Source organism: Solanum lycopersicum, chromosome 7 (genome assembly GCF_036512215.1).
Source record: "Solanum lycopersicum chromosome 7, SLM_r2.1".
NCBI classification, from domain to species: domain Eukaryota; kingdom Viridiplantae; phylum Streptophyta; class Magnoliopsida; order Solanales; family Solanaceae; genus Solanum; species Solanum lycopersicum.
The window spans coordinates 41,823,309-41,895,397 of NC_090806.1; the positions used below are offsets into that span (position 1 = coordinate 41,823,309).

Below are 72,089 nucleotides of genomic sequence, written 5' to 3' on the forward strand. Positions count from 1 at the left end.
CCCAACCCTAACTTGTGAATTAGATTGATTGATGATTAGGGATTATGTAATTTGATGTATTAATTTTTAATTTACTATTATATGATGATGATTATTGGATTGATGGACAAATATGGTGAAATTGGGGTTGAATTCTTGAAGGATTGGTAAGACTTTATTGGTTATGAACGCTTTATTGATTTAATGTTGGTCTATTATTAATAATGTTGTTAAATTGAAGTATGATGGATGAAGTTATGGATGTATTATTATGATATGAACATGATGGATGTGAGATAATGATAGGTGTGTTGTATAAGAGATTGGAGGTGATTTATCATGTGCATTCCATTGCTATGATTATTATATGATGTTTTTGCATGACGACGGTTTAGTAATGAAAGGATTTTCTTATCCTAGACCTTATGAGCTATTGACATGATTATATGAGGTCAAAAACTCCTAAGACCTATATCAAGATTGATGATTAATAAATACTAAATGAGATTTCAGAAAAGGAATTTAGCTTAGCACCGAGCGAACTAGATTATGAGAGGTGTCCCTTCCCAAGAGGTAATATAGGTTTACTCAAATTCTCATGAGATGGAAACTACGATGCAAATTAGCATAAAGAGAGATTCTAGTAACAATCTCCTAGTTCTTTAACTATGTTTCCTAGGAAGACTAACTAGTGGATCAACCTAGATGCTACGATTATTGTATAAGTTCTACCTTGGAAAGTAGAACACCTTTTTTTGGTACAGGGTTTCATGACACAAAAATTTCATGTTTATATCACATGGTCTATTTTTGGTTATGGCGAATGTTCCCGAAAGTAAAAGAATGAATGGAAGTAATAATATGGATAGTAGCTAGGATGACTTAAGGGTTACTACTTAGTATAGGTAAGGGTATGGGACTTTACCTATGCATTTCACAAGTAGGCCTTGAGTGGACTCCTAGGAGGAGTTCTTATGTACATATGTTATGAATGAAATGCATAATGTTGGTTCTATATAATGTTGATCTTATATGATGTTGGTTTCATTTAATGAACATGATATTGTTCTAAATTGGTATGCATGATGATTACACATGATCTGATTTTATATAAGGTAAAGGCATTACTTATGGACTCTTTACTAGTTTACTTGGTTCATGTGGGGTTATGGGGCTTCACATGAGCATTGCGCTGATTGGCTTGGATTGGGATTGTTAATGAAAGTCTTGTAATGCTTTCATGAAATGAACTCTAGAACATGAAATGTTGAGATGTCTTTATCATGATGTTACTCTTGTGATTTTGTGGCTATGAACGTGTATATGCTAATGGAATGTGCATGAAAGATTTTAATATTAACTTAGCATGATTATATACAAAATGTCTCTTTGTGCATATTTTCAAAGGTTTTACTTGCATATGTTTTCATACTAAGTACATGTTGTTTGTACTAACCCATATCTCTTCTATTTATACAATAATGTAGGTTCGGGTTATTGAAGAGCTTCAAGGACATTTTGATATACCGTGGTTTCACGGTATAATTAATACTTTCTCCTTAAGTTTAGTGTGTCCGAAAGCCTTTTTGTGCTAATTTTGATATAAGTTTCTTTTTGTTTTGCAGGAAATCTGTCCAAAGCTGAATGCGGAGATTTTGAGAGAAAAAATGCAGAAGAGACCACCTACGGAGCTTATGACAGTCCGTCGTGTCTGTGACGGTCCGTAGGTGGCAGCGTAGAGAAGCTGCTGAAGGAAGATGGGGAAGTCTGACCAAGTGTGGTATTACGAAGCTTGTGACGGTCCGTCATGGCTATGACGGTCCGTCCTGCAGGTTCGTCGTGAAGATCAGAGAAGTGATCCCAAGTACCCAGATTCCAAAAGTTGAAGTATTTTGAAACGAAGACCCCCGACGGACCGTTGTGCCTATGACGGTCCGTCACACTTGCCGTCGAGGGGAATGAAGAAAGCAAAAGAAAATATTACACCAAGTATGGGACGACAGAGTCCATGACGGTCCGTTGTGACCACGACGGTCCATCGCGTGGTCCGTCGATCCAGCCGCGTTTTGGCAGATTTCCAGTAATTAGAATCCTTGTTTAATTAGGTTTTTATTTTTTATAAATAGTTCGAAAAACCTCGTTTTTGAGGTTAGACTCTAGGAGATTAGACATCATATTATTAGACTTTGTGTATTAGTGTTTGATTTTTGAAGATTCTTACAAGTGATTTTTGGTGATTAATCAAGCAAATTTTCGGACTTTATTCTTTCTCATTGAAGTAAGTACATGAATTCTTATTTAATATATTTGAATATTGTGTTTATGGCTGTGAGTAACTAAACTCCATAACTAGGGTTGTGGGAACCATAGGCAAATAATGAGATAAACCCTAGCTACAATAAGAATTCTAGAATAGTGTCTTGCATGTATTAATAATTCTTTCGCTTAGAAGTCTTTTTAACGGATGATCAACGTTAGAACTTGCCTTAATGCTACTTGCCGGACCAAGGAGGTACATAATAGGAAAATAATTATTAACATAGATTTAGTGTATACTATCTAATAGGCTAGTATTGATTGGTACGAGGTAATAACTTAGTCAAATATCAAATACGATGCTTAATATGAGGTAAAGATAAGGGTTAGGAAAGCAACACACGTAGCCGGACCAAGGTGCGGAGTGAGATTTTCTATATGTCGTACCAAGGATTTAGAGATACATAACTTATCACTTTGCATGCAAGATACTAGAAAAAAATTGTTATAGTTAGAATTATCAAGTTACGAACCTGTGGGGAACACGTAAACCCTAGTTACTTTGATTAATTGATTATAATTCAACTTTCAAACTGTTAAGTGTCTCTTTCAATTTCGTTAGTTATTTTTACTCATTAGGAAATACAAACCCCCCTTTTATGTTTTTACTTTCTAGAGAAGTCATCAACCGAACAATAGTAATAACAAGTTGAAGTTAAGTCTAGACTATTTTCCTCGTGGGAACCATCCCAACCTCACTAGTTGGGTTATTTACTTGACGCGAGGGCTTTACTTCTCATTTGAGAAGTAAGTTTGAGCGTATCAAATTTTGGCGCCGTTGCCGGGGAACTTAGCTTTTAGATTAACTTGAACTTATTACTAAAGTTTAGTTGATATTTTATTGATTTTACTTTGTTTTATTGTTTTTGATTTCCTTTCACAATTATCCTCCTTGTATGCCAAATACACGGAGAGGAAGAGAACCCTTGTTTCCCTACGATCATGAGCTAGAGCGTACACTGCGCAATATGAATCGAAACTTGGGAATCAATGATGAGGATCCGAACCAGAACATCCCAGATCCAGTGGATGTTCATGGTCAGATGTTACCCGACGCTCCGGGTGAACATCAACAGAGGGGATAAAATCCCGTTCCACGGCCCCAAGCATACTACAGAGGGTATGATAACATAACAGACTCGGATGGGCCACTTGTCTTGCCCCCTCTACCCACAGGCCACACTTTTGTGGTGACTAGTAGCCTGATGCAAATGCTCACTGCCAGAGGTTTGTTTTCAGGGCTAGCTTCTAAGGATCCACATGCCCATATAGCTAAGGTAAGGGCAGTGTGTAAAAGTTGTGTGGGGAGGCCTGATTTGGATCTAGATGTAATAGGTCTCAGAGTGTTTCCTCTCTCACTGACGGGAGAGGCTGCTATGTGGTTAATTGAGCTCCCATAAAATTCCATCTTCACTTGGAACCCACTACGGGATGTCTTCTTAGCACGCTACTATCCGGTCTCCAAGAAATTAAACCACAAAGACAGGGTGAATAACTTTGTGGCACTACCAGGAGAGTCAGTTAGTAGTTCTTGTGATAGATTCACCTCATTCTTGATAAGTGTTCCAAATCACCGTATTGATGATGAGTCACTGAAGGAATACTTCTATCGGGGACAGGATGATAACAATAAAGCGATGTCGGACACTATAGCAGGTGGATCTTATGGAGAATGCCCTTATGATGAGATTGCTGAGAAATTAGAGAAAATCTCCCGTAACAACAAAGCTTGGAGTACTAGGAAGTTCGATACAGGGAGAAACACCTTTGCAGTGCAGTCCACTCACAACCCAGCCATAGATGATATTCGTGAAGAAATGGCTCAGATGAGAACTGAGCTTGGGTTGGTACTAAAGCATGTCACTGGGGGTGCAGAAAAGATTAATGCAGTCAACTACTTGGCTAAACCACCACCTCCAAATGATGAGTGCTATTATGCGGAGGACACTTATGAGGTAAATGAGCAGACGGGGAGGTTTCCGACCAAGCGCCCAAGGCTCGCATCAGGATAATTGGCGCCAAGGTCAAGGGAACCAAGGTCGGAACTATGGTAACTACAACCGTGAGGGTCATTGTGTCCGAGATGGAAACTACAACCGCGACAACAACTTTAACAGGGGTAACTATGCTAATAGAAACGACAGGAATGGGACCTATGTCCCTCCTCAAAATCGTGAAGTTACTCCAAGGGATGGTGGAGATAGTATGGCGCGAGTTGAGGATATGTTGCACAAAATGATGAGGAGGTTCGACACTAGTTATGAACACATTAAAGAGTTGAGGTGTGATTTATCTAGTATTGGGCAAAAAGTTGATACACATGCAATTTTGATTAAACAGATCGAATTGCAAGTGGCCCAATTATCTGCGACAGTGAACACACGACAACCAGGCACTCTTCCTACCAACACTGTCCAAAATCCAAAGAATGATGTGCATTACATGACAATCACTACACGGGGTGGTAGACAAACCATCGACCCACCTATGCCATCTACTGAGGAAAATGTGGTAAAGGGTAGTAGTGAAGCAGTGGGAAGTAATGGAAAAGATGCAGAAGTACCTATCAAGGTAATTCCCATGCCTAGGCCACCACCACCCTTCCCTCAGAGATTAGTGAAAAAGACTGAGGATGGTAAATACCTTCGCTTCATAACAATGTTGAAGCAGCTCTCTATCAATGTCCCTTTGGTAGAAGCTCTAGAACAAATGCCCGGTTATGCCAAATTTATGAAAGATCTGGTCACCAAGAAAAGATCGGTCACTTTTGAGGATGATGATAGATTGCAGCATTGTAGTGCTATTGCTACAAGATCCCTAGTACAAAAGAAAGAAGATCTGGGTGCGTTCACTATTCCTTGTACAGTTGGGTCATTACATTTTGCAAAAGCATTATGTGATCTGGGGGCAAGCATAAATCTAATACCCCTCTCAATTTACAAGAAGTTGGGTTTGGGGGATCCAAAACCCACTGCGATGCGGCTACTAATGGCCGATCGGACAATGAAAAAGCCCATAGGGATACTCCATGATGTGCTAGTAAAAGTGGAGTCATTCATCTTTCCAGCAGATTTTGTTATTCTTGATTGCGAAGTCGATTTTGAGGTGCCCATTATTCTTGGGAGGCCATTCCTTGCTACAGGTAGAGCCTTAGTTGATATGGAGAAGGGACAGATGATATTTCGGTTGAATAATGAAGAAGCAACCTTCAACATTTGTAGGACCATGAGGCAGAGTGGTGAGCTCCAATCGGTATCTGCCATATCCCACAAAGAAAAGATGAAGAAGGAGACTGAATAGAAATTGCAAAACAAGAGTTTATGGTTGGGGATTTGGTGCTTGTAGACAGTTCTGGGGTGCCTTGTCTTCCGGGCAAGCTCAAGTCCAAATGGACTGGCCCTTACTTGATTACCCAAGTATTCCCTCATGGGGCAGTTGAGTTAAAAGCCAAGGAGGGAGTGCGGTTTAAGAGGAATAGAGATAGAATAAAACTCTATTTTGGGCATAAAGCATCGGGGAATAAAGTGATAGAGGCATACCATCTTGATGAATTCTGAGTAATCGAGTGTCCCCAGTCGTGCCGTGACATTAAATAAGGCGCATGTTGGGAGGCAACCCAATTCTTGTCGTTTTTTTTAGTAAGGATAGCATTTTTTTACTAATAGGTTTTTAAATTTGCAGGCACATCACCAGGAAATTCTGCAGAAAACTAATCTGCAACAGCCACTGACGGATACATCAACGAACCGTTGCGCATGCGACAGACCGTCGTATGCATCCGTCGTCCAGGTACGTTTTTTTGCTACGATGAAATTAGGGAACACACGACGGAACCTACGACAGGTTGTCAAAATTGCGACGGTCCGTCGTCGGGGAACCGTTGCGTGATTAATGAATTATACCCGACCCGACCCGGCTGGACCCTTTTTCAAAATCTGACCGTTTAAACCCCCAACACCTCATTTTCACCCCATTAATTCCTTATTCCTCTCATCTCCCCTCTCTTTTCAACTTCCACATTTCCCCCCTCACTGATCATTACCTCCACAATTCTCCAAAGCCTTAAAACTATCATCTACTAGTCGGAGCTGCTACTGTAGGTGTCTACCCTGCCAACTGAGTCATTTTCCATTTGCTTTTTCTCCATTTCTAAGGTATGTGTCTCTAAATTTATACTCATTTATCTTTTATTTTTGTTTATTAGTTAGTATTAGCTTAGTTCTTAGTCGTATATTGTTTCCTTTATATGATTATGTCTAAACCTAGGCTCAAAATGTTCGAATTTGACATGTTGACAACCCTAGACATAGGTGATTTTGCATTAATAGTTTCCTAGGTAGTTGGGATAGACACATATAGGTCCACAACACTACAAGACCATGTGGGTTCATCGGGGGTGCTTAGGGTATCTACAGTTTTGTCTCTGTCATTCAGAACGAGACCCCGACGATGGACCGTCGTAGCCACGATGGACCGTTGTAGTGTCCGTTGCATAAGCCCTAGCACCCCTGCCCAACGGACACATGTGAAGGACCGTCGTACCCACGACGGTCCGTCCTGCATGACCGTCGTACCGGTCAGAGACCCCTCTCCTAAGGGTCTCCATTTTTTTCCAAGTGTCCTTCAACGGACATCTATAACGGACCATCGTAACTGTGACGGTCCATCCTGCACACACCGTCATGCTAGTCAAAGACCCTCTTTCAAGGTTCTCTATTTATACAGAGTCCAAGTACACCACGACGGACCTCATGACGGTCCGCCAGTTTCAAGTTTACTCCGATGCCAAGTTCCTGACTGATAAATAAGTAATGACTCGGACACTCATCTTGGAGCGGCGGCTACTTACAGGGAGTCTCCCATCGATGCCGGAGATCCACAACCTCTTCACCAGGCACTGCCTAGAGTGGACAGCCCGTCCTATGGGACAGTACAGCGAGGAAATGGTCCGAGAGTTCTACGCATCCTACGTAGCAACTCTCCGATCACAGATCGATAGGCGGGCTGCTCCCGCTAGACAGGCCCCACTGGATCAGGTTCAAGTCCGGGGCGTGCAGGTTGACATTTCCCTGCCAGCCATTCGCCGGTTTCTATACGGCGAGAGTGCAGATGCTACTCGGACCCCCGTCACTGCCGAGTTTGACTACCGCTGGCAGATAGTAAAGGATGGACAATTCTTGCGCGAGCCAGCAGTGAGAGAGACCACCATGAGGTGGACCCCCTGCACCTATCAGTAGATGGAGAGGGTGCCGATTGGGTCACTGAGCCAAAGGGGGCCATCAAGAAGGTCAACCTCACATTCGTCGCAAAGTTCTTGTGGCTGCTCGTCCGTCACTTCCTTTCCCCCACAGCTGCTGATAACATCGTCACCTAGGATTGAGTAGTGTTGATGGCGGTGATGATAGCCGGATTCGAGGTCGACTTCACATGGCTTCTCCAGGCAGTCATGCACGAGAGGGCATTCAAGGTCACTACTACCTACCCCTTCCCGTGTATGATCTTTGCCCTTTGCAGGTGTGCAGGTGTGCCCATATGGCACATAGATCAGTTGAAGACCCCGCAGGGCACCGTTGACGTCGGCCTCATTAGAGACGAGGCCAATGAGTTGGCCCCACGTAGAGGGCCCCGTCCAGAGCTTCCACCACTTGCTGATGATCTTGCGGATACGGTAGCCCAGGCCCGTGCAGCTACACAGGCATCCACTGACACTACCCCGGTCGAGTCTATCCCGGGTAGTAGCCCAGCCCCGAGCTCCTCTCGCACAGCCCCTCTACCATTACTGGTCCTAGTTGCTAGGGTCCAAAAACTGGAGGCACAAATGGCCACTCTTCTGCATCATATCCAACCGTGGATGCAGAAGTCGATTACTGAGTCTGAAGCGCGTCTAGAGAGGAAGATGCAGCAGTTTACCGAGCGAAAGATTGCTGAGGTTAACCAGCGCCTAGATTCCTTTGAGTTGAGAGTGTTAGCTCGACCAGCCCCTCCGGTAGATGTGTCGACTCTTCAGGCTGCAGTCGACAGTCTTCGTGCAGACATCGACACGATACTAGAGGCGAGGGTGCCGGATTCTGAGGTCCCTTCTGTCGAGCCTACTGAGGACACAGTATTGGCGGCCCTGTTTAATACTTCTGAAATTCCACCACCTCCCCCTCGAGAGAGTGCCAAGAGGCATCGGGGTCGAGTAGAGGATGAGGCGCGAGCAAGGAAGAAGGAGCGCCGAGAGATGAAGGCTGCGAGGAGAGCCTCACTTGCTGAGGCGGAGGCACACCAAATTAGAGCATCGCAGATAGCGGTTGGGGCATCTAGCTCCCGCACTGTAGAGACAGCAGGAGTCACTACTGATGGTGCACTGCTGCTGCGGACACCACTGAGGGTGTCCAGATTGCAGAGGATATGGGTTCCGGGGAATCGGACCCACCGGCTTGTTGAATCGACGACGCTTTGCGCCACAGGTTTGCTTCACCTACCACTCTAATATTTAGATTTTTTTTATGCATTGGGGACAATTGCATGCTTTTTTGTTGGGGGTGGGGTAAATGGAAAGTGAGTGTTAGGGTGAAGTCTGAGTAGCCCAACTCACTATCCTTTTTTGGGGTTTTCTTGCCTATGTTCTTTTTCCCCAAAAGACTGATTACTTTTTCTGTTGAACCGGCACGTTATATCTTTTGTACATAGTTTAACTCTGAAGCATGATGGCTAAAATGATATCTTGATAAAACTGGAAAATGTTGCATGACTAGGCGTCGTAACTGATAATTGTGTGGCTCTAAACATGAAATAGAGTTACACCATTGCATTACCAAAAATCTTCAAGTTGAACTAGGTGTCTGATAATCTGGTATAGTGATGAGATGTCAGGTGAGTGTGAGGAAAATTTTAGTAGTCCACTACTGGTACTGAGCTAGAACTTGCCTGGTTAGCCCTGCTAAAAGTAAGTTGTAATAGACAATTATGAAAGGATCATAGGCCCTTATTCAAGATAGCCCATTTCTAGCCTAAATAAAAAAAACAAATGAAAGTTATCCTTCGTATTTTGAAAGGATCCCTGTACCCAGATTCCAAGAGTTGAAGTATTTTGAAACGAAGACCCCCGACGGACCGTTGTGCCTATGACGGTCCATCACACTTGCCGTCGAGGGGAATGAAGAAAGCAGCAGAAGAAATTGCACCAAGTATGGGACGACGGAGTCCATGATGGTCCGTTGTGACCACGACGGTCCGTCCGTGGTCCGTTGACCCAGCCGCATTTTAAAAGATTTCCAGTAATTAGAATCCTTGTTTAATTAGGTTTTTATGTTTTATAAATAGTTCGAAAAACCTCGTTTTTGAGGTTAGACTCTGGGAGATTAGACATCATATTATTAGACTTTGTGTATTAGTGTTTGATTTTTGGTGATTAATCAAGCAAATTTTCGAACTTTATTCTTTCTCATTGAAGTAAGTACATGAATTCTTATTTAATATATTTGAATATTGTGTTTATGGCTATGAGTAACTAAACTCCATAACTAGAGTTGTGGGAACTATAGGCAAATAATGAGATAAACCCTAGATAAACTAACAATTCTAGAATAGTGTCTTGCATGTATTAATAATTCTTTCGCTTAGAAGTCTTTTTAACGGATGATCAACGTTAGAACTCGCCTTAATGCTACTTGCCGGACCAAGGAGGTAGATAATAGGAAAAGAATTATTAACATAGATTTAGTGTATACTATCTAATAGGCTAGTATTGATTGGTACGAGGTAATAACTTAGTCAAATATCAAATACGATGCTTAATATGAGGTAAAAATAAGGGTTAGGAAAGCAACACACGTAGCTGGACCAAGGTGCGGAGTGAGATCTAGATGCCGGACCAAGGATTTAGAAATACATAACTTATCACTTTGCATGCAATATAATAGGAAAGAATTGTTATAGTTAGAATTATCAAGTTATGAACCTGTGGGGAACACGTAAACCCTAGTTACTTTGATTAATTGATTATAATTCAACTTTCAAAACTGTTAAGTGTCTCTTTCAATTTCGTTAGTTATTTTTACTCATTAGGAAATACAAACCCTCCTTTTTATGTTTTTACTTTCTAAGGAAGTCATCAACCGAACAATAGTAATAACAAGTTGAAGTTATGTCTAGACTATTTTCCTCGTGGGAATGATCCCAACCTCACTAGTTGGGTTATTTACTTGACGCGACCACTTTACTTCTCATTTGAGAATAAGTTTGAGCGTATCACATTTTCAAGGAAGATTTGTATATTTCCTAAGTTGTTGGTGGGTCCTCAGTCCGAGGATGAAGCCTACCATTCTAGCTTTCCTATTTGATTAGTCTAAAGACTTTTTTATGTTTCCTATCTTGTAAAAACTATGTTCTATTGTCTTATGAGACTTTATTGAAATGTAGTAAGGTTTATGTCCCAAATCTTGTACTCCCATGATAGATTGTTTTGTGTGACACAATTGTAGACTATTTTCGATATATGATAAGTCTATGTAAACTTCATAGGTAAAGTTTTATATTTTCCGCATTTTGCTCTACCTATGATATGCATGATGTAAGCTAAGGGCTAGTCTAAGACCTCTTTGAGGATGAAGACGCCGGTTACGTCTAGGGAGTGCTCCTCGATCGTGACAAGAAGTGTTGAACTTCTTTATTCAAGTTTGACTTTTGCAGTATTAATTTGTAGTCAATTTAAAATAATTAATAAACTATATTTCTAGGTGAACCTCCCTCCATGTCTAAGTACAAACATCATATTTCTTATTTTGAACATCATATGTTATGATTTAATTTATTATCTAGAAGTGTTTCCTCCGTCTTAATCCACATGTCATGATATTACTCTCTTAGTTTCAGTTTGTTTATTATTAACTTGACACGATATAAATAAGTAAAATGAATTTATGAATCATGTGATGTTAAATGATATGTAGAATGTATCGAAATGCAATTTAATTTCATATCTCAAAAATGTCATGTGAAAAGTTAAATTTGAAAATTGTAAAAAAAGAAAAGTTCATGCCTTTGAAGTAGGGTGGTATGATTGTAGTTGTTTATGAGGCTAAGTTCCATGTCTTGTCCAGATATGCTACATAGTTGATGAGTACAAAAGAATAGAGGAACTTTTTTTTCATCAAGGGATTGAATCTCGAGTTGCAGGTATTATTTCTTCACATGGCCACTGTAGGTAAAAGCTTTAATGAAGTGACAAACTTTGTGAATAAGGTAGAAGGAGTTTACTAAACGGCTAGGCCAAGGCGTTGGCTTAGAAGCCTAAGAATACATGTAACTTTTTTTCCTCCTACTCCAGAGGTTGGACGGCTATTGAAGCCCAACCAATTGAGTCAGCCATGTCCCTAGATTTGTTCCTGATGAAATAAACTATTTTAGGAGGCATGATTCTATAAACGCGTAGAGCAAATGATAGAATAGAATAAGTTTTAATAGAGTCAAACTCTATCACATGAATGAGAGAATGAAAGGATAAAAGTATTTCATGAAATTGTTTCATAGCCTCTCATATATAAATATGGTGTGTTACATACCCATGAACAAGGATCTACTTAGTGCGACTTTTACACACTCTAGGACACTTTATACATAATTTTATAATAAGTTTGTAACGACTCGAGACTACCCATAGTCGTAACATGGTGCTTAAAGCCACAATTGACCCAAGGTTGACCTGTGGTTGAACATGAAACTAATAGGCTTTGGTCTTGCGGTACCATATCACGATGTAATATCGTGAGATAAAATCAATGTTTAGACATGCGATTTCACATTGATTCCATCTCATTATTATATGTCATGAGATGGAATCTCGTATTCTTAACATTGATTTGGGAATTCTATATCATGATTTGGGATGTTTTAAATACAAAAATTGACCCACAAGTTTATATTTTACTAAAATCTCACATTTATATATACTAGTCATTTATTTCATATCTAAATAAAATTTATAATTATATCATTGCTTTTTAAAATTCATATAACCAACATAAAATTTATTATTACTTTAAATCAATTTCTACTTTATCATCTATAGTTATCAAATTCATTATTTTTTATCAATCAAATTTACTACTACTATTTTAATGTTTAGTAAAAAATAATAATTTGTCATCTATATTGAGTGAACAATACTGAACACGATGACTTTGAATAATTTATTATGTGATTTTATTAATATTTGTTTGGTAAGATTGTACAAATAAGTGGGTGTACCACCCCGCTTTTTCGAAACGTATAAAATACTTGTATATTCATGGAAAGACCAGGAGGCTGGTAATAAATTAAAAACGATATGATATGTCCTACTTTAAGTTTTCAAGAGTTGTATCTCATGTTTTTAATTTAGTTAAGTGGCAAAATTAATGTTGGAGAAATTTATGTAAGTTCCTTTTTAGAGATTTCTCTTAAATTTGGGTCAAATGTCTCAAAAGTTTTCTCCCAATATTTAAATATATATGGGTCCCAACACCTATGAGATCAAAGTTCTACGACTCTAGTTTCCAACGTATCAAACCATTTGTTTATACGACTTCAGAATATAGAGACATTCACGTTTTCGTGAGACTATGCAAATAAGCATGTGAGTGTGGATCCCCCTAAGTTGGTGGAAATTTTTATAGATAATATTCTTCGAATTTTCTTTATTTTTCTTAGTGAAGAACCAGAAAACTCACTAAAACCACTTTTAGGATCAGCCAAGTTACAGATTTTCTTGACTTAAGTTATTGACAAAAGTAGTTCTATGTGTTGAACTCGTTAATATGGTATAATTTGTTTTATCGATTTTGTAGCATATTATACTTTGGTGTTAGGACAGCAAGGGTTTTGAAATATTTTAAGGTTTTGAGGTGTATTACAAACTTAAGATCAAGGTAAGACCTTTCTTTCACTGATTCCAGCATTAATAAGCCACAAATAGCGATTTGCGACGGAAATATATATTTTTATCGGATTATCGTGGTACCCTCAACTCTTGTGTGTTGATTATGGTTCTGCCTTGTTGTGGTATCGAGGTGGTTGTGATTAAAAGTCATTAGTACGCGTGAATTCAGCAAAAAGTGTATGTTAAGGTTGTTCCCTACTTACGGCATGTTTCCTTAAAGCTTATAAGTATTGTAATTGGGTTGTTCTCCTTGTTATACTTGTAACCATTATTTTTTATTGTTGCCTGCTCGAGTTGATATAATCCTCCCCTGGTGGGATTCTTATTCAGTTAGTAGTGCCCCCATGTTGGAAAAGACTTAAAGGCTATTTTTATAGGTTGCTTATAACTACATTGCTCACTTTTAGAGATTGGATTGTTTATTTTGCACTTGGGGATATTATGGTTAGCTGCAGGAATGTGATGTATGGCTATGTTCTGCCCACGAGGTTATGAGCTTCCTACGGGGCTATATGTATGAATACAAGGTTATAAGTTAACTACATGGCTATATTGACGCCTAAGAAGGATATATGCTTCCTACTAGGCCATGTTGTTGCCTAAGAGGGCAATGAGTTGTCTATAAGCTATGTTGATGCCTAAGAGATCTATGTGCTGCATGCGGGGTTATATTAATTCCTAAGAGGGCTATGTAACTTCCTAAGGGGCTAGGGGACTACAAATAGGGGGATATAAACTGATTGGCACCTTCCGGTCTTATGGGGGCCTGAGTAGGTGGTCTTATGTGTTGTTTGTACCTGCTGAACTTATGGGGGCTTGGTTAGGTGGTTGTTTTTTTTATATAAGTTTAGATTTAGGAGAAAGTCAGTACACTTATGTTATACTTTATTTATTTATCAGATTATTCCAGTATATTAGGATACCTGCTCAAAGTCTATTGTCTTTCATACTCTATATATTATTTTGTACAAATGGCCCATTTCCTAGGGCGATGTATTCATGTATGCAGATTCCGACAGAAAACCAAATAGACCTCCTAACAGTAGGGTTGACTTCTATCTGGTTGACTAGACCCTTTCCTCAAAAGCAACCAGAGTTTGGAGGTTCGTTAGATTTTATTGTATATATTTTTATTGGTAGGATTGGGCCCTGTTCAACCAATCTTTACTACTCTTAGAGTCTTGCAGACTAGTATGTGGGGTGTATAGCTACGTTATGGCCATGTTGGCCTAGTTTTTCTGTTTCCTTAAGCTTGTGAGCTATTTGATGTTTTCTCTTGATATATACCTGCTTTTAATTTTGGTATACATATCATGGTGGCCTCTACGGCCTAATAAGTACTTCTATGCTAGTTGGATATCGGTTAGTTATTTCATTTATAGATGTAATTACATGGGCCTTGCCGGTCGAGGGCTTATTTTTAAGCCGATATACACTTGGTTGTTTTCTTGATTGCGTGTGGATGCCATGCACTAGTAGCAAATGGTGCAGTAGGTTCAGCTCGAGCCTAAGTTTTTGCATTAGGAGCTAGTTGCGCCCTTGAGTTTGGGGCATGAAAAACTTGGTATCAGAGCAACATCGTATCATATGGAGTCTGCAAGTCGTGTCTAGTAGAGTCTTGTTTATAATTGTGTTATGCACCACATTCAATAAGCAAGAAGCTACCGGACATGTTAGAATGACTATCCTTCTTTTGCTCACCTCATGCAATAGAGCGGTATCATAAGCCTTGAGGTTTAAGGTTTATAACTGATATTTGTATGCAGATAGAGATGGCTGATACTTTGACAGACTACAACTACTGGCGAGGGTACCAGTAAGGTACCACAAGTCGAGGTAGCCCATTGTGAGACCTAGGGGAAGACATCTTCTCAACCACTATAGTTTATCCGTCACTTCAGGATCCTCTGAAAGCTATAGGGAACCTGCCTCAACCAGCAATACCACTTCTAGTCCCTCATATTCCATCTTATTCGGATTTAAAGAGTGTGGTATGTATGTTAGCCCAGTTAGTAGCTGCATAGCACAAGCCAATTGCACCAGATGTTACCCGATCTTCTAAAGGCCCCAGAAGTTCAAGAGTTCGTGAATTTCTTGCCTTGAATCATCCAAAGTTTACGGGGATAGATCACATAGAGGACCCTAAGCACTTTGTTCATCAGCTTCATAAGATCATCAAAGTCATGCATGCCTCAATGACTGAGCCAATAGAGTTAGCCGCATTTTGATTGCACGATATTGCATTTTTGTGGCACAAAAGTTGAGAGAGATCTAGGGGAAAAGATTCAGCTCTACCCATTTGGGATAGATTTACATAAGCTTTCAGAGATCATTATTTGCCTCAAAAGATTAGGAATGGCTGGGTGGACCAGTTTTTAAACCACTGACAGGGCAGCATGAGTGTCCGAGAGTACATGCAGTGATTTGATTCATTGGCTAGATATGCACTACTATTTGTTAATATGATGCATGACAGGGTGCATAGATTTGTGGGAAAGCTTGACTCAGACTATATCGATGATTATTCTACCAGTACACTAAATAACAATATGGATATCTCCCAAATTCAGGACTTTGCAAGGCATATAGGATCGTAGAAATCTATATTATATGAGTGACATGGTCGAGAGAGAGACAAAAAAGGGACAGGCCCATTGGTTCACATAGAGATTCTCAGTGTGGTCCCAGTCCCCAATATTGTAGTAGGCCACCTAGACCTCCACCTCAACAGTTCCAGGGTTGTATATTTGATCTCCAGGGATAGTCAGGCCCGGGTGAGGGTTCACAAGAATCATACTCTCAGCAAAGGGGTTCAATCCAGTCTAGGACAACACCTCCACTTTTTGCTACTTGTGGCAGGATCATTTTGGGAGGTGCAGGTAGGGCTCCACAGGTTGTTATTTTTGTGGACAAGAGGGGCATGGGTGGAGGAACTGCCCGACCATAGGTTAGGGTAGTATAGGTCATTCAACTGGATAAATATTAGGTTCATCCTCATTAGCACAGTCTACAAGGCATGGACCCGAGACTTCAGCAAGTAAAGGCAGGGGTGGAGGTAGCGAGAGAGCATCTAGTTCTAGTAGTATCCATATTACCAGATGTTGTGACAGGCGCATTAACGGTTTGCTCCCATTTTGTGTATGATTTGATAGATCATGGATCAACTCTATTATGTTACTCCATTTATCGTAGGGAAGTTACGCATAGTGTCAGAGTCATTACATTGACTCTTTTTTGTATCTACTAAGTCTATTATTGTCGAGAGAGTCTATCGAGATAGCACTGTAGACACTATCGATCGCCACACCTATGTAGACTTCGTAGAGTTAGAGATGGTTGATTTTGACGTCACTGTTGGTATGGACTGTTTAACATCTTCTTATTCTAATGTTGAGTGCTGGACAAAGATTGTTAGATTCCACTTTCCAGGAGAGGCAGTTCGGGAATGGAAAGGCGATACAGCAATGCCGTAAGGTAGCTTTATTTCCTCTCGTAAGGCGAGGAGGATGATTACTAAGGGGTTTATTTATCATCTTGTTTGAGTTCATGATATAGATTTAGAACCACCGACTCTTCCGTATATTCATATAGTTAATGAGTTTGTAGATGTATTTCCATAGTATCCCTCTAGAATGGAAAATTGATTTTACTATTAGTATGCTACCAGGTAGAAAACCCATACTTGTATTCCTTCTGGAATGGATCCTGTTGAGCTAAATGAGTTGAAGGATCAGCTGAAATTTTTTTTGGATAAAGGCTTTACCAGGCCTAGTGCTTCACCATAGGGTGCGCCAATGTTATTCGTAAGAAAGAAAGATGTCTCACTAAGAATGTGTATCGATTACCGATGGTTGAATAAGGAAGCTATAAAGAATAAGTATTTCCTTTCAAGGATCGATGACTTGTTTCATCAGTTACAAGGTGCTAAGTGTTTCTCAAAGATTGATTTAAGATCAGTGTACCACCAGATACGAGTCCGAGAGAAAGATGTTCCAAAGACAACTTTTATAACTAAATACGGACACGTTGAGTTCTTGGAAAATGTCTTTTGGATTAACTAATTCCCCAACACTGTTCATGGACCTAATGAATAGTATACTTAGGTTTTATCTAGACTTGTTTTTATTGTATTTACTTATGATATCCAATTGTATTCGTATTCAAAATCTTTGCAAGCAAATCATCTACTAGCAGTACATCATGTTCTTTGACCCTGAGAACTTTATGCAAAGTCTTATAAGTGTGAATTCTGGTTGGACCTGTAGCTTTCTTAGGTCATATTGTATCAGACGCAGTCATTGCAGTTGATACATAAAATATTGAGGTCGTAAAGACTTTGTCCAGACCATGACTCCGGCTGAGGTTCCTAGTTTCTTAGGGTAAGTTGGTTAGTAGAGAAGGTTTGTATAGGGGTTTTATTCACTTTCAGTACCATTAATGAGGCTGACTCAAAAAACAGTTAAGTTCCAATAGACTGAGTCTTACGGCTATAGTTTCCGGGAGTTGAAGGACAAATTGACATAAGCACTAGTTCAAGCAATTCTAGAGGGTTTAGATGGCTATGTGATGTACTGTGATGCTTCTGGTGTTGGTTTGGGATGTGTTCTAATGCAAGATGGTAAGTCTATCGCATATGCTTCAATACAGTTGAGAAAGCATGAGAAAACCCATAATTCAGAGTTGGTTGTAGTTGTGCATGAGTTAATGATTTGGAGACACTATTTGTATGGCGTTCATTTTGACATCTTCATAGATCATAAAATCCTTCAATATACTTTAGATAAAAGGAGTTAAATTTGCGACAGTGTCGATGGCTTGAGTTTCTGAAAGACTATGATATAGATATTTATATCATCCAGAAAAGGTGAATGTGGTAGCTAATTCCCTTAATCGAAGATCTACGGGTAGTTTATCCAATTTAGGTGTTGGTAAAAGCGTAAGCTAGCACGAGACCTTCATCGGTTAGCTATCTTGGGAGTCAAATTGTTAGAGGCAAATGATAGCGGGATAACAATTTAGGACACAATTGTATCATCTCTAGTTGTAGAAGTAAGATCACGGGAACAAGAGGATCTTAACTTAGAGAAGCTCAGAGCTAAGGCTCAGAATCAATAGACTTTAGTATTTGATATAGCAGGATATGGAGTCCTTAGATATGTTGGGCGATTGTTTGTTCCGAATGTTGCCGGGCTTCGACATCGAATTATGGAAGCGACACATTATTCTTGTTATTCTTTTTACCTGGATTCGACTAAGATGTACCATGATATTAAGGAGATCTATTGGTGGCACGGGATGAAGAAGGACGTTGTTGAGTTTGTGACACAGTACCCTAACTACCAATAGGGGAAGGTTTAGCACCAAAAGTATGTTGGTCTAGTTCAAAGATAGTCATTCCTTTGTGGAAGTGGGAAGTAAATAATATAGATTTTATCACAGTGTTACCTTGATCGCGCCGCAAGTTTGACTCTCTCTGGGTAATTGTTGATGGACTAACAAAATCAGCCCACTTTTTACCCGTGAAGGATATTTTTATGGATGAAGACTATGCAGAACTCTATATTAGAGAGATTGTAAGGATGCACTATGTCCAGTATTTATTATCTCTAATAGAGGAGAACATTTCACCGCCAACTTTTGGAAGTCCTTCCATAAAGGACTGGGGACACATGTCAATCTTAGTACAACCTTTCACCCTTAGACTGATGATCAGGCTGAGACACAAATTATGTTACGGGTCTGAGTACTTGACTTTAAAGAAAGTTGGGATGACCATTTTCCTTTTATTGTGTTCGCATACAATAACAGTTATCATTCCACCATCGGATGGCACCTTATGAGGCTTCGTATGGGAGAAAATATAGACCCAAATTGGATGGTTCGAGATAGGTCAATCAACGATGATTGGACCTAACTTAATACAGCAGACAATGGAGCAGGCCAAGCTCATTCGGGAGAGTTTTCTAACATCTCAAAGTCGATAGAAGTCATACACAGATATGGGACGAAGAGACTTAGAGTTTTGCATCAGTGACTGAGTTTTCTTCAAAGTCTTGCTTATGAAGGAGGTCATTAATCACATTGTGGAATTCAAGGATGATATTTTAAGAGTCATAAATTCATTCAACGGCCCCTATTATGATACATAGATTGCTTTATGACCAGTGTAGTTGGATTAATAAAAATCAAGTTTCAGGACTTCATTTTACGAGTTCAATCATTGATTCATGAGCTGTAGATTGAACTTGTAAAACTGAAGTCCTTAAATTTCTACTAGAGTGTCTCTCGTAAAATAGTCATAACATTTTACTTCGAACTTAGGTTTGTGAAATATTGATGGAGTTTGAAATAAGTCTTATAAATCTTTAATTTATTAGGTCATGGATCACATAATTTATATGTTGAGAGACACGGTCATTTGAAGTTAACCCTTGAATAAACTCTTGCAAAAACTTAGTTGTTAGGAAAGTTATTAACTTGACTTAGTGTTAGAGGCCCACAAGAATCTAAACTACATTTGATACACTTCCTAAGCTTGGGAATGAACCTTAGCACATATAAGCAAGTAATACATAACCCAGTACAAGCTAATATGCTTAAGATGAATGGTTCAATTCTTTAGCTTAAACTTTTGCGAGGTGTTGCATCGAGAGGTAAGACTTGTTATCCCAGAGACTTCCAAATAACAAGTTAACCCTCATGGGGAAGTCTTGACACTGCCATTTATTAAATGTTCTATAACTCTTGCCTTAGAGGCAAAACTTAGTCAAAGGACTTCGAAGAACAATTTGCGCCTCATGGACAATGTTTTGCATCATTTTTACTACGTATAACTTATGAAAACACGATAACTTTTTTCTTAGAGGCAAAACTTAGCTCAAGGGTTTATAAAAATAACACATGTCTCATGGGCAATAGTTTACACTATTTCACTATGTCTAACTTATGAGACGCTCTATAACTCTTATCTTAGAGTCAAGACTTAGACCAAGAACTTCAAAATAACAAGTTACTCCTATGGAGAAAACTTGACACTATCATATTGTGTCTTGATTTATGAGATGTTCTATAACTCTTGCCTTAGAGGAAAGACTTAGCCCAAGGACTTTCAAATAACATGTTGCGCCTCATAGACAACAATTTACACCATCTTCACTAAGTCAAACTTATGGGGAACACAATAACTTTTTTCTTGGAAGCAAAATGTAATTCAATGGGCAATCATTTACACTAGTTGAACACAATATTTTTTCCTCAAAAGCAAAATGTAATTCAATGGGCAATAGTTTGCACTATTTCACTATGTTTAGCTTGTGAGATGCTTTATAATGCTTGCCTTAGAGGCATGACTTATCCAAGAACTTTAAAACAACAAGTTACGCTCCATGGGCAAGACTTGACACTATCATATTGTGTTTTGATTTTTCAGATGGTCAATACTCTTGCCTTAAAGGCAAGACTTAGCCCTAAATCTTCTAAATGATAAGTCACAGCCCATGGAAAGACTTGACACTATCATATTTTGTCTTAATTTCATATGCTTCATAACTCTTGTCTTATAGACAAGACTTAGCCAAAATGGCTTCCAAAGAATAAGATACGCTCCATGGGCAAGAGGTCTTGATTTATGAGATAGTTTAAATGGGAAATTTTTCAAAATGTCAATTTTAACATTTAATAGGATTCATTGTCAACACTTTCAATATTTAGTAAAAATGTCAAAATCTTAGTTTATTATGTATCTTATTTAAGTTTTTATTACTTGTTTTAATTTTAAGAACACAATTGTTAAATAACAGAAAGGGAGAAATTCAGGGGAGATAATTTTTTTAAAAGGAACAATTGCTTAAAGTCTCATCAATTACAAAAGTTTAAAAAAACACAAAGAACTCATCTCACTTGTTCATCAAATTTATAGTATCGATTTTTAAATTTTCATTGATAATACTCAATTTCTGTTGAAATGAATTCTATTAAATCACATTTTTTTATATCCAACCACAGTTTCAATGGATCAAATTTTTTAGCCAAAATCGACTTTTGACTGTGTATTTTTTTTAGTTTGTATTGTATCATTTCTCAAACAATGCTATTCTTTTTCCAGAATTTTATAATTTTCTTTAATCGAATTCATACGTAATGATTAGATTACATTGTGATACACTCAGTAATATTTTTGTAATACGAATAAAAGAAAAATATAGTTATCAATTATGTAATACAATTTTGATTATTGTGATACAATTTTTAGTTTCACTATGAAAGTAAAATATCAATTTTAATTTGAATGCTAAAGTAAGCACATAAAATAGAAAAGTTGTTGATATAAATTATGATGAAAACATAATAAAAAAAATACAGACTTGTCATTAAAATTGAGATTGAAATAAGAAATGAGCATAATGAATACTCACATAATTTGAAATGCAAAATTGACTTTGTTGGCATGTCATTATGATGAACACAAAAAAAAAATACAAAAAATTTATTAGTGCCTGGTGCGGGAAGGGTTTCTTGTCCCATGAGTGGGTTCTCTTACCTGAATACAATGTGAAAGTTAAATACAAAATGATCATAGTAAAATACGCAACACAATAATGATATTTGAGTTAAATACAAAATGATCATAGTAAAATACGCAACACAATAATGATATTTAATTTTTATTTGAATGGTAAAGTGAGCACATAAAATATAAAAATTATTGGTATACAATTGTGATGAATACATAATAAAAAAGAAATACAGAATTGTTGTCATTGAAAATTGAGATTGAAACAGAAAATGAGCACAATAAATACTCATTTGAATTAAACTACAAATATGACTTTGTTGGTATACCATTATGATGAATACAAAATAAAAAAAAAGTAGAACTTGTTTGGATATAAAGTGATATTGGAATACAAAATTGTCGTCATTTGTGTTCTAAGTAAGAAATTGTGATATTGAAAAGTAGAAAATTATTGATTAAGTTGGATACCTTTAGTAATTCTCTTAGGTTCTGCCATTGGAGAGTGATTAAGAGTTTATCAAACCCTAACCGTGATTTCAACTAAAAACAACAATTTTAAAAAATTTAAACAAAAATAAAATCATAAAATAAACCTTAAAAAACAGAAAGATGCATACCTTAATAAAAGGGATTGTGTGAATATCTTTATAAAATATATATTTCAACTTCTAAAAAAAAAAAGAAGAGAGACAGACGGGTTTTGAAATGGAAAAGAATTTGAAGATGAAAATATGTTGCAAAAAGAAAAAGAAAAAAAAAAGAAGATGAAAATATGAGAGAGAAAATATTCCTTATATGATATAGGATTAAAAGAAGTAAATTAGGATACACAATCTTTTCTAAATTAATGACATTTTTGATATTTTTACTAATATTTTTAAAGTATGGAGGTACACTTTTTTTAACTTCTTTAAAAATTATGATATTTTCTTAAATACATGTAACAATTTTTTCATAAATGCGTAAATATTATCTTTTGGACCAAAAAAAGAGAAAGACTAATTAAGTATATAAATTAATTATGTTCTATAATAAAAATAAATTAGGATGATCGAAAAAAATTTATTAATAATAATCAAAACTCCAATAGGCATTTATACAAGTGAAAATTACAAAGAATAATAACAATACAAATATATTTGATGTAGGAAATACAAAATTATAAATTTAATTTATTAAGGTTAAATTTTATTGATGGTATTTATTTTAATTTTAAATTATTTTAAACTATAATTTATGTAATACTCCATAAATGTCAATGAAAACTTGTTTATTTATATAGAAAATAGATAATATTCCCGCAGTTATATTACTTGACCGTCACTCTAAAAATAATTGTTTAATATTTACATATCCAACTTATGAAATTAAAATATTTTTTATTTCTACCCTTAATTTTAAATAACTGCATAAATTTATACTAGTGAAAATTAAAATTTCAAAGCATTACTAATGATGTTAGTTTAACAAAATCTAGTTCTAATTAAAAGTTCTTAGGGGTTGTCATATCAAGAAGGACCAGGTAAATATGAAACACATGTAACAACAAAGTGGATAAAAACAAAAATATATGCATATATATAGATATATATATATATAGACACACACTTATGCACATTATATTAAAATAATGATCATAAAAATAATATTAAATTTTTTAATAACAAATTTATAAAAATATTATCCTACTTATAATATTAATGAACATAAAAAAACTGTTATAACTACCTAGATTAAAAATTAAATTATACATAATATAAATATCTATTACATATATTTGTTATAACAAGAATACAATGGATAATACATGGGATAAAGGCAATGGCGTAGACAAAAGTTTTACGAAGGGTGTCCAAAAATTGCATAGTGAATAAAAATAACTTAACGAATGGTGCACTAAAATTTTGTAAACCAAACAACGTAACATTAATGATTAATTTTTTTAATTAAAAAAGTATACCAAAAAATTTAAAATTGAACTACATAATATTTAGCTTTAATAGTCATGTTTACTTAATAGGAAGTGAACGGACAAAAAAAAAATAGTTTACAATGAAATTCATTTTATGCTTCAAGAACTCATGAGCCTCCGATGACTAACAACGGAATATGAAAAATAAAAAGTAGAACTAAACAAGTTTTATTTAAAGAAATTTTATATGGAGCATTTATCACTTTGAATAGTTTTATAGAAAAAAAAACATAGAATTTTCTAATTAACTTTAAATTAAATAATTACTTTTGAATTTTATTTAAATTTTAAGGAAAAGAATAAAAATCAAAAGTAAATCAATTCAAAATTTATTTGGCTACTAGACTCTTTTTCCCTTAATTTTTTTAACTTCCAAGTCTCTAATTTTAGATAATTTAGTAGATAATACTATTTTTGATTTTTTTAAAAAATAAAATATTTATTAATTATGATTTAAAAGTTAAGTAAGAGCTTTTTTGATTAGATTATTTAGTAGATAATACTGTTTTTGAATTTTTTTTAAAACAAAATATGTATTCATTATGAATTAGAAGTTAATTAGGAGTTTTTCTGAAAATGTAAAAAAAAGTGTAGTTTGGGATAATCGATCCTGGGCGCAGATGGTGGCATAAGGCCTTAATTTCAGCTGAGCAACAGGAACCATTGGGCCAAATGACTTTATTGTTCAAGGTTGTCCAAAATATATTATTTAACCATCTATACTATTATTTTATTTATATATACGATGGTGTAGCTCCGCCCCCGAATAAAGAGGGGGTGAGTTTGATTAGTGTTCAAAGTTGAGGAAATAAATGATTTTAAATAAAAAACACTTTGGTGTAGAAGGGGTAAAATGAACTTTTAAACTACTTAAAGTGCAAGAAAATAATATATTTGTGAGTAACAAAAATCAAAACCATTATATTTTGGGACACTATTGTAATTTGATAACGTTTTAGTATAAGAACTAAAGAGGTTATATCTACTACTAGTCTACTAATCTCCGTTTTAAAAAGAATGACTCTATTTCCTTTTTAGTCTATTAAAAAATGAATGACCCTTTTCCTTTTTTAGAAACATTTTAACTTTAATTTTTCACGTGATATTTATAAGACCACAAGATTAAAAAATCTTCTTTCTTTTCTTAAACTCTGTTTCAAGTCAAACTAGGTCATCCCTTTTTAAATGGAGGGAGTGTGTGTGTGTGTGTATATATATATACACACACACACTGAATCAAGTAATTGAATTTGCAAGAAAAACAGCGAGAGTAGAATTTTGATCATTGGGATAAAAAAAAGTAAGTAGACATTTCATCTCTATTTTGGGTCACTTTTGAATAAATATTACCATTCAAATAAAATTGTAAACCCACTAAACTTATCAAAAACAATATCAAATAATTTGCCAATTAAATTAATTTAGGTCCTCTTGATTTCTCCTTACAATTGATTTTAAGATGGTTAACCATTGACAAACTTTCTTTATCCATCACTCTTGTGCCAACTCTTTGAATATCTTTCTCTATCACATATTAGGAATGAAAATAATTTTTGATAAAATTAATTTGGGTCTTTTCGATTTTCTTTGCAATTGATTTCTGTATGAGTAACCACTGACAAACTTCTTCATCACTATTGTACGAATCTTTTTTAATATCTCTCTCGCACATATATTAGGAATATAAAATATTTTTTTAAAAAACAAATTGAATCAGCAAGTAATTTGCAGTGAAGGTTTTTGTCGTTTGAGAAAAAAATGATAGAGAAGAAGATGAAGAAAAAAAGGGTTGGGTAGAGCGGAGTTGAGTAAGATGAATTGTCATTTCATTTATTTTTATTAAGAAATAGATGTAAGATTTATTTAAAATAATCTTAATTCTTTTTAGCATTAAAAAATCTATAGTTGTTGGGATCAAGTGACACATGTAATCTTTTAATTAGTAATTTTTGTCACATCATAACAAGTGTATAACACACACTTTACCTTTTTGTTGATTATCGAAAAAGGTCTAATAGGAACATATTTTGTATAGATAAAAGTGTTTGATAGATACTAGTCTTAATTGAGCTGTCTAATTGAATTATGCGGACAACTTTAACGGGCCGCAAATGACTTAAGCCTAAAAAAAGAGCAACTTACAAAAATAACTATATTTATAGAGTTAATGAATATCAATAGCTATAAATATGTTATTTACAATAAATGACAACAATTTATATCATGTTTTTGCTGTATTTTTGTATACTTTTTTATTTTTTATTTATACATTAATACATCTTTAAGTATAACAAACTAAATAAGGAATTGACTCTAAAAATAACTTACGATCCTTACATTACAATTTACATCATACAATGAGCAATTTCCCATAATTAACTTTATAATTGAAAAAATACTTATTTAAAGAAATATCAGATCATATTTTTCATCATTTTAATAAAAATTGTGATACATCATACTCAATTTTTTGTTGTCTCCATATTTCTTATTCTAGCAGCGTAAAGGTATTAATAATTTTTTTCATTAATTCAAGTTATTGTTGTAAGTAAATTGTTGAATTTGTGAATGAAGGTTAAATATTTTGATTTTAAATAGGTGAACTACATGACAATAGATACACTAATTGTTAAACAAAAAATGAATACACCAATATAGAATACAATGAATACATTGTTGTTAAACACAAAAATGAATACGTTAGATACAACTATACTTGTATTCCCTAATCAACTTTTTACCTTCGATATAGTGCTTATATATCTAGATATAACAATATTCGTAAATCAATATTTTAACTTGTGTTTATGTAACAATACAAGTATCTATGTATATAAATATGAATACATTGCACAACGTACAAAAAAGATACAATTTGTGGGTATCAAATTGTATAAGTATGAATACATTAGACAAACGAGCAAAAAAAAATTGTGGATATCAAACTGTATAAGTACGAGATAAATAAGCAATTAAAAGATACCTAATGGATACAAAATCACAATATTGTTCCCGCAGTGATGTAAAATATGTTGAATTTGAATGAATTTGGGGAGAAAACAGAAAATATGTGATGTATGAATATTGATGAAAGAAACTTTTTTAATGATGGTAAATATGGAAAAAATCACAAATATGCCTTCAATAATTAACTAGACATTCGATTATAATTACTTTTTCTATTTAATATTTATTTATTACATTATATATATATATATATATATATATATATATATATATATATATATAAATTATTTATTTGTATAAAACTAACTTTGTTATTTATAGTCTAATTATATTTATATAATATGAAAAAAATAAAACATAGCTATTTTTCTTGAATTTATATAGATGTTTGCCGTATTATAAAGTTTTTTCCTAAAAAATCAATTGATTCATATAATTAATTTGTTTGTGTCATATAAAATGAGACAAAAGATGTAACATGTATTATAATTTGAAAACTACGTAAAACTATTGTAAATCTTAATAAGTGACAACATTTGATTGACTCTTGAAATTCAATCTTTGTTACATACACTAAGACAAGAAAAATAAGATATATTTTTTAAAAATTGGAAAAATTGTATATAATAGCAAACTATTAATTCAAATTAAATGTTATAAATATACTTTGATTTAACTGTACCCTATATCAAAGTATAACTATTTTCACCACTCTCCTTGGTGGAATCTCGCTCGCCAATCTCGTTTGGTGGCAATCTCACTCGCCTCTCTCACTTTTTATACAAACAAAAATGTATAAAATGCGTTTGTATTTGTATAAAACGAAAGGAAATTATATAAATACATATATTCTCGTTCTCCTCTCTCACCTCTCCCAGATCTCGCTTGCCACTTTCCCTAATTTCGCGCAAACACTCTTGCCTCTCTCGCTTATACAAACTGAAACGAAATGTATAAATTGCATTCATGTTTGTATAAATTGAGAGAAAATTCTATATACACATGCAAATACATATATTCTTCGTCCTATACACTTATTATTATACAATAAAATTACTCCCCTCCCCAATTTCTTTTGCCTTTCTCTCTTTCTCGTTTTATACAAATTCAAACTGTATATAATTTCTCTCTTTCTCGTTTTATATAATTCGATTCAATTGTATATTCCCTGTCCAAGTCTCTTTTGCCTTTCTCTCTTTCTCATTTTATACAAATTTAAATTGTATATAATCGTTATATACACTTATAATTGTATAATATAAATATTTCTTTGCCCAAGTCTCTTTTGCCTTTCTCGCTTTCTCGTTTTATATAAATTCAAATTGTATATAATTTCTCTCTTTCTCGTTTTATATAATTCGCTTCAATTGCATACGTATAGCGAAGTATACATATATATATTTGCTATGAAGCACAATTATCCAAAATTTGCTATAACATACAAATATGAATTTTATTTTGGTATATGTGAAAGTTGCCCTCAAAAATTACCTAAAAATTTACAATAATTAAAAATAAATAAATAAATAATCATATTAGAATTTGATTTACTCTCTAAATATGAAAACAAAAACATATGCAATTGTATATATGTTGATGTTGTAAATGCAAATGTCAATAGAACTTTATAAAAATTACTGGTGTAGTATTTAATTAATTAAATTAGAAAAAAGGAGAAAAATATTTGAAAATTACACTCACACACATGCTTACAAGAGGAGAGAGGGAAGGCAAAACCAAAAAAAGAAAAGAATAAGACCTGTATTGTTTTGTATATTATATATATACAAAATAGAAGTAAGAGTTTATATTAAAAAGCGGCGCGCCGAAGAGAAAAGCGATTTTGCGAAGTTGCAGCAGCAGCCATGGGAGCTCTGGCTCCAGTTTTTCATTGGATTCCTGACGATGACCTTTTGCTTAAAAACGCCATTGAGGTACTAAACCATTCTGCCTGTAACTCCATCAATTCATGTGCACATATCTTTTTCTATAATTTTAACACGTTTGCTAATTTTTCTTCTTGTGTTTTTCTCCCTACTTTCAACGGGATGAATTTTTTTGATTCACACCCATTATCTTTGTAATTGAAGTGTAATAAAATTAGCGTGTTCTTATGTCTTTCGCTCTTTTCTTTTCCGGGAATGTAAGGTGTGCAGTAGAACTCAACGGATTCAGATTATTCGTGTACTCCATCCCATCTGTTTTAGGATTAGTGCTTATTTTAGTGGTTATTTCTCTGTTTCTGGAGTTTATACTAGAAAGTTGTTGTGGGGTTTGTTCAGTCACCGGCTCTTATGTTTTTCCTCTTAAGGAATTTATAAGGAAAGTAAAGGTGCTTTACAAGCCCCAAAGGGTGTGGCCTAGTGTTCATGAAGTGTGTTTAGCAACATGAGTGTTCATATTCAAATCCACTGGAGACAAAAACACTTGTTGATTTTTCATATGTGTCTTAGTAGCCTTAGTGGTTGCATGTATCTCGTGGGATTTGTTGAGGTGCAAGCAAACTAGCCCGTATACACGGTTAAAACAATAAAGTGATGGTGCTTTACAATATAATATTAGGTGGTATACTGTTGAACTTAGTTTTTGGATCTTCAAAGAGAGCTCATTTTTTTCTATTTTTGCTTCTCTTGGTAATTTTATTGTGGTGATTTTGCTTTGTAGTTCCAAATATCTGGTACTTTTTGTTTTCCTTGAAGTACTTGTACTTCATGATACTTGTGTTTTCTTTGGGCTCAAGAGTGAGATAGTGACTTTTGTCCTGGACTCCTGGGATAATGCTTGAAAAATAATGCATTGTGGTCTAAATAAAGTAAATTATAGTAATCAATAGAGCTGGTACATGGCATGGCCCTTTGCTTTGCTGTAAATACTATAGGACATAAAACTAGTGCATGCTTATAGGACCATTTTGACACATTGTTAAGCTTTTTCCCCACTTAATAAGTCAAACATTTCATTTCTAAACACCAAGTCAGTGTCATAAGCATGTAAAAGTTGTTAATATTACTAGTCCGAGTCATCGATAGTCTCATCTATCTAGTTTTTCAGCTGTCTATAAATATTCTCTCACCGATTCAAAAGCAATAAAAGATCCTTCTTATCCATTGTTAAACTGATAGGAAGATTTTACTAATCTAGGTGTTACTGCAATGCTAGATATGTTTCCCTATCAAGACATGTTCCCCTCCTTTTGGTGTACAGGCCTCTTTTTAAGTGCCAGCACTAACTTAGTGCTCCAAGACCCTTACTTATCAAGAACCAAAAAAAAGAAAAGAAATAAAAGAATATATGCTGCTGGCTAATTATCTTAGCTTAATGAATTATTGAAACTGCCCTAAAAGCAAGATAAACTGTTGCTCCGCTTACAGTTATATCCGATGTACTTTGGTAATTGGTGAACCTGTAGGTCTTGCTCAATCAAGGACAGTATAAGGGGAGAACTGGGTTTCTAGGGAACTTATAGAGTATCTATGGAGGTACTTATATGAGAGGAATGAAGTATTTGACCTGGTCATTCTTTTTGTGAGTTGGAAATAGACACATACTATGTTAGTGGACAAGGAAGAAAGGCTTCCAATCTCAAGCGGAATGAATCATCTGGTGGACAGACCTCTGATTGCCTCTCAATTTGTATAAACTAAGTGATAAAGAAGATGGTTCTATTTGTATTGCATTAGGAAGCCACTTGTAGAAGAAAGATAAAAGGAGCTTGCATCCTTAGTTTTCTAATAATTGTGTAACATAACAAAACCATACTTGGAGTTTCTTGACATGTCACCTGAAAAATCCTTTTCAAAGTACCTTTGGTAATTGATGGAAGTGGAACTGAGAATCGATGAGATATAAGCTTAATTAAAATAAGCACCCAATTTCTTAGTTATAAATGTGTCATCAATATTTCTTTTCTTATTTTTTCAGTATCAATAATGTTTTTCTTCGAAGTGCAGAATAAGTTTAAATTGATGGATCTACTTACATCTGAGGACTACAGTGATATAAAAAAAAAGAGATAGCTTTCTGTGCTGTTTTTTAAATTCACCCTGGCATCATAATATCATCTTCCCATCCTTCTCTAGGCCGGCGCTTCTTTGGAATCACTTGCAAAAGGTGCAGTTCAATTTTCCCAAAGATTTACCGTTCAAGAATTGCAAGATCGTTGGCATGCTCTCCTGTATGATACGGTTGTTTCTGCTGAAGCATCAGCACTCATGATTGAGTTGGACCGCGCTGCAACAACACCGAAATGTAATAGGTTCGAGAATGCAAGGGAAAGTAAAAATTCTGTTGTGTTAAAGAGAAAATCTGAGAGTATCCGTTCAAGTTACTATGCTATGCGTAAGAGGATCCGTAATAACCCATTTGATTCGATGGATATGAACTTTCTTGGCGTAGCTGGTGACAATGACGAGCCTCAGTCAATGGATTGTGCATTTATGGATTCGATAAGAGATGCCTTTGGTGATCAACAATCTAATTTCGACATCGTACAAAATTGCATTTCTGAACATGGGCGTGATGATTCCATTTGGGCTAATGATTGTGTAACTGCTTCTCCTAGTTTTCCGATTGGACTCCTCAATCATAAGGGAGATGTCCCACTTAACAGCTTTAATATTACTGAGAACTTTCCAGATGCTGTTGAAGAAAGTGTTGCCCTTGCTGAGAGACAACACACTGTTGGGGAATTGGGTGAATTGCCAGTTTGTGGATTATTTGAAGCTGAGGATTTAGAATCTAATTTTCCTATGAGAGATCAATGTGATGACAATGTGAGGAACTCTTCTCGATTTGAAAGCCAAGTGTTAAACTCACCAGTTCCAGATTGTGACTTGACATTTCACGATCTTGGTTATTCACCTACTCCACCTGATATGCCAGATTGGAGTACAATTGGAGATATTTCTGTTCCGGCTCTGCCTGATTTTGAGGAACAGCAGAATATACAGAATACATTTGTAGTTCCTATTGATGGCAATTCGAATAAAATGGATGCATCAGAATACGACGTTGTAAGTTCAAACTCCAACTTGAGAGACCGTATGTCATGTGATGAACTGAGAAATTCCATACCTAGTACTGATGACTACATAGCTGGGTTGTCAGCATCCTTGTTGGACTTTACAGAAGAGGACGAACTGCTATTCAATGACCCTGATGGAAATGATACAATTGATAAGTCTTATTATGATGGCTTGAGTTCACTTCTCTTGGATTGTCCTGATGGTGTGGGAGACTTGCCTGTCAAAAGTGTATCAGAGGCTTCAAATGCTCGAGACGAAGGGCTTACCATTCTTGATGGTTGTCCCAAAGAATCGGGTGACAAATGTGTGTACAATTATAGTGATAAGCCTCCAGGTTCCAATTCAGACTTTCAAATGCTATCCTCCGCATTAACTGTCAATCCGGCTTTTCCTGAAATGCGTGGTGGAGTTATTTGCTGCGTATTAAGCACTGAGGACCCAGATGTTCCTAGCAACGATGATGTTTTTCTTCCTGTTCTAATGCCGTCAACATCATTTCCGTCAATGGCCCATTGGAAATATGATGAGACTTATCATCCATTATCCTCGTCTGCCAAAGATTTGTCAAATAATCAGAAGGGCAATGATGGACGAGCTGTCTTGAAGAAAAAGGAGCAGAATTGTCATTCAGAATACAGTAATTCATATCGGATGAATGAACCACCTTCACAGGCAGAAATGTTCAGTCGTGATCACAAAGTTAAGCATGAGTTGCCCAACGAGAATAACCAACATGTGGTGCGAAGGAATCTGCAGACTTCTGATTGTCCAAGGGCAGTCATTTCAGGGAACCTAAGTGCAGTAAATGCCTGTCAAGGAGATTTTAAAGAAAATACCACAAAGAATGGACAGGGTAAAAATCTCAGTCGGACTTATGCTGCTGATGTGTCCAAGTGCTTGGAGGAAAATGCTATTTGCACAAAGGAACATGACACTACCACCATCCTTCAAAAGAATGAAACGACACTTGCTGAAACTGTTCTCAGGAAAACAACAATCCCTGAAGCAAGTGCAAACAATACTTCATCAGATTCAGAAGATTTTCTTTATGAGAGCGATGAAGACATACCCTACTTTTCTGATGTTGAAGCTTTGGTGAGATCTTATTTTTATGAGCTTCTTCACCATCGTAGGTATTTGTTGACTTTAACCGGTTCCTTCCATCATCCTACAGATCCTTGATATGGATTTGAGTCCTAATGGACAGGATATGTATTCCAGTAAGAGAGGTGAGTCCCAGTTTCATCATATTCATTGAAATGATTTATTTTTTTTACTTAAATGAATTTCGATGGACAACTGATCTAGTCTTCAATTATTTTATTTCTGCTGCACCACTCAGTGTATTCTGTTTGTAGTTACCTTTCTACTCTTTCACTTCTCCACTTTTTCTTTGGCAGCTTTATTGGCTCTTTTTGATTGTTTCCTTAGGAATAATTTTCGAACCTCTGTTGGTGCATTCTTATTGTATGTCACCCATTTTTTTTTCTTTGGTCCGTCTCTTTATTTTATTTTCAGCCAAAGAGTATCAGCATGAAGATTTTGTTAGAAAGATAATCAGGCTAGAGCAGGCTGATCATGCTTGTTTACAGAGAAAGATTGCTGTGCGTGGAGCTTTTGCTGTTTTAGTTGGCTATCACTCAAAACATTTTATTAGAAAACCAGAGGTATGATAGACTTAACTCATTCTTACTCAATTATAGAATACCTTGTTAGACTATTAGTAAAAGCTTGACTATTGATCCTACTTGTCTGATCATACACGGCCATATGTTCAATGGATGTGTTTTAATAGGCTGGAGAGTGAGGTGGGACATTTAATGTAATACAATGCAGGTAGAGGCTCAATAAACAATCCCCAAAGATTACTCACCGAGTCACCACAAATAACATTAATTATACTTTTTACTAATGGCATAAAATTTGTTACAATAAAGTATCCACAAATATTACTCAGTTGTCACTGCAAACAACATTAATTATACTTTTTACTATTGGAGGTATGATATTCCAAAAATGCATTTTTGCTATTCCATTTTAAATTTCCAAGTTCTAACATATCATTGTAGCCATTAAAAAAGTAAACTAGTTTAGTTTTACCTACTTTCTACTGTGTGACTGTTATCACTCCTCCTGAGTCATCCAATAGTTACAACAATAGTTATTTCTTTTTAGTAGTAGTTATTTTCCTGTAATAATGCAGTTTTTTAATCCAGTAATGTTAGGAAGTCATGTCCTAGTTTCTAGGGGTAATTATCTTATTAAGTGTTGTATTTAAACTATCTTTTGTCTCAGGAAATATTAGCAGAAAAGTCATTTCAGTTTTACTTTAACTCAAGAGACTGAAAGTTCTCTCTTAACGAACCGGCACCATAGGTAGAAAAAAGAAAACCTCTTTCGAGGCTCCTAATTCACTCAACATTGACTCTGATTTTGTCTTGCAACGTCCCATAACTAGATCCATAACAAGGGATAATGACAGCTTGGTATCAGAGCCGAGAGCTATGAGAGACCAAATTCAAGATTAACTAGCACAATTGGTGAACTTGTTCCAAGGAGAACGTGCATCCAATTTGGCCAGGAAGTTATAAATGCTTGTTCGGATGCACTCACAAAGGTTTAGGGAATTCTTAGGTCGATCCTGATACAAATCAGAATAGCAGTTGGAAGGGAAAAATAAAGTGGCAGGAGGGTCAGGATCAAAAGTAGGAGGAAAATTCATCATTCCTCGACATACAAAGTTGGATTTCCCATGATTTAATGGCCAAGACGACCCTTTGCGATGTTTGATTAGATGTGAATACTTCTTTTGACACCAACAAACTCTAGAACAAGAAAAGGTTGAACTTTCTTCTTTTCATAGAAGGCCATGCACAACTTTGGTTTCTTCAACTAGAGATAGATATGCCTCAAACATCTTGGGATGAAATCAAACTTCAATATAACCTTCGCTTTGGGCCACCAATCAGAAGTCAGAAATTGGGCCAATTGGCTAAGTTAAGCCTGATCGACTCTATGGTAGATTAAGTTTTGAGCTAGTAAATTTCACGGGCTGGTACACTCAATTGCAAAAAATGAACTTTATCTCAGCGCTCTTACTTATTATATAACAATTGAGGTTGAGTTGCATAATCCTCCAGATTTGGCTATGAAGATGAGTTTATCCCGACTTTATAAATGCAATGAACGACTTGTTTGTTCGCAATTGTTCGATGCTTGCAAATCCAAGACAACAAATTTCTCAGATTTGTGAAGAAACTGACCAAATCTGAAATGGAGGAAATGCGACTTAAGGGACTTTGTTTCAATTGTGATAAACCATTTACTTGAGGTCATCAATGCAAGAAATTACTCTAGATGGACTTTATAGACGATGAGGAAGAGTTTGCTGGAAAGGGGGGAAATACTAATACTTTCCGCACTTAGCGCTTGAGGACGAGTAAGACTTGAAGGGGGATAGTAATGTTATCACTCCCTAATCATCCAATAGTTACTACATTAGTTATTTCTTTTTAGTAGTAGTTATTTTCCTGTAATAGTATAGTTTTCATTCCAATAATGTTAGGAAGTCAGGTCCTAGTTTTTAGTGGTAGTTATTTTGTAAGTGTTGTATTTAAACTTTAAGTGATGTATCTATACTATCCTTTGTCTTAGGAAATATAAGCAGAAAAGTAATTTCAGTTTTTGAGTACTTTCTGTTATCAAAGGCGATAAGTGCAAAAAAAACTTTAAGGTCTGTGGGGGCGAGCTTTAAGCGCAAATAAAGCGCGGGCTTTAATGAAAAATGGCGCAAAGGGAGAAAAAATACAAATGTATATGTTTAGTCCAAGACTAATAATAATAATTATAAACATGAATGACAAGTATAATACCAAAGAAATTGAAAAAAATATGATTTAGTGAAATTTCAATTGCTTAGTTTCACTACTTCATAAGAGGCTCATTGGCAAGCAAAAGTTTGTCTTAGAACCTTGATGACGACACTGAAGCACACATAAAGCGAGGCGAAATGCTAAACACATTTTGAGCCTCATTTTAGGGCTTAAGCGCACTTTTGATAACACTCGTTTAAATCAAGATATTGAAGGTTCTCTCTTAACAAACTAGCACCTAGGTCGTAGGAAGAATACTTCAGATTTTATCTTGCAGTGTTCCATAACTAGATCCATAATAGGGGACCATAACAATGAAGTTTCACCCATTTCTCGTAATCGAGCATAAGCATTATGTCCTTAGTTCTCTCTTTCTTCATCTCAACAATTTGAGATCACTCAGAGTGATCTTTTTCCGATTCACATCAAAACGTTCTTGGATAAAGTCGCAACATTACTGTTCTTCGTTAGAATACTTTCTTTAACTTTTATCACTTATTCTCGATGCAACAAAGTAAATGAATAAAGGTACATTTCAATTTGGGAGAAAAGATGTTTGGTTTTATGAAAAAAGGAATAGCGTTTAGTGCAAAATTTTATGCAAAGCTTTTGGGTATGCCTTTTGCCGATGAGGTTCAATCATGCATGTGGCATACTCGTGAGATTGGAGTGCACACCTTTACATGACATGCACTCACCACAATCGCCTCAATTTCTAAACCTTACTTATCTTTTATTATGAGTATCATAAGTTTGTCTATATATTTTCCTATGCTAGTCATAAGGATACAATTGTTTGCATTCTACAATATATAAAGTCAGCTCCAGGAAAAAACTACTCATCGAGGATCAGATGTCATGAGCAGATAATTGGATATACATATGCTAATTGGAAGGATCATATTTTGGTAAATGGTCTATATCTGAATATGGTGTTTTAGTAAGAGGTAATTTGGTGTATGGAAAAGCAAGAAACAAAATGTGGTCGATTTATGTAGAGCAAAAGCAGAATATTGACCATGGTTGTAACAACTTGTGCGCTAAGTTTGTGATCAACCACTTGCTCGGAGAAAGGAAATTTGGAGAAATTAATCAGATGAAACTTATGTATGATAATCAAGCGACATTGCATCAAATCTGGTATTTCATGAGAAGACTAAGCACATTGAGATTGCTGACACTTTATTAGTGAAAGATACTTTCAGAAGATATTGTTACAAATTTGTGAAGTCAAATGATTAGTTTGTTGATATTTTTACCAAGTCCTCACTAGCCCTCGTATTAGTTACATATGCAACAAGCTCAGTACATATAACTTATAGGCGCCAACTTGAGGGGAGTAATATTAACGTATATAGTGTCCCAAATGGATAACGATTGTTATGTGTTAGGTAGAATCTAACTATAAATAAGGCTCCATGTAATAATGTATTTACACATCTTAATGATATTTCTATATTAACGAATTTAGTTAGGAATCTTGAAAGTGAATTATATTCCATGAATGTGATATTTTACCATGGTATATAGAATATGTGGCAAAAGTGGAATATGTCCACTGATCGTCATATGGGTCTTGGTTGGACTTCCGGTTGTTTCGATTTAACATCTAAGAGAGTACAATGCGCGCGCGCGCACACACACACACATATATTCAAGACATGGATTGCCATAATTCATTTATAAGATGAAATAAGAACATTCTTATCAATCCCAATGGCTCTACTTCTAGTTTAGCGGCTCTAGTTCTAGTTTAGCGGAAAGATTAAAAATACTAAAACTTTCTTTTTGGTTGGTGTACTAGGGCAAGGCAAATCCTAAGCCCTTCGCTAGTTTGATTAGCTTTCGCTCCTTTCCCTTATTTCTCAACCGAAAGCTGAGCTACCAAACCATACAAAGCCCCATTTGTCATACGAAGAGAGTCAAGACAAGTTCAAGTCATACATGATAGAAGAAGGTCTGCCGGTGGGTTGGAGAAGAACCACCGGGAGAACGACTGGGGCCTTAATTAAGTACTAAAGTTATTGAAGTGTCTGCCTTCATGGACTTCCCACGAAGCAATCATAATTTATTATCTGTATGTATGCATGTATTTATGTGTATATGTATTCATGTAAAAATAGACATGTGTATACAAGTACATGTCCTGGAAAGATATGTAAACTAGGTTCGAGTGATGCTTACTCCTATCCATATTTGGAGTGCAATGGTATAGGGATCCCTGTGTTATTATTTGGATACACTTGAAGATGACAGGATCTTTACTATGGAAAAAAATCAAATCTCTTTTTTAGGTTGTAGACTAGAATAGATAACTTGTCTGGATAATTTTCATTTTTTGATCCTAGTAGTGTTATCAAAATCTCTAAGAAATTTTTGAATTGAGGCTTAAAGCTGGCTAGGCACTTCCCTGGCTAGATGTACACCTTGACAAAAAAGGAAGCGCCACCTTTTACTTAAATTAGGTCAATTTGTGAGACTCATGAGCTCTATCATGAAAAGGACGAGATTAAGTAATAAACATAACTGTCACATTGATATGTATTCAAATCAAAACGCTTCAATCTTAAGCTCAAGGCAAGGAGGAGGACCAATCCAAATTCCACTACAAGTTCTCAGAATTATCTAGAAGAAGATGTTGATTCTGGAAAGTCATAGGAAGAGGAGTTTTGGGCTATAATTCTAGAGATACCCATAAAGCCATCAAGCTATTTAGAAGAAGGGAGTTAGTATGGATGCTATAGTGTTTAGGAATAGGAATCAGGATAGAGTATAAGAAACTTAGTTACTTTACTTGCAAGGAAAAGAACAAATTTAGTCACTGGATTAAATTAGAAACTTAAATTGCATCTTTTTTAGGTTTTTGAGTCAAGTTTGTAGACTCTCAAAATTACGATTTAACTACAAAATATAAACTGCATCTTTTGTAGTTGAAATGTAATTTTGAGAATCTCCATACTTGATTGATATACTCTTGCTGTGCACACTCAATTTTATGTTCTTTTCAATTTCTCTGTTCATAATTGTTTTTTGTGTTTTATATGAATAAGAAATAGCTAATTTATCTAGATATGCATGTAGATTATTCACTTCATTTGATGTTTTTCTTGAGTTCCGTTTTTAAAGATGTTTGACCTTAAGGCCTTTTTAGGATTAGCTGCCTTTTTAGGATTAGCTGCTAGATATACTTTTCCTCCCAAGTCTCTCCCCTCACCCCTCATTCCCCCAAATTAAAAACAACAAAATGGGAGAACGAAGAGGTTGGGGGAAATTCTTGACTGAAATGGTGAAGGTATGGTGGGAAATTATCCTAATCATAGAAAACTTTAGAGAGCTACATAGTGTGTGGCTTCTGAATGATTTTCCTAAATGCAGGTATGTTATTTTGCCAAGTAGACTTCATCTTCTCTGTGCTTGATAATCACCCCTAGCTCATTCACTTGGAGAAAGTTAAATAGGGTTGTCACATCTTGTCTTTGGAGTATATGGAAACCAAACCAATGAGAGGAAATACTGAGCTATATTTCTGTTGCAACATGTCCAACTCAGTATGATCTACCCTTATTGTTGCAATTGTTACTGCTAGTTCAAAAGTTGAACAGAAAGCTAGGGTACTGAATTAGTTAGTCTCAAAGATTTAGAGTAGTTATGATGTTGCCAAAAGTGTTAAATCAGCTGTTACTGTTTAGCATCCTATTTAAGTTCCAAATTTGTTTCTGTTGTGTTCCTTTAAAATTCAAAGGTTCTACAGAAATTCAAACTTGGAGTTATGGGTTCAGGTGCTGCTGGGAAGAGAATCTGCAGATGTGAAAGTTGACATTGACTTGGGCAGAGAAGGTCGTGATAATAAAATTTCTAGGAGACAGGTACGTTCTGCTTGAACTCCAGCTGTATTAATCAATAGTTCCTTTGAAATATTCAATTGATCTCATATTTTTGAGTTAGTTTATTTTGTTTTTTCTAACATATAAAGAAATAGTTGATCGAACAATTGGCTATGATTGTGATAATGTGATAATTTTTATGTTTCTTGAAACATTTGCTCCATGTTTCTTGGTTTGATCATTATCTTCTGTTATGAAACCTTTTCTTCAACAAACTTGTATGTGTAAATAAAAATGTCTCAATGCTGATTGCAGTATAGTTTTCCTTTTTCATTTATCCCTTACAAGTCAATTTGTATGTGCTGCAGTTTGTAAGACAAATTAAAATTAAGTATATGAACAGTCAGTCTTCTTCAATATCCTAAGGTTTTCTAATGGGAAGTACCAGAAACAATACTAAACGACTAAAGAGAAGAAAAAATTTGGTGGCAGATGAACCGATGTTTATTGATTATATAGCCAGTGTATTTATTACATACAAGGCTGAAAATAAAATAACAACTTAGAGAAAATCTAGGTAACAGAAAAACCTACGTAACTACAATCCTAAAGATAAGAAAGCTGATGAGCACAAAATTAATATAAATAAACTGAACTAAAAGAGTCCTACTAATGACAAAAGCCAACAGATCTGCTAGCCGATATTATGCCCCCGTAAGTTGGCGTCGAGGTCTACTACGCTCAACTTGGAGAAATGGTTACTGAAAAGAGAACGCGGAAGAGGCTTTGTGAGAAGATCTGCAACTTGATCAAAAACATGTAAATGGGCAACTTCAAGCTGTTTGCGCGCAACCTGCTCATGGACAAAATGGAAATCGATGGCCACATGCTTCATGCGGCTATGCAAAACAGGATTGGTACAAATACAAGTGGTGCTAATATTGTTGTAGAGAACTTTAGGAACAACAATCAGAGGAAACTGAAGCTCCTGAAGAAGATGGTGAGCCAGGTAGTTTCAGAAATAGTAGCAGCAACTGCCCGAAATTCTGCTTCTGTAGAAGAACGAGAAACTGAACGTTGCTTATTTAAAGACCATGAAATAGGAGAACAACCAAGATAGATAACACAACCAGTGGTGGAAGTGTGATCTTGACGATTCGCTGCCCAGTCTGAGTCTGAGTACGCCAACAATCTACTATAGATCTTTAAAGACCATGAAATAGGAGACCAACCAAGATAGATAACACAACCAGTGGTAGAAGTGTGATCTTGACGATTCGCTGCCCAGTCTGAGTCTGAGTACGCCAACAATCTACTATAGTCTCCTTGGCAATGAGTACACCAAAGGAGGTAGTGGAATGGAGATTGCAAAGAAGTCATTTAAAAGAACCTAGTGAGACATAAATGGCTGATGTATAGCTTGTGACAACTTACTGACAGCAAAAGCTATGTCCGGATGAGTGAAAGAAAGGTAATGAAGCTTACCAATAATGTGTTGATATAAGGAACTATCAACTAGATGATCATCAGACGAGGGCAAAACAATTGCAGATGTCATAAGCGTGGAAACACCTTCGCAGTTATCCATCGCTAACCATGTAGGAGATCCATAGTGTGCTTCTCTTGAGAGAGCAGAAGACCAGCAGAAGAATGAATCACTTCTTCGTCAAGGAGAAACATTGAGAAAGAACCTCAATGATATTATGAACACCTCGCTGGTGATTACCAGTCACTGAGATAGCGTTCACATCAACTAAAATATACACAGTAAACCGACATTTATGCATAATGAAAAGTGAGGAATCAGAATGTGACTTATCAAAACCCAAAGTAAGGAGATAGTTTTTGAGTTCAGTGAACCAAACACGAGGCGCCTCTTCGATACAATAAATTGCCTTCTGAAGACGACATACATGAATAGGATTCCCATAGTTTTCAAATCTAGGTGGCTGTCGCATGTATACTGCTTCAGCAAGAGAACCTTGCAAGAAGACATTGTTAACATCCAACTTATGAACATGCAGTCAAGTTGAGTGGCGATAGTCAGGCCAAGATGAACAGTAGCATGCTTGACTACTGGGCTGAAAGTGGAATGATAATCAAGTCTGGGATGCTGAGTAAATCCCTTGGCAACCAAACAAGCCTTGTACCTATCAACAAAACTATCAGGTTTATGTTTTACTCGGAGTAATTATTTACAGTCCGCCACGTTCTTGGAAGAGTCACATGGAACCAAATCCCAGGTATGGTTGCAAACAAGAGCATCAAATTCAGTTTGCGTTGCTAAATTTCATTGGGGAGTTAGCTTGGCTTGCTCATGAGTTGTGGGGATTTTTGGAGACTAGTGGTTTTGAGAGACTTACTAGGTTTAAGGCTATGAGTCTGTGATCGATCGGGTAGTCATTGGGTGGACTTTGCTGGCTTGTTTGTCCGGGGTTGGGTTGGTGGGTCAGGTTGATTAGGAGGTGATGTTGGTTGAGGCAGGAAGGAAGCCATTTGTGAATGAACTCTTCATTCTAGACGGGGTGCCAGCTGTGGAAAGTTCATCACAAGAGATCGAACTTGATGTAAATAGTTACTGCTAGTTTGTTTTCAGTGATTATTTTTAAACTTCAGCATGGATGGATAGATGCAAAGAGGGGGTTGGGATCGATCAATCAGGATGACCAAAGAGGTTGTGTCCACGCATAAGCATAGACACCTGTGCCTTCCACTATGAAAAGTTATGGTTCCTAGCAAGTTTGATGGGGAGTTGAATAACCAGACTGAACTGGGCAATTCTTTTGTACGGGAGATGTTGTCGGCATTGACTACACTTGTATTGGGGACAATTTAGGCTTGAGGTGGGTGAGCTGGGAGAAAAAAAGGAATCGAACTTATTAAAGCAATAGAGCTCTGATTACCATGAAGAGAAGAAAAAAACTGGTAGCAGATGAACTGATGTTTATTGATTACAAAATCTAGGTAATAGAAAAACCTGCATAACTAAAATCCTAAAGATAAGAAAGTTGATAATTACAAAACTAATATGAAAAAACTAGCAGATGTCAGGGACAAACTAAGGATGGAACCTCTCTTTCAGGAGAATGTTGAATGACTAGGAGATTGACAGCCTAACAGATTTCTACAATACCCTGGAGCAGGCCATTAACTTTCTACCTAATGAAGATAATCTACACTGGTTGAGGGCCAATAATGGGAAATTCACAGTAAAATCAGCTTACAGACACCTTGATAGGCCAGCTGCAATACTCTTACCATGGCCTTGGAAGATGATATGGAAAGTTAAAGTACCTCACAAGGTGGCTTGTTTCACCTGGTTGGTAGCCAGGTAACCAGTACTGACTCAGGATAATTTAATGAAAAGGGGAAAACAATTATGTTCCTGATGTTCTTTTTTGTGAAAGAGAAATAGAGACAACAAACCATCTCTTCATCCATTGTAGAGTGACAGACACTGTGGCAGGTGTTTTTTAACTTGACGGGTATCAGTTGGTCCATGCCAAGGCATGCCTCTGAAGCTCTAGCATGCTGGAATAGAGAAGGAAATATGTCCGGCCACAAAGAGACATGGAAGATTGTCCCTGTTTGCATCTGGTGGACAATATGGAGGAAAAGGAACCAAATATGTTTTGAAAACAAGAGCATCCCTTTCCAAAGTCTGAAGTTGAATTGTCTTATAACCTTTTATTTTTTGTGTAACTATGCACTCCCCAAAAAGGTGGAGGATATTACTCAGTTTCTAGATAGTTTAGGAGGGATAAAGGTGATATATTTCTTTGTTTTGCTTACTGTAAACTCCAGATGTAACTTCTGCTAAAATACACTATTGGGGTATTTTGTCTATAAAATGTTAACTTTCTAAAAAAAAAAGTCCTACAAATGACAAGAGTCCTAGAGATCTGCTAGACATTATGAATTACTACCCTGGAATTTGAATCCAATCATTTTAACCGCTATTAAAAAAAATTTGAATAAGGCTGATTATGTAATTACAAAGTAATGAAAACTATCCTCTTCTAAACGGGTGATTTTATGATTGTACTGTTCTTACATGGCTATCTTTAGATTCTATAGTAAATGATCAATCCTTATACTATGACTCTTAGAAATCAATTAAGCATAAGTGATCTAATTTGTTTCCTAAATAGAAGTCACTTAATTTCCATGGTTCTTGCTCGGATGAGAAACTAAACTACTACCACAGAAACAACATACCCATGAAATCTACAAGTGGGGTCTGGGAAGGATGCTGTGTACGCAACCTTACTTGTACCTTGTGAAGGTAGAGATAGTGTTTGCGATAGATCCTTGGCTCAAGTAATGCATATCCAAGTAAAACATATTCAAGAAAATACATTGCGTGTGCAATATATGGTCCAACAGATTTTTCGCATGTATAAACATGCATTACATCGTTTTCAATTTCGTTGGCTAATATTATTACTAATGAAGAGCACAAGAAAACTATGCATGAATTACTCATGTTTGCCCTTCTTGAATATGGAGTTGTGATAAAACCAGAGTTTTTTTGAGGAGCGGTAAGCGTGTAGGTCTAATCTAAATTTGAAGTCTCCTAGTAGAAACTAAATGGAATAGTTCAATCAAAATCCCAAATATTAGGCAAAGTTGTAATTTTAAAAACTTGAAAATTTGGAATAAGAACTTGAAAACTTTGAAAGGATATCTACCACATTTCTAAAGGGAAGTACTGACAATAAAATAGTGTAGATAGATATTCAACAGAAGAGTGGTAAATTTACTCTCAGACATGAATACTCAGATAGTTCTGTCTCCTATACAACAAGCCCTTGAGGTGGCCTCGGCACTTAACTAAAGTCCCTGGGATTCGATGTAAGATGGACATAGAAAAGGCCTATGATCACCTAAACTGGGACAGTATGTGGAACATACTTTAGAGGATGGGTTTAGGAAATAGGTGGATAGACTAGTTAAAATATTGTGTGACTACAGTTAAATTTTCAGTATTAATAGTGGTACCCTCTCTGGTTTCTTCCATTCTGAAAGAGGATTATGGCAGGGGGATCCCTTTTCCCCCTTCCTGTTTGACTATCAATGGGAAGATTGAGTGATCTGCTGAAAACAACAGTCAAATAACAGGTCAAGGTGTTCCGGATGTATAATAGTGACACTCTTGGTTTAACTATCTCACATTTGCATTATGCTTATGACACCTTAGTGTTCTGTGGTGCAGAGAAAGAGCAACTGGAGCCTAGGTTCATATTTATCCGGTTTGAAGTTGTTTCTAGATTACGCATAAATTGGGGTAAAAGTTTTGTCTACCCAGTGATTGAAGTTCCGGTATCAATAGACTGACTGGTATCCAAGGGGGTAAACTACCTACCTAGGATGCCTCTAGAAGCAAAGAGTAAACCAAAGAACATATGGAGTGCATTGGTCAAAAAGCATGGAGCTCAATATATTTTGGAATGGTGAGACAGGATGTGCATGAGCAAACCATTGTTGTAAAATATATCTGGGAGATCATTAAAAAAAAGAATTCTTAGCCTATTCTGGGAGAACACAATTCATTAAGAGAATTATTTTTTATGCAAAATAACTGGTCACAGATCCTTATTTTACTCTTACCTAAGAGGATCACTCTTTTCATTGCGCAAATGTGCAAGTGATTCCTCTGGCCTCGTAAAGCTAATCTCACAAAAAAGCTCTAGTTGCATAGAGAATACTGTATCATTGTCAACCCACTTCTGCTGGAGGCCTCATTCTCATTAACATTGTGCTATGGAATAGAGCTTCTATATGCAAGCTCTTATGGAGTATGTGCAGGAATATGGATAATTTATGGGTTCCATTTATGGGAGGGGCAGGGATGTATGGCAACTTGAATTATAAGAAGCATCCTGTGTTGTCCAGAAAATATTCATGGCCAAGAAGCATTTTGAAGAGGCAGGGTATTCATGGGAGGAGCTCCTATCTCTTACCTCTCTTAGCCTTTAAAACTATATACAAGAAGCTGCAAGGCCAGTTTGAGAAAGTAAGCTAGAGGAGTGTCATATGCAGAAACCAGGAATCTCCCAAATCGATATTCTATTGAGATTGGTTCCACTAAGCACAATATACGTGACAGATTAACATTTTTGGAAGATGTATGTAAACCAGCAGTGTCAATAATGTACCAGGGAGCTGTAAATTGTTCACCACTTGTTTTTCTCTTGATCTTAATCAGCTAGCATATGGTCCAAACTCTTACATTGTCTTGCCATCATTAGAGAGTGTATGGATTGGAATGAGGAACTAAAATCGGCCGAGAGACGTTGCAAAGGCAGAAGCAGCAGGGATTAAGTGTATATGATTCTCTTGGCTGCAGCTGTAAACTACATATGGAAGGAAAGGAATTTGAGGGTGTTGTTAAGCAGATTGTACAAGAGGTTTACTTCAGGGCCACTTTGAGACCTAGTAACAGGTCATTCTTGCAAAATCTCAATTGGTATCCTTGAGTATTGACTGTTGGCAATATTGTCTTACTGTTTGTCGTGAGCCAAATAAAAATTAATCAAAAATGAAATTAAGTAGAGTACTGAAAATAACGACATGAGTCCAAAGTCAAAGTCTGCTTAAACCATCATGTATTGATATTTGATGCTACAAAGTTCAAAAATCCAAGTATTAAAATTTAAATACAAAATTATGTTTATAAAATATTTAAATACCAAATGCACAAAATCCTAAATTTTTGAATGGTATTATATTAAAGAGCTATTCATAGAAGCTCTATGTCCACCACCTGTTTCCTTGTACGACTGTATCCAATATAGAATGCCAATGATTTCAGATTGTAGTCATACAACCAAATCCTTACTTGAAACCAAACTTAAATAAGTATTATTAGGGACTATTTTGCTTGTGAATGTGAGACTTGGTTAGCAAGTAGTAACACCATGTACTTTTTGGAGCCTTGATGACGACACTGAAGATCACGATTACGAAAGCAAGATGAAGCACTCAACATGTTTTGCACCTCGCTTTAGGGCTTAAGTGTGCTGTTAGGGTCCTTTGATAACAATGCTTTTAAGTCCCTCTAATATCAACAAATTCTAATTGTCCTTATAATTTTTGGTTAAGTGCATTTAACATTCAATTAATTGATTAGTGCACTTTTGACTCTAAATATGAATGTTCAGAAACTTTAATGAATTATCAAGTGTTAAAATCATTTAATGATCAATATTTTATGCTAAATTTCATTGTTACTCCATATTTGTGGTAAATATATTTCTAGTGATGGTCTAAATGCCACATATTCCTTTGTAGAGTGACCACTCATTTTAGTTAATTAAATGTTAAATATGCTTAGTCAAATATTACAAGAATATGAAAATGAAAATTAAACAATAACTGTAGGACCAAAATGCAGTTATCCTTTTTTTTCTAAAAATCCTAGAACAATTTGCATCCTTGTATTCCTTGAAATGTGATGAACAGTTATAAGTTGATGGACTGACACCTTCACATGATTAGGCAACTATAAAGATGGACATGCATGGACTATTCCATTTGCAGAACATTGGAAAATATCCAATTCATGTGAATGGTAACGAAGTACTTCCGAAACAAAGTCTAACCCTCACTTCTGGTTCCTTAATTGAGGTATTCTTCTAATCTGGCTCAAGATTAACTAGTAAAATATCCTGGTTAAGGTTTACAGATTTTGATTTGGTACTTTTGGAAGTGTTGCCTCCTTTCTCCCTTCCGAGCCCTGAGATCTTGATGACAATTGAAGGCTCTAAGTCGACTACCTCTTGCATCAGTTTGCAAGTAAATTGTGTATTCTTTCCATCATTGATGAGTTACATATCTCATTAGCTTGTTCTTTAACTCAGCTTTTCTCATGACCTAGTTATTTGTTATTTTTATCATTTTAAGACTCATTTGCAGTTTGGGACTAAAAGGTAATGACTTATTTACTTCAATTCAAGCCTAGGTAATCATTCTTTTATGATCAAGTATGTCAAACCTAGTAATCCCTTTTTTTTTAAAAAAAAAAAATCAAGTAAAGTATATCAAGCCTAGGGTGTTATCATCTAGTGGTTATTTATTGAAACCGGGATGACAGCTTTAGAACCGTTTTGTCAACCTTATTGTATTCTTGTTTCAAAGTACTATGAGTCAGGCCTCTGTAATTTTCAATTTATGGGTAGACATTAGGAGCTGTTTGAGCTTTAGCTATTTTTAGTGAAAATACTTTGTTCGAAAAGAGAATTTTCCACTCAATGAATGTTTTATGTTGAATTTTCCGAAAAAAGTTGATGAGCGTGTGTTGGATCCTCCAAAAGTAGTACACTTTTGGAGGATCTGACAAGGTACAGCAGGTGCTTTGGAGAGTCCGCAGTACACAGGTTGGGTGGTACACAGGTTTGAGACTTCAATCCACTGCACGGGGAATCAGAAAAGCCCATTCCCCTTTAAGGGTGGGGGAAGAGAGCAAGAAAAAAAGCACATGGCATGTTATGATAAATTTTCATAAATAACATTAGGCCTTAATTAAGATCCCTTAGCTACAACCTACAGTTTTAATATTTACAATCCGCAACTACATTTTTGGTTTGCTATCTGGTGTATCCATTGTATTTTCGATTGTTTTCCTACAAAAATACAAATTCAACTTAAATAGAATAAATCACTCCCTAAAACTACTCATGTTTCAAATTGGACTCTCAAGTGTGTGATTCATATGTCAAATTTCTTGTATTCATTATATGAGTAATTAGTATTCAAATGCTGCCACGGATGTTGTGTGTAAATGGTGTATTTGCTACAGATTTGATAATGTAATGGCGAATGGTAATATTTTGTAAGTATAGTTGTGTTCCATAAATACATTCATATGTTTGCTATGTTGTGTAGTTTTCCCAATTTTTTCCTGTTCAGGTTGTGTGATAATGATTACTTTTGGTATTTAATATTGACTTTTGATGTTATTAACTGAAAACACAATTAGAAGCTTTTTGGCAAAATGGTGAATAGTTATCTTCTTTTCATTTCTAATGAGGTTAAGAGCAGTGTGAAAATTATATTGTTTTGTTTTTCCTGTAATATCCATCATGATATGTTTTCACGTGAGCAAGTAAATTGCAGGTGAGAGAAGTTAGGTTCATATTTGAGACTAATGAAAGTCAAGTAAAACGATATACGGAGGAAAGCCAAAGTGAGGATATGAAAGAAGCTTGAGCAATTCTTGACAGAGTATGAGCCAGGAGGAAGTGCTGTCTTTTATCATTGCACTTTCTGATTACAAAATGTGTATTCTTCCTAATTTCTCTCTTCACTTTTTTCACTCTGAAATTGTCTATAAGCAACTCTCACAACTTTGAAGACTTGTTTCTGGTCATTGCCAATAAAAGTTATCTGAGATTCTATAAGTGAGGTAAAAGCCTAGTGGCTTTTTAATTTTATAAATCAACATAGTACAAATAAATATTTTAAATGGGATAATTAATTACATAGAAATATTGAGCAAATCTCAAGTAAGGAAAAATGTATATTCAAGCTATTCGTTTATAATGTTGATTTAGAATCAATAATTGAGTAAAACTATTTAGAATTGCCTCATCCAAAAGAAATGATCTAACTTCGAAAATATTCAGTTAATTTGTAAACTAACTTCAAAAAGAAAAAAAAACTTAAAAAGAAAGAAAATCGAAGGACGAACCTACAATTACAAACACCGAGCTAAAGCAAGTGATGAAGGAGAGTTTTAGCCTAAAATCATTCCTCAATTGTAACTTAAATCTAACGTACTTTCTTATGTTAATTTAGTGTGTAAAAATATCCTTATACTATTTAAAAAATAACAAGAATTATACTTTAATCTATTTTTGTTAAAAAATTGATTCGAACAATAAAAATATATTTTTATTTAATTTGATCATGTCTTATTCAAGACGAGAAGATCAAAATTACCTAATAAGAATACGGACAAAAAATAAATCTTTCATTCTCAAAATTTAATTTTTGTGTTAGTTTATATGTGTTTTGTATCATCAAGTAAATTGATTTGCAATAATATATGTACAATAGATTCCGATGGGTAGAAAGATTATGTAAAAAAATTTATTGTAAAAATATTACGTCTCAATATTTAGAGATTTCCTTTAATAAAATATCTAATATGTATGTACTATATGTATCACGCAATTCACGTTTTATACAATGTACATAAACACTGGAAATTTAGTGAAATTATGTTGGTATTTAGTTATGAAAATAAAAAAATAAATACTTTATTTGATATTTTTTAAGTTGGAGTTGTATTTGACTGTACTTTTTTAGAAAGAATATTTATAATTTGAATATATTTTGCCTGAGTATGATATAAATCCTAAATTTTTAAAAATTAAAGAAATTACCCAAGTTGACTAGCTAACCATGAAAACATATATTCATTCGACTTGACACATTTTTGTTGGTGGTGTGAGTTTTTTAAGAAAATAGATAGAAGGATAAATCTTGCAACTTTTTAGATAGTGCGATGATGTTTTTTTGTTCATTTACATAGCACAAGGATGCGCTTTAGATTTATGTTACTTTACAAATGATTTTAGCCAACAACTCCGAAGGATGATATATTTTTGCTTTTGTAGTTTTGCAAATTGATTAGTGATCGTTTGGTTTTAGTTGATTGTAAATTTAGGAGTTAGAAAATATTTTATCTTAAAACTTATTTTTTTTTTAAAAAAATAAGTAAGCAGTTATGTAAGTGGTGAATTTGAAAATAAATAGGTGCCATGTTTGATAAAAGGGTATTACTGTCGTAAAATGAGAGGAAAAATAGAAGAATACTTGAACAATATAGGAAGACAAAATAGTGAGGAAAAGTATAGAATAAATTGTATTCTTATTATCTTCAAGTGTATTTCACAAGGATGAAAGACTACCCTTTTATAGGACATTCAAACCATCCTTTACATCATTTGACAAATACGTTAGAACATATGTAATTAATACAATTAATAGATACCTTACATTAGGATGGATTAAGAGAAACATCCACACAATTATAGTGGATTTGTAACACTCCCCCTTGGATGTTTATAGATAATGTGCCTCGTTAAAATCTTACTAGGAAAAACCCTGTGGGAAAAAGCCCAGTGAAGAAAAAAAAGTACACACATCTTGTAATACGCGTTGAATGTTGCCTCATTAAAAACCTTACCAGTAAAACCCAATGGGATAAAACCTTGGCTAAAGGAAAAAGGGTACAACGCGTATTTACTCCCCCTGATTAAGAACTTATTTGATATCTTGGAAATGACGCATTCCAATCTTATATCTTAGCTTCTCAAATGTTGACGTTGCCAATGCCGTAGTGAATAAATTTGCAAGATTATCACTTGAATGAATCTGTTGAACATTTATCTCACTATTTATTGAAGATCATGTGTGAGAAAGAACTTAGGTGAAATATGCTTTATTCGATCTCCTTACATATATCCTCCCTTTAATTGTGCTATGCAAGCAACATTATCTTCATTCAATATTGTTGGAGACTTCGTTTGCAAAGGAAGACCGCATAATTGCAAAATGTGTTGAGTCATTGATCTCAACCATACACTCTCGACTGGCTTCATGAATGACTATTATCTCTGCGTGATTTGAAGAAGTAGCAACTATTGTTGTTTCATCGAACGCCACGATACAAATATAAATCAATAGGTGAATAAATAGCCTGTCTGAGATCAGGCTTTATGCGGATCAAACAAATACACTGCATCTGCACAACCGATCAATTTTGAATTGAATGCATTAGAATACAATAATCCCATATCAATTGTTCCTTGAAGATATCTGAATATATGTTTAACACCATTCCAATGTCTTTTTGTTGGACATGAGTTGAATCTCGCCAATAAACTTATTACGAAACAAATATCTAGCCGGATATTGTTGGCAAGGTACATCAGTATCCCAATAGCACTTAGATATGGTGATTCATCACCAAGAATCTCTTCATCTTTTTCTTGAGGTCAGAATAAATCTTTATTTATATCAAGAGATGTCACAACCATTGGGGTACTCAAAGGGTGTTATTTATCCATGTAAAACCTCTTTAAAATCTTTTCGGTATATGTTGATTGATGAATAAATATTTCATTTGTCAAATGTTCAATTTGATGGCGAAGACAAACTTTTGTCTTACCAAGATCTTTCATTTCAAATTCTTTCTTCAAACACTCAATGACTTTTGAAAGCTCTTTAGGAGTTCCAATGATGTTAAAGTCATCAACATAAACATATATTATTACAAATTCAGATTTTGACGTTTGAATACAAATACAATGACAAATAGGGTCATTCTTGTACCCTTCTTTTAGCAAATATTTGCTAAGACGATTATACCACATTCACGCTGATTTTTTTTAATCCATATAAGAATTTTTAAAGCTTTATTGAACAAATTTCTTTTGAATTTTTATATGCTTCAAGAACTTTGAGCGTGTCACGACCCAAACCGGGTTGCGACTGGCACCCACACTTTCCCTCCTATGTGAGCGAACCAACCAATCTAACCTTAACATTTCAATATAATATCAACAGAAAGTAATGCGGAAGACTTAAACTCATTAAATAAAGACCAATTCATTAACTTCTAAAATTCAACATCTATTATTCCCCCAAAATCTGGAAGTCATCATCACAAGAACATCTACGATCAAATGACTAAACTAAGAATATTCTAAAAGCTAAAAATACATAAGAAGCTAGTCCATGCCGGAAGTTCAAGGCATCAAGACTTGAAGAAGGAGATCCAGTCCAAGCTAGAAGCATTAGCTCACCCTGAATTTCCGATATAGTAAGACTGGCTTGAATTACTGTTGAGTTGAAGACGATGACACGTTTGCTGTACTCCACAAATAAACAAGAAGAAAACATAAAAGTAGGGGTCAGTACAAAACACGGGTACTGGGTAGATATCATCGGCCAACTCAAAATAGAAAACAATATATACAAGCAATATCATAAACTCAACTATGATACTCAGCATGTAGCAACAACAAGTACTATATCATTAACCATTACCATCAAGTTCACACATGAGGACTCAAGCCTCAATACCATACTCATTTGGGAATTATGTTCTTTAGATTGAGTATATTAACACCTTTCAAGATTCATTATCTTTATTTCTCTTGTGTCGGTACGTGACACTCCGCTCCCTCATATTCATTAATCCTCTTGTGTCGGTACGTGACACTCCGATCCCCTAAATCTACGTGTCGGTTCGTGACACCCGATCCCCTAAATCTACGTGTCGGTTCGTGACACCCGATCCCCTAATTCTACGTGTCGGTTCGTGACACCCGATCCCCTAAATCTACGTGTCGATTCGTGACACCCGATCCCCTAATTCTACGTGTCGGTTCGTGACACCCGATCCCCTAAATCTACGTGTCGGTTCGTGACACCCGATCCCCTAAATCTACGTGTCGGTTCGTGACACCCGATCCCCTAATTCTACGTGTCGGTTCGTGACACCCGATCCCCTAATCTCTTTCTATCAATTCATCAAGCCTTCTTTCTCACCAAGGCATCATCAATATCATTACTTTAGTTCATCAAGCCTTCTTTTATATCAAGGCATCATCATTAACGAGAGATTAGGTTTTTATCAAGATTTGGGATTCAATAGCTTCATCATGCTTAATATAATCACAATTATTTAATCACATTCATGCATGCATACAATTAAGCACATAGCAGGGTTTTACAATACTACCAATACATATCATTCTCTATTAAGAGTTTACTATGAAAGCATGAAAACCATAACCTACCTCCACCGAAGATTAGAAATCAAGCAAGCAAATTCCCAAAGCTTTGTGTCCTCTTCGTTTCTCCTCTTTCTCGTTCAACTTTCTCTCTCTTTCTCTTGTTCTTTCTATTTTCTTTATTCAAACCCTCTTTCTTTTACCCTAATTAGTGTATAATTTAAGGATAAAAGATGGCAATAATGCCCCACTAATTAACTTAAGGTTACTTCTTTTAACCCCCAAGTAATTAGACTTATTAACATTAACCCACTAACTTTATAATTAAGGCAAGAATAGTCAAAAACGTCCCTTAAAACGTATCAAGAAATCCGACCTCAACTGGGATTGCACAACCTGTGATGGCCCGTCGCGCCTGCGACGGTCCGTCCTGCTGCCCGTCACAGAGTTCAGAGACTCAATTTCTCTGAAGAGTCTGTGACGGTCCGTCACACCTGTGACGGTCCGTCCTGCCATTCCGTCACAAAGTTCAGAGAGTCGATTTTCAGTATCCAATTTCAGATTTTCTAAGTGTTTTGAAACGAGACCCTGCGATGGTCCGTCGTGCCCATGACGGTCCGTCGTGGGGTCCGTCGCTTCTGCCAGTTTTTCCAGAATTGAAGTCTGCTACTCAAAACGACTAAACAGGTCGTTACAGAGCGCTTTATGGATTTTGATTAAAATATTGTGGTCTAGTGAACCATATAAATAGACCATGACAACATTCATTAAACACATTTCAAGCTTGTCATGAACTGTCATATTTATTAGATACCTAAAGGTAATTGCATCTACCACAGGAGAATAAGTCTCCTCATAATCAATAGTTAGACCTTTGTGAAAATCCTTGTGCCACAAGTCGTGTTTTATAATTTACGACTTACCATTTTCATTGCATTTCGTACAAAAAACCATTTATGCCCCACTAGCTTGACACATTCAGGTGTTCGGACTATTGGTCCAAAAATTTCACGTTTTTTAAGTAAAGCCAATTCTGTTTGAATTGCTTTCTTCCATTTTCGCCAATCATTTCTCTGTCTACACAAGTTGATAGATCTTTGTTCTAAATCCTCATCTTGCTGCATTATTTGAACTGTAACATTACATGCAAAAATATTATCCACCACAATATTATTTTGATTCCACCTTTTTCTCGTCGAGAAATAATTTATAGAGATTTTCCCATTCTCATTATTTTCAGGTACATGGACCCTTTTTATGTTGTCATCATTTATTATGTCTCGGAGCTCTTCATGAGAAATTGCCTCTATATTATGATCATCATCTTGACAATTTATTCCTTTCATTTTCTGAGGATTTTTATCCTTGGAACTAATTGGTCTATCACGTTTTAAGCGTGACCCAGACTCATTTGCCTTAATATTTTGTCCTATAGGAACATCAACTTGAATTTGAGCATAAACAACTGAGATATATGATTTAGTAACCCATGAAAGGTTAGTAAATGCATGTGGCAGTTGATTTGTAATATTTTGCAAATAAATTATCTTTTGAACATCTTGCCCACATTGATTTGTTCGAGGATCTAAATGAAACAATGAAAATGAATATCTCATTTCCCAACTTCTTTTGTTCTCCCCCTAATGTTGGGTATACTGATTCATCAAAATGACAATCAGTAAACCTTGCTATAAATAAATCTCCAGTTCTAAGTTCCAAAAATTTTATAATAGAACGAGATCCATACCCAACATATATCCCCGACCTTCTTTGGGGACCCATCTTTGTGTGTTGTGGTGGAGCAACTAGAACATATACCGCACAATCAAAGATTCTAAGATGGAAAATATATGGCTCCTGACCAAAAACCAATTTTAATGGGGAGATTTCATGATAACTGGTTGGCCTTATCCGCACAAGTGCTACTGCATGAAAAATAGCATGCCCCTAAATCGAAAAATACAACTTCGTTCTCATCAACCAAGGGTCTAGCTATCAATTGAAGACGTTTAATCAATGACTCTGCTAAACCATTTTGAGTATGAACATGTGCAACATGATATTCAACTGTTATTCCAGTGGACAAACAATAATCATTAAATGCCTGAGATGTAAACTCACCAGCATTATCAAGACAAATTGTTTTTTATTGCATAATCTGGAAAATGTGCTTTTAACATTATTATTTGAGCCAACAACCTCTCCAAAATATATTGCGAGTTAATAATAAGCCCACATGAGACCATCTTGTAGATGCATCTATCAATACCATATAATATTTAAATGGTCCACATGTAGGGTGAATATGTCCACATATATCACTCTGTATCTGTTCCAGTAATCCAGAGGATTATACCCCAACCTTAGCCACTGATTATTTGATAGCGAACTTTCCTTGTGAACAAGCACCAGAAGAGAATTTCTTTGATTGAAGAACATTTTGGTTCTTCAAAAAGTGTGCCCATGTGAATCCTCAATTACTTTGCGCATCATATTATAATCGGGATGGACCAACCAGTCACCAAATGATAAAATCATTAGAATCAGTAAACCTTTTGCTTACTACGACATGTGATTCAACTGTACCAATATTTGTATGGTACAACCCAGAAGAAACTGCTGGCAATTTTTTATGAACATTTTTTTATCCGCATTTATTGTAGTAATATAATATAATTCCACCTTACCTTCATTCGCTGTATCAACATGATAGTCATATTGGCGGATAACCTTGAAACTTAACAAGTTTCTATGAGACTTATACAATACAATGCATTATCAATTACCAATAATGTTCCTCCAGGTAGTAAGGCCGCTTTTTCAGAGGCCTCAATAAATTGTTGTACTACCGAATATTGTATTAACATATACCTTCTTCATATTCAAATGAGAGAAATATTTCTTTTCTCTTAGTATCGTATGAGTTGTAGCACTGTCCAGGTGACACATATCTCTACTACTCATCTTGGATCCAACTGAAAACTAGAAAATTTTATTTATCTTCAAAAAAACAAAAAATACATAATAAGAAGTACAAAATTTAACAAAAGAAATCTTAAGTACATAAACTTTAATTAAGACATTAAAATTATATAAAAAAATACTATTCTTTTCCTAGCTCAACTATCAATCTTAGTTGTGATCCCCAAAGAAGTCCTCAGCTTCCAGATGAGTAATATCATCGAGTCCATCAAAAACATCATCTTTCAATGCTAAGTTTGCCTCAACATTCTCATTATATTTTTGGGAAAATCCTAGGTGAACATCATCTTTGAGTGTCAAATGTGACTTTACCTGGGAATTAGAAGAGAAGGCACCACCTTTATTTTCTTTCCTTTTAAAGAAATTCTGATACAGCCCGACAAAATGCTCAGGTTCCCGACATTCCTTTTTCCAGTGACCTTTAAGGCCACAACGATGACAATGATCGCCTTTTCCTTTAGAATGATTATTTTGAGAACCTACATTGTTCTTCCTTTTGTTATGACCATGAACTCGACGATTATTATATCGTCTTTTGCCTTTTCCGCGTTCGCGCACATTGTCATGAGCCCTATTATTTTGTCTTATTTCAGACTGGCCATGTGCATCAACCGCGTGTGCTCCGGTAATGGAGAACTTCTAGCGCGACTTGTTTCATGATTTTTCATTAAAGGTCATTATGTTGCTTAGCCACCAGATGACATCAGATCAGTAAAGTATTTCTGAAAACCTTTTTCGCGATATTGTTGTTGTGATATCATATTAGAGACATAGAAAGTAGTTAGTGTCTTTTACAACATGCCCTCATCTTTTATAACTTCCCCACATAATTTTAGTTGGGAAGTTATGCTAAATACAACACAGTTACACTCAATTATGATTTTATAATCTTGAAAGTGTAAGTGCATCCACTCATAACGAGCCCTTGGCAATACCGTTGCCTTGAGGTGGTCATACCTACCTTTTCAAACCTATCCATAACTCAAGTGGATATTTCACTGTTAAGTATTCAACCTTCATGCTTTCATCAAGATGATGACGAAGGAAAATCATAACTTTCGCTTTATCTTGACTTGATGCCGTATTTTCTTCGATTATACTGTCACCAAAATCCTTAGAGGTAATTATTCAGCATCAAGTACCCATGACAAATAATTCTTTCCAGAAATGTCAAGTGCCACAAATTCAAGCTTTGACAAATTCGACATGATGAAAACTATCATAAAATAATTTTGAGTTAATGTTATGATGTTGCTTTGTTTATTATAAATGAAAAATTAATACTTTATGTTTCAAATGATTAAGAATTAGTATAAAGTATATTATATGCATGAAGATGGATTGTTACAAAAACATTTAAGCTTATAAAGCATGAAACGGTAGGTTTAATATATGTTCTAATTATTTTTAAATATTTATTTCTAATTTCAATATAGTTATTAACATAAAACATGTTTAAGATTTTTATGTCATATTTAATATAATACTACTCGCTTTATGACACAAATCTATTTATCATAAATTTATGACAAGAAAAAATTTACAAGTCTTCTAACTATCATGCTGTCATATTGCTTAGTATTGAATTTAGAGTTATAAATTAGTAGAATAAATAACATAACAATATAAACTTGAAACATATCGATTGTTATGCCTATAAAATATTATAATAATGCCTAAAGCAGGTTATATATACAATATTAAAAATACTAATAAAAGAGTTATGCAAGTTCAATTAGAGATGTTATAAACAAACAAATATATACCTGACTCTAAAGGAAAGTTGATTAACTTTTAGGAATTAATTTTGAATTAAGTATGACTTAGTTGGCTATAGATTCGTGTTGATAACTTGTCGTAAAATGAGAGAAAAATATAAGAATACTTAAACAATATAGGAAGACAAAATAGTGATGGAAAGTATAGAATAGATAGTATTCTTATCATCTTCAAGTATATTTCACAAGGATGAAAGACTACCCTTTTATAGGACATTCAAATCATCCTTTACAACATTTGACAAATAAGTTAGAACATACTTAAATAATACAATTAATAGATACATTAGTTAGGATGGATTAAGAGAAACATCCACACAATTAAAGTGGATTTGTAACAATTACATAATTTATTTTTGTTATTGTTAAAATAATTAAAATTTGCTTAAGTTGCGTTTTTTAAAGAAATAAATGGAAAGATTTATTTGTAAAGGAAAGGAGTACCAATGCATGTGAGGTAAAGTGGAAGTTCACACTTTTATTTTGAAAAAGATATTGAGAAATTTAAAAAGGTAAAAATCAAATAGAGTAGTAAAATGTCGATCAAACTAAAAATGTTTATTATTTGAAAATCATAAGTTGGTGATGACTAACTTATAACTTATAATTAAAAGGTATTTAAGAAATAAATTAAATAATAAAAGTAGTATTCTGAGAAACTAAAATATTTTATAAGTTAAAATAATCCTAAATTGGAAATGACTAACTTATAACACTTGCCTTTTAAACATTTCAAATGACTATCAAATATGTAATGATTGAAAATTGCTTATAAGTAATTTAATTAGCTTATAAACTTACCCAAATGCTCTTAGGGTTCGTTTGGTTATAGCATACGAGATACGTTATCATGTATAAAAAGTTGTATTAACTTTACCATGTTAGGTAGAAGTTTTGTATTAGTTATAAAAGTGAACATTACTTATACCATGTTTGGTTGTATTATTTTAGTCCTACATAATTAATACCAATATAACTTATAAGGGAACCTATGCATAAAATTATGCGAGAAGATTTGATTTTGTGCCAACCAAAATAACTTAATGTAGTCTACAACCACCACATTTAGTTTTGATTTATTTTCTATGGTTGGAATTTTTAAAAAGAAACAAGTGTGGGGTCATGGATCTGTTTGGCTTTATTAAAACTTGGGGTATATTTGGGCTCAAGGGCTTATTTTTTGTTTTTAAAACTCGGGGAATATATAAGGGATAAGAGATTAGATTAACAAGATTTATTTGATTAACAAAAATTGATTAAATAATTTTTGTCCAATAAATTTATCAATCAATCACATCATTTGTAAAATTCAAATTCAAATCCGAAGGCGAAGCCGAGACCGAGGCCGAGTGAGCGACGACGACGGCGTGAGGGGCACCTTCTTCTTAGTTTTTTAAGAAGTAAAGGAAGTATTTCCTTATATAAGGACAACAATTTCTCTTTCTTTTGCCGATATAGGAGAAATGACTTTTCATTTGCACTTTGCAAATGACTTTTCATTTTCCCTCTAAATTGGTTCCCTCACTTTTTCATATTCTCTCTTTTCTTTTTCCATTCACACTTTGCTAAATCCAACAATCCTCCACATGAATTGGGAATGACTATTGTTAAACATATGCATGAAAAACTTGTGTGTCTTGTAAGTATGGGTTAATCACATATGGATAAGTAGGTTTCCCTTTAAACTTTCCATAGTGAATAATATGAGATATACTCGGTGAATCGGTATATTTGATATATTTAAACCGTCGAGATTTGGTGTATACCTAGACAACATAAGTCACACAATCAACTCTTGAACTATTTTTAGTTCTCATTATTTTTTTTGTTTCAGTCATGAACACATCTCGAATAGTAAGTGCTTAGAGAACTGACCTTATCGAATTCTCCTTGAAGCGGCTTACACTTCACACTCACATAGGTGATTCTAAATGTTTTATCCCTTAGATACACCATTTTATTTACCATGTATCAAACTTAGAAACCATTAAAAAGTCCGTATGCCTTTATCCTGGTTACTGAACCTTTTCTCATCATGAGAATGAACCATAAAATAATTTTTAATAATGTTGAACCGTGATCAATGACTTTGTTTTATCTCCTTGAACTTAGATATTGGGATCTACAGTCTTCTAGGTAGATTTACCGCCACGATTATTTGTTCCGGGCCATAGTCCCATTTTCGTCGATGATTTCTCAACTCCCTCTCTAGTTATGCCTTTTCTAAGTGGAATCAACATATTATCCTTTGACTTCACACAGTCAATTGTGATAATTCCACTAGAGAGTAGTTGTGTTATAGAGTTATGTCTTTGTCTTATGTGATGAACTTGCCATTATACATAACACTTTCATCCCTTCCTATTGCAGCTTAACTATCACAGCGTATGCATATAAGGGCCATTGGTTTGGCCAAAATGGAATATCTTCTAAGAAATTTCAGAGTCATTCAACTTCTTCACCTTCCTTGTCTAAGGCGATGAATTCAAACTCCATCGTAGAGCGAGCTATACATGTTTGTTTGAATTATTTCCAAGATAATTCTCCTCCACCAATCGTAAAAGCATATCCACTTGTGGATTTGGTTTCAGCTGACCCAGTAATCCAATTTGCATCAATATCCTTTAGGAATTACTTGATATTTATTGTAATGCAAAGCAGAGTTTTGAGTGTCATTTAGTATCCCAAAACTCTCTTCATTGCCAACCAATGATTTTAATTGAGATTAATTGTGTATCGACTTAGTTTAATGATAGCGCAAGCTATGTCTGGTCGTGCACAATTCATGACATACATCAGACTTCCCAACACTCTGGCATAATTGAGATTGACTTTGACCTTTATTCTTTGCAAGATGAACGTTCACATCAATTGAAGTCTTTGCCCTTTCGAAATTTATATATTTGAATTTTTCAATTACCTTTTGAATATAATGAGTTTGAGACAATGCTAGACCGTTAGGAGCTTTGAGAATTTTAATTCCTAATATCACATCAGCAACTCCTAGATCTTTCATATCAAACTTACTAGCGAGCATACACTTAGTAGTTTTTATATTGACAATGTTCTTGCTCATTATTAGCATGTCATCTACATATAGGCACACAATAGCTTTCTGATTTGGAGCATCTTTAATGTAAACACATTTATCACATTCATTGATCTTAAATCCATTTGACAACATGGTTTGATCAAACTTTGCATGCCATTGCTTCGGTGCTTGTTTTAGTCCATAAAGTGACTTAATAAGTTTGCATACTTTCTTTTCTTTACCAGGAACTACAAAACCCTCAGGCTATTCCATGCAAATTTCTTCTTCTAGCTCTCCATTTAAGAAGATGGTTTTCACATCCATTTGATGGATTTCAAGACCGTATGACAATAAACATCCGAATTGATGTAATCCTAGTCACTGGCGAGTAAGTGTCAAAATAATTAAGACCTTTTTGTCTAAAGCCTTTGACAACAAGTCTTGCTTTATATTTGTCAATAGTTCCATAATCTTTCATCTTCCTTTTAAAAATCCATTTTGAACCCAAGGGTTTATTTCCTGGAGGAAGATCAACCAACTCCCAAGTATGATTGCTTAGGATTGATTCAATTTCACTATTGACAACCTCCTTCCAATAAGTTGAGTCACTAGACGATATTACTTCCTTGATGTTTGAGGCTCACTTTCAAGAAGGAATGTTACAAAATCATATCCAAATGAAGTAGTTGTCCTTTGACATTTACTGCGCCTTGGACTCTCTTCATTGGTTTCATTCTCTTTTGGTTCTTCTCGGTGTTGTTTAGACCCCCACTAGAAAAATCAAGTCTAGTTTTATATGGATAAATATGTTCAAAGTTCAGCACAACCGTATTTTCATGAATATCCGGATATTCAGACTTATGAACCAAAAATCGAATTCCTTACTGTTTGTGGAATATCCAATGAATACACAATCCATAGTCTTAGGCCTTATTTTTACCCTCTTAGGTGTAGGAACTTTGACTTTGGCTAGACACCCCACACTTTGAAATATTTCAAGTTGGGTTTTCTACCTTTTCATTTCTCCTATGGAATAACATGTGTCTTTGTGCACTCTATTGAGTATTCTATTTGCTGTAAGGATAGCTTCCCCCCCACAAGTTCTGTGATAAACCTGAACTTATAAGTAATGCATTCATCATTTCTTTTAAAGTTCTGTTTTTCCTTTCTACAATCTCATTAGATTGAGGAGTGTACGGAGCAGTAGTTTGATGGATTATTCCATTTAAACATATTTAGGAAAATGGAGATTCATATTCTCTGCCTTTATCACTTCTGATCATTTTGATGTTTTTATCCAACTGATTTTCAACTTAACTTTTATATTGCCTAAATGCATCAATTGCATCATCCTTACCATTTAGCAAATATACATAACAATATCTAGTGCAATCGTCAATAAAAGTTATGAAATATTTTTTTCCACCACGTGATGGTGTTGACTTCATGTCACAAATATCAGTATGAATCAGTTCTAAAGGATTTGAATTCCTTTCAACAAATTTATAAGGATGCTTAGCATACTTAGGTTCAACACAAATTTGACATTTTATTTTATCGCACTCAAATTCTGGTAAAACATTTAAGTTAATTAGTTTTCACAAGATTTTGTTATTACCATGTCCAAAACGTTCATGCCATAAATATTTAGACTCAAGTAAGTAAGAAGAAGCAAAATCTTTATTCATATCAACTGCAATTACATTGAGTTTGAAAAGACCATCACCGAGGTAGCCTTTTCCTACATACATATCATTCTTACTTACTACTACTTTATCAAAAATAAATATACATTTGAATCCATTCTTAGCGAGAACTGGAGTTGAAACTAAATTCTTTCTCAATTTTGGAATATATGAGACCTTGTTCAAAGTCACCACCTTGCCTGATGTCATTTTTAATAGGACTTTTCTAGTTCCTTCCACCTTTGCAACAACGGAGTTTTCTATAAATAACTTCTTATCTGTTGGTGCTGGAGTATATGATGAAAATAATTCTTTGTTGACACAAACATGGTATGAGGAACCAAAATCTATCCACCATTCTCTTGGATTTTCAACCAAGTTACATTCTGAAAGCATTGCACAGAGATCATCCATTTCTCCTTTGGATTCATCCAAGTTTGCTTGATCCTTCTTTTTCTTGTCCTTCTTAGGACCCTGACAGTGAGTATCCCTATAACTATGTTTACCACAATTGAAGCAGCTTTCATTGAATTTCTTCTTAGGAGGATTGGTTTTTGGAATAGATGCTTTCTTTCTTTTCTTTAATTTTGTGGGATCTTCTTCAACAATATTTATTCCAGATATTGCTGAGTTACCATGCGACCTCTTTTATGCAACCTTATTATCCTCATTAATTCGCAACCTTACTATGAGATCTTTAACAGTCATCTCCTTGCGTTTATGTTTCAAGTAGCTTTTGAAGTCCTTCCACAACGGAGATAACTTCTCCATAATGACAGCCACTTGAAAGACATCATTCACAATCAATCCTTCAGCAAGGAGATCATTGATTATGACCTGCAGTTCTTGAACTTGGGTGACGACGGTCTTGTTGTTTTTCATCTTATAGTCCGGAAACTTTGCCACAATAAACTTCTTCATTCCGGCATCCTCTACTTTGTACTTCTTTTCTAAGCATCCCAGAGTTCTTTTGAGGTTTTGACATCGTTGTACACATTGTACAGACCATCTTGCATCCACTCAAAATATAATTTTTACACAAAAATCTGAGTGTGTCCATGCTTCTGTTACCAAGAATCGTTCTTTAGGCTGAGTATCATCCGACATAATAGGAACATTCTCATTAATGAACCTCTACAGACTTAACATAGTGAGATAAAAGAACATCTTCTGTTGCCATCGCTTGAAGTCAACTCCAAAAAACTTCACTGGTTTCTCAGCCAATGCTAAGGCAGTAGTTGAACGATTGTGTGCAACCGATGTCGTTGCAAAACTTACTGTTGCAGCACACACTGTTCCATCATTCACTTGACTTGAATTAGTCATCTATTTTCTGTCACAAATGACAGACAATTTTAGTATTTGAAATACTAACAGTAAAGAACAAATCTTTACACAAACTGTTTCTGATTTAACAATAAAGTTTTAATGTTTTTTTAGTCGTTAATCGAATGAATTTTAAAAATTCAAGCAGAGTAGAAAACCATAAAGATTTTGATCGCCAGAAACCTCAAATACAAAAACTTATTGAACTTCTTAAGATTTTTAATAACCTGTACTTATAAGGTTAGTCAAAATAGAAACAGAAATAAGATGAAGTAGACAGAAAACAAAATAATCCGAGATCCAGAGAAATTACTGTCTCTCCTTAAGAATTTTAATCCCCTCACTTTACCCAAGGTTACAGATTAATTCGCCCAAGATAAAATGGATTAATCCTGTTAAAGAAATAGCGGTACCTCAAACTTCTTTAACTTCAACAAACTTAAGATTAGCAACAAGTCACAAAGACTCAGTCGATCGACACTTTTGTTTCAAGATAAAATATATGTAGAGAAGGAAAAATTTTCAGTGTTTGAAAAAATGAAAAATGACTTCCTTTTATAGCCATTTTCAGCAAGAATCGTGTTAGTTCAGAGTATTTCAGACCATTTTATTCATAAAGTTGCGTCTTTTAAAAATAAACAATTTTTCAAAAAATGTATTTATTGGGAAAGTAACGACTTTTCGAAAAGAATAACGACTTTTCAAAACGTTACCGTTACATACAAATTAATTTTGTTAATTAACTAACGTCATGAATTAAAATTATAAGAGATAAGATTAACAAGATTTATTTGATTAATATAAATCGATTAAATAAATTTTATCCAAAAAATTTATCAATCAATCACATCAATTTCCAAATCCAAATCCAAATCCAAATTCGAAGCTGAAGTCAAAGCCGAGGCCGAGGCCGAGCGACAACGAGGTGCGAGGGGGAACCTTCTTCTTAGCTCTTTAAGAAGTAAAGTAAGTATTTCCTTATATAAGGACAACAATTTCCCGTTCTTTTGCCAATATGGGAGAAATGACTTTTCATTTTCCCTCCATATTGGTTCCCTCACTTTTTCATATTCTCTCTTTTCTTTTCCCATTGACAAATTGCTAAACCCAACAATTTCTTCTTCTCAAGTGCAAAATTTTTCATCTTCCCCATACGCCGATTCTATAAGTAATCATCACTTCTCTTCCCCATACAGTTCTCCAAAAATTTCAAGAGAAACCATATCTTCGCTTCTCTTTTTCATACGTTTCAACCATTTCATTGTCCATTAACTTGTACAAACGTTTCAACCATTTCATCGTTCTAAATATCAAATCTTCTTGGTTTTTTCTTATCTAAATCCAAAGCTTTCATCTTTGGTAGATCATTCTTGTGTAATGGTATTTTTGGTAATTTTAGTTGTACTTGGTTGTTTATTTTACTATAGTAGTGTAATGATTTAATAAACCATTTTCTGGATGATTTTCTTCATGTTCTTGTTTAGGATGAATTCTTTTACCGTATTTCATGAATATTTTTCGTCTCTAATGACGTTTTTGTTTAGATATAAATATTTGATCCTCTTTGATTGTTTATTTTTTAAAAATAATTTATGTTTATATCGCCTTTTGATATTTGACTTTTGGCTTTTTTTGTGGGTTGTTGTTTACTCTGTTATATTCGTTTGATTTTGTTGGTCTCTGAATGATTTTTTTTCATGTTCTTGTTCAGGATGAGATTTTTTGCTGTATTCCATGAATATTTGTGGTCTCTAATGATGTTTTTGTTTGGATATAAATATTTGATCCTATTTGATTACTTGTTTTTTCTAAAAAAGTAATTTATGTTAATCTCATCTATTGATTTTAAAATTTTGACTTTTGTTGTGGGTTATTATCTTCTCCATTATATTTATTTGTTTTTGCTGGTCTTGTTTTTTCGCATTGCATGTGTTGTTACATGATTCGAAGTGTTGTATTTTTCAGTACCCTCTTTTATTAGACTTTGATCTACTTTAGTGCAACATTTTATTGTTGGTTTACTGTGGTTATGGCTAAAACTAGAGGTGGTGTTGTTAAAAAATCTTTTTCTAAGCCTTGTATAAGAAATGAAAAGTTGAACCTCAAGTTTCAGGATATTCAAAAAAGAAAAAAGTTGTTGAAGAATTCAAGTATGACTCGGATTCTGATACGATGGATAAAATCGAAAACTATGAGGGCAGTAGTGCCAAAGCTACTGATGAGGTTGAGTCTAGTGAAGAGAAAAGCGGGGACAAGTCCACAAGTGGAGACAACCGAGATACTGGAGATGAGGATGATGATCCCTATCCTTGCCAACTTGTACAAGAGAAATCTCTGGTAGCTCCTATAATCTCATTACATTTATGGATATGTTAATATCTTTTCCAGCAAAAATTTCTTTCAGAGAAAATGACTTTGTATCATGATTTTAGTAATGTTTTTCTTCAAGAAAATATTTATAATGATTTTAAAGGTAGTTGTTTTGGTCATTTAAGGCATATTCGAGAATTTTACAAGTTCAATGGGTAGATGGTCCATTACATGTTATCGCACCGTGTAAAATAATTAAAAAAACTGCATGAGATGTGGTTTTATGTAAATAATAAGGCTGCTTGTTTTGGCTTAAAAGAGTTTGCATTGATTACTGAGTTGAATTGCCCAACATACCCCCGTAATGTAAAAATAAAAAAAGTACTTCCATTTAGGTGAAAATTTTTACTATAAAGTAGCCCGAAATAAGAATATTAGTGATTTAAAGTTGTTGAGTTTATTAAGGGTACCCGATTGAACAGGGAGCAGAAGTTGAAGTACTCTTTATTTTGGTTCGTCTACTCAATATTGATTGCCCACAATCGATCTCAGATTGTGGATTATAAACACATTAAGATGGTCGATAATTAAAATTTTTTCAAGAGTTATCCGTGGGGCAAAGGGTGTTCTGATTTAACACTGAAGTATTTGAAGAACAAAATTAATTTGAAAAAACAAAGTGAAGTGTACAAGGAAAGAGGGAATGCATTGTATGCTTTGTATGAATTTCCCTAGGAAATTCTGGTAATTTTTATCAATTATGGACTTGATTAATGTTAAACTCTCATATATTTATATAGTATTTCATAGTTCAGTTCATTTATTGGTTAGTTTATTAAATTTGAGGTTTGAATATATAAGATTTTTCCTCATTTTGGCAATTATACAAAGAAGTCCTTAAATTTTCCTCTTTCAATTTCCCTTTTACTTAGATGGAACACGACAAAGAGCGATAATATAATCGAATGTGATCCATTCAAATAGAAAGGTATAAATTAATTTAATATTATCTAGCAATATTAGTAAATTAGTGAACGTCTTGTACTATTTATAATTGTTTTGTAGGTTGTGCAATTATACATTATACCTATTGCCTGTGAGATCAAACAAAATTATATGGCAACGTTAAAGCCATAACAAATGAAGTGAAGGACATATCATTGATGCCTTAAAGACCAATTTGAAAGGTGTCACTGTCTTTAATTATGTAGTAGGAAATATGGAGGATAAGTATTCAAATGATCACACTCCTAATCAACATGAGAAGAATTCTGTATCAAGTACTTCTAAAGATGAAAGACTGGGTGAGTGTGTTGCATCCCTCGAGCTATCAGTGGTAGAAATCATTGCTTTTGTGTGAGAGAAGAAATTGAGAGAAATGAAACAATAAAGAAAAACAAAGGTAAAAAAAATCTATACACCTATTAATTGTGTAAAATAATGTATTTGTATTAATGCTTAGCCATTAATCTTTCAGTAGATGATGACAACTTTTCATCACCAATAGGTGATGACAACATCCTTCCGTTAGTTGTAGTCGATGATGATCTTGTTGTAGTTGATGCATATTTTGCTGAAAAATTAATGAAATGATGAAGGAAGAGGAGATGAAAGAAAAAGACAAACAAGAAGATGAAGAGAAAAATGACAAAAAAAAGAGAAGAGAAGATGGAAGACAATGATGAAGAAAAAGAAGAGGAGAAACTAGAAGAAAAGAAAGAAGAAGAAAGTCAAGAGGAGAATCTGAAAGAGAAGAAAAATGAAGAAAATGAAGCAAGTGGAGAAGAAGAGAAAGAACAACAAGAAGAGAAGGCTTGTCCACTGAACTGGAAATAGATATGATGGATATTGTGATGAAGCTTAATGGTGAGGTAGGTGGTGATGAGTAAGCGCAGTTGTTGTTTTAGTGATGGTTATTCCTTGGGTTTAAAGATAATTTGTGAAGTCGTTCATTTTTTAAGACAACTGATTTTTGTGATAGTTAGGCTTTTCCCTGGTTTGAAGACATGTTTTTATATGATTTTTTAAGACAATGGGTTTTTGGATAAGTTGATTTTTAAGAACATGGTTAAAATGGTCTGTGATTTTTGACGAAAAAATGTACATCTGACAGTACATATTTCGTCATGAAGGATTTTGATATCTCTTATTAATTTGTCTTAATAAAATTGTATGTCTAATACTATAATATTGTTATCATAACATTTTTAATCAAAATTAAAAGATATAAAAATGCAACAAACACAGAGAAATACTTTATTTATTCAGCACTACATTCATGTTACAAATTTGTTACACATTTAAATAAACAAACACAAAAAATAAAATAACCCAATATAGATTTTAGGAGTTTTTCTTTTTGTTTTGCCAAAATCAACCTTTCTTTTAGTTGATGTCTATCTATTTCAACATCTTTTGTCAACACTTTCAAGTGATTTCTTTGCTCTTCGCCTCTTTTAAGAAAGTTATTAGAATATCCCTATTTTCTTTGAATTACCGTGACTTTATTAATAAATCAAATTTATCAACAACTTGAAAATTTGATGGGCTACTCGGTAATTATTCATTTTCAAGCCACCTAAAAAATAGCACATGTCAATTGCACATTTAAAAAATAATCGACCTGAATTCATATCAGTGTGTGACGTCCTCAACGTATCAGGATTACCACAATGAAAATTGTAAGACTTTTTTTCTTTAGATGTTTGAGACATTGTAAATATAAAGGTTTTTGAGTTGTTTATGAGGAATTGTCTTTCTTTTATACTAAAAAATAAGCAGATGTTGCCATTCAAAAATGTAATTTGAACTTTTGTTACTGTTGTGAAATATGTATATGAAATATGCACTGATTGTTAAAAAATATATATACCTCATAAACAATCGATGCATATCTTATTTGTGGATGATCAATGAGATTTACGTTCTAGCATTAGTAAGGTATATTCAGATTTATATCTATGTTAAAGAATGATCAATACTGCAGGTAGTAGAATATGACACTTATATATAGACAAAAACTAGTAGGATTTAAAAAAGACACGAATAAATTAATAATAAATTATATTTTGAAGTTAATCCGATTAATAAGTATAAACAAGTCATATGATCATGTAAGAGTGCATATAAATTGAGTGTGGTGATTAGAGATGTATGAGGAAGGGTCATGATTATGCAGTCACCATCCTTAGAACAATGTTTGTGAAAACATAAATATGTTGTGAGGAATTCACTTGTTTGACCATAACTCTTCCTCATACATCTCTAATCACCACACCCAATTTATGTGGACTCTTACATGATCATATTACTGGTTTAAACTTATTTGATTAGATAAGTTTTAAAAATATAATTTTGTTATTAATTAATTACAGTATTTTTAAATCCTACTATTTTTGGTCTATATATAAGTGTCATAATATAGTACATTTTGTATCAATAATGCTTTAACATAGACATAAACTCAAATATATTACTAAGGTCAGAGTGTAAATGTCATTGATCATACACCACACACACATAGATATACATCGATTCTTTAAGATGTCTATATATTTTGACAACCAGTACATATTTTCATACACAAATTTCACAACGGTAACAAAACTTCAAATTACTACTTTTTTTTGACAATCATTAAAGTTTAGTTATACTTAGATTATTTTTTAAGAATCGTTTGATTTAATGCAAAATCATATTCTAATTCATCCATTCGAATTATTGCATTACAAATATCTTGAATTTTCACATATTAAGAATTTTCACATATTAATAATTTTCATATATTGATGATTTTCACACACACGCACACACAATATATATATATATGTGTATGTGTGTGTGTGTGTGTGTGTGTATATATATATATAGGTGCCCGTGCTAGTGCAGGTCCAACATATGTTAGTTTTTTTCTTCCAATTTATGTGACACAAATGAAATTTGAAAAAATGAACTAAATTTTTTATATGTGTTTTTTTAAAAAATTTAAATTATTAATTTATGTGACTTTTGTGTCATTTCGAATAATATATGTTACTATACCTATTTTATCTTATGTGATGCAAGTGATTTTAGGAAAGTCAACAAAATTTTCTATATGATTCTCACTATTTTTATTTGTCATTTTAATGTGATTTATAGTATTTTTAGCTCATCTGTAACTTTTTTTGTTTCGATAAAAATAAGGGAGTCAACCAAATTTCATCATGTTGTTAACTATGTTTTCTATAAATATCTTAAATTGTTACATTGCGTTTTTTAATGTAATTTTCAAAAATGTAACAAAATAAAAATTAAAATTAAAAATTAAAGTTTTCAAATCATTTTATTTCTATATTAAAATGTTCAAATATTTAAAACTCAACATATATGCTCAAATTAGTAGAAGGAAGTCAAATGAATTTTTAAAGAAAATGTATGGAAGCGTATTTTAATAATAACACGTACATATTTCATTTTTAATATATGAATCCATCCTTTTCGATTTATATGAACTTACTTTATATTTTATTTCAAAAATAAAATAATTTTTGAGTTTTAATTTTTTTACATGGCACATTTAAGATTAGAAAATTAAAAAATATTTCAATACACAAAATTTAACATACATATAAATTTAATTTTAATTTTGATTGATTCCACCTAATATTATACTTGATATACAATTATTTAGAGATAACTGTAATCATTATTTATTTATTTTTCATATAATAAATAGATATAACAATAACTCATAATAAAATGAAAAAAATAACAAAAATGAGGTAATACTAATAATAATAACTAAAGATGTTTCTAGAATTATTTAATTTTTTTAATATCGTTCGTGGTAGATTTTTGCTTTACATGAACTTACATTTTTACCTTTGATCATCAATCACTTCATATGTAGAAAGATGTTTCTAGAATTATTTATTATTGATAGATTTTTATTAGAACAAAATTACATTTTTATTCTTAGTTGTCTTTAATACAAATATATCATCCTATTCTTTTTTATTTGTAAAGTTAATTTTTAACATCTTTTTCTATAATTTCAATCAAATATATATTATTAATTTTATCACAGTTATTTATTTTCAAGTATATTAATTAGAGCCAAAATAAAGAAGAAAATAATAAATTCATGATAAATTTTTATATAAAAAGTAGGCATTTTTTATAAACATAATGAATTAAGAATTAAATTAAAGTAAAGTAATAGTAAAATAGCGTAATAATAAATAAATATCACAATAACTTACAAAAGAAAAGAAAGTGAAGTAATAACAAAATAAGTTAATGGTGATAACAATAACTTAGGGTGTTTCTTGAAATATTTAATTTTTTTGTTATCATTCTTGATAGATTTGTTAGCATGAAATTACATTTTTGCCCTTAATCATTATTCACTTCATATATAAAAAGATGTTTCTAGAATTATTAAATATATTCCTTAATAGATTTTTGTTTGCGTGAAATTAAATTTTTGCCCTTGGTCGTTCTCTCACTTCACTCTTATATATATATATATATATATATATATATATATATATATATATATATATATATATATATATATATATATATATATATATATATATATATATATATATATATATATATATATATAAAATGTACAAAATGTATGTCATCTTTTGATTTATCTATATTAGATAATGAGTAATTATGATGATATATGACAATATATTGATGAAAATGTTGGCAATTACTTGATTACAGTAGCAAAAAGAAAATATAGAAGCTCGATTACAGTAGCAAACAACAAACAGTAGCTTCATTACAAAAACAAAATTCAATCAAGTTTGTTAAAATTTGAAGTTGTCCATTCATGTAGTTCTCTTGTGTTCGGTTCTCT

General features: G+C 34.2%; 1 protein-coding gene across 6 annotated transcripts; it reads left to right on the forward strand.

Annotated features, from left to right (window-relative positions):
• The first annotated feature begins 28,351 nt into the window (after nt 1-28,351).
• LOC101268409 (uncharacterized) lies at nt 28,352-48,773 on the forward strand. 6 transcript variants are annotated; one of them, XM_004243107.5, is made up of 7 exons: nt 28,352-28,586; nt 30,732-32,771; nt 32,851-32,905; nt 33,195-33,343; nt 39,328-39,414; nt 46,873-47,001; nt 48,490-48,773. In XM_004243107.5, exons 1-7 carry the CDS (start codon nt 28,518-28,520, stop codon nt 48,580-48,582), a joined length of 2,622 nt encoding a protein of 873 aa, XP_004243155.1. In that variant the 5' UTR covers nt 28,352-28,517; the 3' UTR covers nt 48,583-48,773. The 6 variants fall into 6 exon arrangements, with proteins under 6 accessions (XP_004243155.1, XP_010323571.1, XP_010323570.1 ...); XM_010325269.4 differs by lacking the exon at nt 48,490-48,773 and adding an exon at nt 47,688-48,065; XM_010325268.4 differs by lacking the exon at nt 48,490-48,773 and adding an exon at nt 47,691-48,065.
• The last annotated feature ends 23,316 nt before the right edge of the window (nt 48,774-72,089 follow it).

Excerpts from the sequence above, each read along its gene's own strand:
- LOC101268409 (XM_010325268.4), top strand. The coding sequence starts at position 28,518 with ATGGGAGCTCTGGCTCCAGTTTTTCATTGGATTCCTGACGATGACCTT. Across the intron at positions 32,772-32,850 it reads TTTCTGATGTTGAAGCTTTG|ATCCTTGATATGGATTTGAG; the intron begins GTGAGATCTTAT and ends ATCATCCTACAG. Across the intron at positions 47,002-47,690 it reads CTTCTGGTTCCTTAATTGAG|TACACTTTTGGAGGATCTGA; the intron begins GTATTCTTCTAA and ends CTCCAAAAGTAG.